This window comes from Arachis stenosperma, chromosome 4 (genome assembly GCF_014773155.1).
Source record: "Arachis stenosperma cultivar V10309 chromosome 4, arast.V10309.gnm1.PFL2, whole genome shotgun sequence".
Classification (NCBI taxonomy): Eukaryota; Viridiplantae; Streptophyta; class Magnoliopsida; order Fabales; family Fabaceae; genus Arachis; species Arachis stenosperma.
Window position 1 is genome coordinate 17,354,948 of NC_080380.1, and position 57,530 is coordinate 17,412,477.

A 57,530-nucleotide genomic window follows, 5' to 3' on the forward strand; every position below is an offset into this window, starting at 1 on the left:
CAACGAAACCCTTCTTTTAGCCGGAGATTGCCGCAAGAAGGCTTTCCCAGCAAAGAAACCCTTCGACAACGATAGAGAAGATCTCCGGCAACGATTCTTCCTCTCTCGTCCTCGCTTGTATGATTGTCGACGACAAAGAAGCAAAGAAACCCTTCGACAACGATAGAGAAGATCTCCGGCAACGATTCTTCCTCTCTCGTCCTCGCTTGTATGATTGTCGACGACAAAGAAATCGATTAGTGAGTACCTATTAGCTTCTTCTCTCATTTTCTTCCTCTCCTTCCACTTCCTCTCTCAAATTCCATGATTTTTCATTTGCTTTTTGGTTAAATTATGATTACGATGGCTCTGTAATCTAGAATGATGAACAATTTCGGATTACTATACCAGGTTTTTTGTTTCAAGCACTTGCTCAAGTGTTTCATCAAAATAAAGAGGCCCCTATTCATGATACAGGATTTTTAGTTTTTCAAACCTTTCCCCAATGCCCCATCCTTTTGTTTTTCAATTCATAATTGACTGGCTTTTGTTCATCCTTTTTTAACTTATCAAGGTTTGAGATTTGAGTGAACTGAAAACACAGTCTCTAGAAAAATGATATTTTCTATTTTTGTTAGCTTTCAAATGCAAATTTGACTTCTTCTTTGGCCTCCAATTTTTACTAGTGAGATTTAACTATAGTGAATGCATGATTGTTGAGTTGCGATAGATATGAACAAAGCGAGTGATTTTTATTTATAATTAGAAGTAATACACCTTAGCATACATGTATCTATTTCTTCCATTGTGGTGGTTGTTCACTGTGATTGGATCGGACAATTGGGGTTGGAAGTATAGTTATTGAAGTTGTGGGGATAATTTAAGAATGATGAGACGAGTATGGATCTGAATTTTTTATTTTAGTTTGGCAATTTTACTATTCAAACATCTAAAGGTTAGTTTCATTGGTATAGCATTACTGAATGATCTTGAGAAAAAGTTTATGTGACAATATATTTCCTGCATATATATATATATATATATTTGAATGCTTTTTAAATCTAAAAGTTCTTACAAATTTTTGTGATTGGAATGTGATAACTGATTTTTGATGTTGGTGAACAGGTTAGTTGAAGCCTATATATTCTCTTTTGTTGTTGGAAGAGCATTTACAACAGATATAGAAAAGCTAAAAGTCAGCAGGAGAAAAAGATCTCTAGATATTACTCAGGTTTTTAAAGATGAAGACAATTTGAAATCAAATTCTTTGAATTAATGGCTTGAGATCATGCATAGAATATGCATCACTGGATATAATTCTATTTGAAGGTCTCTTGACATTTTCAATGATTAGTTCTCAAATTTGCATAATCATCACGCATTCAAGAATCCGGTAAAAATCTACAACTGAGGATTTGTATCTTCTCAGCCCGTCAATATAATAATACATTCAGCCAGTGGCACTCTGCAGCTTTCAGGAGGTGGCAAAAGAAGTATGCAGAGGATAGAGTTGCTGCCTATCAATCTTATGTTGGAGATCACATTATTATAGCTTAGGAGATAGGTTGTATAGCCTTAAACAGTTGCTTACTGGTTATTGAATCTCATTCCCTTAGGTTCTCATCTCTTTGGTGATTCCTTTGTATTTTAGTATATAAGATTTTGTGTTTGGCTGTGTATAAAAGTTATAGGGATTACTCAAATGTCTTCTATGTCTGCTTCTATTCTGGCTCTCTATTGGCTTTCCTTGGAGAGACTAGAAAGTTAGGATTTTGTATATGCTTTTGCAGGATCTTCCATGTAATTTTAATTTCATGACTGGTTTTAATTTTCAATAGAAGCATATTATTGATTTCACTTTAATAGTAATATTAGTTTGCTCTCAGTTGGGTTCTCATCTACACATTGTTGTTTTAGTATTTTTAATGGTGGTATTTATTATTGGGAAAATTGTTATAAAAAACTTGTCAAAATATTTAATGATTAAAAAGAAAATTTAATAAAAATAAAATTCAAAAATATTTAATATTAACAAGGACTGACTGCCTACAATTAAAAATCAATAAAACCAAATTCCAAGGAGTGGCTACAACAAATATAGGATCACACTGATGCTCTAAGAACATCAGAATTGGACATGAAGAATATCTATCTATAACATCACACCGATACTCTAAGGCTTAGTTTGGTAAAACTTTTACTTTTTAAAAGTAGCTTATAAAAGTTAACTTTTAAAAGATGGCTTTTTAAAAGTTGTAGCATTTATGTTTGGTAAATCAAATCAAAAACAACTTTTAATAAACATAAGCAACATCAATTGTGTTTGTTAAATAGCTTTTAAAATTTAAAAATACTATAATAGACATAAATGCAAACATTAAATTTGAAAATTAGTTAACATATAAGGTTATATTAGACTTTTAAATTTTGAAAAGCACAAGCCAACTTTGAAAAGCTCCCTCCTAGGTGCTTTCAAAAGCACCCCTAACTTTTAAAAGCCGCAAGCACAAGCACTTGAGCTTTTTAATTTACCAAACGCAAAATGACGTGCTTGTGCTTTTTAAAAGCACAAGCACCTCCTGAAAAAGCTTTACCAAACCCAGCCTAAGAACATCAGAATTAGACATGAAGAATATCTATCTGTCAGTCAGTATGATACAAATGTTCAAGAGAACTAATGTTTTCAATGGATTGATCCCTTTAGAAGGCAATGCCGCAGTCGTCTACTCAGAGCCTCTAACTTCTCAAACCTGTCACCCTTTCCCTTTTTGTCAGCTGTCTCGCCTTTCTTCTTTTTCTTCTTCTTGATCTTGTTCTTGTTCTTCTTGAGCTTCTGTTCATCTTCTTTTGGCTCTGAACACTTTTCTTTCATGCTTCTCAAAGATGTTGCAAATACATCTACTGTAGTCTGAAATTGTTAACATCAATGATATTATTACGTATTCAAACTTTACAAATAAGCATGAGAAGCAACCACAACAGACCACATTGATATATACTAACATTCAAATTAGAATCTCACTTTACTTACACATCATTTTCAATATCACCCTTTAGTTTAATCAATAAAACCAAGAACAAGAAGAGAAACATACAAACATTGTGAGTGCATGCACGTGTGCACATGTCTGTATGCAATATACGTATACCTGAGGGAGGTTATCGACCCTTAAATCTGCACAAGGTCTTCATCATTGCCTCCTAAAAAAGAACATTTACCCCAACTTTCTCTGTTTGAGCTTGTACATGAGAAATAATCTTCAATTTGATTATTTATCTTATCCTGTAAAATCATGAAGTATGGGGATATAAGAGTCGCATTTCTTAGCAAAACTGCTAAAAACATCATCACACCCATAATTATGATCTCTGCATCATAAAACTATGTCCTACATGGAGTGTTTTTAAAAAACATGTAAACATATGAGTGTTTCCATCACACCCATAATGTAGCTGAATGACTGAATCATACTAGCGTATAAATATAACTATATAAGATCCTAAAAGCTAATCACCTCATTCTGGAACCATAAAAACAGAATTCAAAATTTTTTAAACCTCATAAACAAAACCAAAAAAATTTGAACAGACACATAAACAGAACAAAAAAAAAATTGAATGAAATCAATGAAGTGAATTCATACAAAAAATCTGAACAAAAACATAAATAGAACAAAAAATTGAATGAAATCAATGAAGCAAATTCATATCTGAGGCTGAGGCTCTATTGAAACTCTAGAAGTGCAGCGATGAATGGATGACACGATGCTGAACGACGACGCTGACTCGCTGAGAACGACGACGCTGACTCGCTGAGAATGACGATGCTAAACGAAATGACGCGGGTGCCACGACGACAGCAGAGAGAACGATGGCACTCTGAGACGAATGACACGAAGAGAGAAGAGAGATACTGAGAATAAACGAGGGATGGAGAGAGGCTAAGAATGACGCCGGGAGATGCGCTGAGACCGGCAGCAAGGGCTGGGCTGGACGACAACGGCAGAGACCAGAGAAGACAGAAGAGTGGAGAAGGGGGTCGTGGTTCTGACTTCTGTGGATCGAAAGAAGAGTGCGGTGAGTTTACAGGGTAAAGAAATTAGGGTTCTACTAGATGAATTTTAAAAATATTTGTGGTAAATATAAAAAGTTAATTATTATTATTAACCCCTATATGGGTTATATTTGTAAATTATTGATTGAGCACATTTGAAAAGCTAAAAGACTTGAGCTTATTAAAGATAGACCCATTTAATCATACCTCTACATTACTATATAATTTTTCACACTTTCGCATCACTATAAAGATATATTTTTCGTCATTCCTCAATCTTAACCTCAAAACGTTTAATTTATAAGTATCCAAATTTCTTTAAACATTTAATCAAAATAAAATTCATTTTCTTAATAAATCTAACTCAAATCATAACTTAAAACAAAAATCTTTTTTCAATGGATTAAACTTCAAACATAATACTTTTGTTGATAAATCGAAAATCGAATATTATGATTCTTAAATAAAATTTTCTTTAAAATAACGCTTTAAACAGAGCCTCGGAGTTTTATAAAAATTTCTACAGCATTTTTTCTAAAATTTGGACTTTGCCACCCTTCAAGAATCTTAATCAAATTATTTCTCAAACATTCCGAATATCAAATCCTTTTCATTAATCAAACCGTTTCTAAATATCAAATATAATCAAATTGTTTCCTTTGAAGGTAAGCCTTTTTCTAATTCAATAGAATTAGCCCCATTTCAAATCTTTTGCTATTGAAACTAAAGGAAATTCACTTCTTCATTTAAACTTTACAAAACCCTCCGACCATATTCGTTTAACGTGTAATACTAACCAAAATCACCTTTACGACTTCCTCACTTTCATAATTTCTCAATTCATATGTCATTTAATTAAAGCATAAACATAACATATTTTCAACCACAATTCAAGCAATTAAGAAATCAAACACACTCTTCAAACTCAATCATTTCTCAGAGTCATAAATCTAATTCAAGCTTATCTTTTGATCAGTCCAGATAATTATAATTTATTTATAATTATTCAATAAATTTTTTGACATCTTTAAATTAAAAACTATTAATTTTAAAATAAAATTTTTTAACTCCGTTTGAAGTTAAAACAACAAAAATTTTGAAAAAATTTTTTGACTGATTGAAAAAGAAAACGTCAAAAATCTTTTGTACTTCCTAAAATTTCAATTGGCCAAATTCAAGAAGAAGAAAAACTACGTCATCGTTAACTTTTACGAATAAAAATGACATCAATGTGTAGAAAAAAAAAATACGAACACTTTTATCATATCAAATTTTTTATTAAAATTACAAAACTCAAAAAATAAAAAACAGAAGATCGAAAGTTTCATGGTTTCTCATTCTCTCTCCCTCTCGGCCTTCTTGATTTTCCTTTCTTCTTTGGATTCGGTGATAAAGAGAGAAGAAAATAAAGCTTACGGTGGGTGATATTAATGATGATGATGGTATTTAATGAAAACAAGAGACATGTGTCTTGTTAAGCATATATATATATATATATATATATATATAATTTTATTACTATTTCCTTCATTGCTTCGGCAATAATAATAATAATAATAATAATAATAATAATAATAATAATATTTATAAAAGTTAATTTAAATTTTATCTATTAAAATAATTTTTAATAAATAATTTAAATTAATAGAATAAATTATAATTAAATAAACTTCAATAATTATAACATTTTATTTAATTATTTTTAGTCAAATACTTTTTTTAAAAAAATAAAATCTCAATAAATATAATGGCTCATAAATAATTAATTATTTAATTTTTAAAAATTCAGAACGTTACACCCAACTTTTTTTTAAATTTATTCAAATGTTTGATATTATAAATATAATAATAAACTCATGAATGAAGAGCAATTTACTTACTAAATTAAATAAAAAATAATATTATTCATTTATTTTATATATTCTTACATATAAGTATTAACATAATTATAAACAAACTATTAATCATATTTAAGGGTTTTTATTTTTATTGGTGAAGAAAGAATTGGATGAGGAAAGTAAGGAGATTATCCTTGTCCAAACCCACTAATTTTCATCTTATTAAATTTGGTGAATAGGAGTAGGGATTATCTCCATGACCTCAACCATATTCTTTAAGGAATAGTTTCTACTAAAAATAAAAATATTTTAATATTCATTTAAAAAATAAAACCTAACAAATTACTTAATAATTTTATGAAAATCAAGCATGTCTAAAATTGAGCTACATAAGATGAAAAGACACCACCAAAAATATGAAATTGTTCTTCACTTTTACATGTTATTTCGAATGTGAAAAACGCACCACCCTTGACGGGAAGACTTTTGATGCTTCACCACTAGACCAATTCATTATTGGAGAGACTTTAGAGAGGAACTAAGTGCATGAACATAAGATAAGAAGACACTACATCTAACTCAAAACCTTAAGGTATCAAGTTAATGGGCTCCTCATCTTATATACTCTTCACTTCTCCATGTTTTTTTCAATGTGAAACTAATTCATTCCTCACACTTGCAACTATAACAATCTCTCTCTCAAATGTGAGCAACCACATTGAACACATCAACTCCCTCTCTTATATGTTGTCTACCATATTTGAATATCCATCCCTCATTTTAAATACTCCTTAACCACTCGATCAATTAACAATCGGTCCTGATACAATTTAATGGGCCACCGTGGAGAGCTTTGGACCACTGGAGAGACTTCGGGGAGAAACCAAGTGCAAGAACTTAAAATGAAAAGACACCACATCAATTTAAAATCTTAAGGTATCAAGTTAATGTGTCTCTCATCTTATATACTCTTCTTTTCTCTATATTTTCTCCAAAAGAGAGAACAATTACAAAAGTGAGAGAGAAGAGAGAAAACAAAATTCTTATTTTCATGCAGAGTAACAATTTTTGAACAACCATTTCTAATTCGTTTACCGTTGGATCGGTCTAAATTAGAACTAATAATAACATTCAAAGTTCTTAATCTAATAACACTGGTACCAACCTATTTAGAGATCAATGGTTATAAAAGGCATAGATTCACACTATGATAAACTTCTCTTCACTGAACTAAATTAAAATTTATTCTCACACTAGAGATTCTTTCATTATCTTATATAAAATCAGCATGCTCTAAAATCACCATGTGCTTATTATTAGTATAATGTAAGTATTAATGAATAGGTCATCATTTATATATCCAACTTTTTTTTTTTAAATTTATTCGTATATTTGATATTATAAGTATAATAATAAACTCGTGAAGATCAATTTACTTACTAAATTAAATGAGAAATAATATTATCTATTTATTTTATACATTCTTACACATAAGCATTGGCATAATTATAAATAAAAAATTAATCATATTTAAGGTTTTTTATTTTTTTTGTGAGGAAGGAGTTGGATGAGGAGGGTAAGGAGATTATTTTTGTCTAAACTCACCAATTTTCATGTCACTAAATTTGGCGAGTAGAAGTACGATGGGCAGATCATCTCTATGATCCCAATCCTATTCGTTAAATAATGGTTTCTTCTAAAAATAAAAATATTTTAATATTTATTTAAAAAATAAAGTCCAAAAAATTACTTAATAATTTTATGAAAATCTAGCATGTCTGAAATTGAACTACATAATATGAGAAGACACGATGTTCTAATACCACCTGTTGGACCACCATGAAAAACTCTAGACTATCGGAGAGACTTCGAGGAGGAACTAAGTGCAAAAACATAAGATGAGAAACCACTACATTTTACTCAAAACCTTAATATATCAAGTTAATGAGCTCCTTATCTTATATACTCTTCACTTCTCCATGTTTTTTTTAACGTGGGACTAATTCATTCCTCACACTTGCAATCAATACAATCTCTCCCTCAAATGTGAGCCACTACATTGAACACATCAACTCTCTCTCATATATGTTGTCTATCGTATTTGAGTATTTATCCCTCAGTTTAAATACTCCTTAACCACTAGACCAATTAACCATCAGCCCTGATACCACTTATTGGGCCACTGTGGATAGCTCTGGACAATTGAAGAGACTTCGGAGAGAAATCAAGTGCAAGAACTTAGAATGAGAAGATACCACATTAAATTTAAAACCTTAAGGTGTCAAGATCATGAGTCTCTCATCTTATATACTTTCTTTTATCTATGTTTTCTCTAAAAGAGAGAACATTTACAAAAGTGAGAGAGAAGAGGAAAAACAAAATTCTCATTTTTATGCAGAGCAACAATCTTTGAACAGCAATTTCTAATTCGTTTACCGTTGGATTGGTCTAAATTAGAACTAACAATAACATGCAAAATTCTTATTTTAAACATACTGGTACTAATCTATTTAGAGATCAATGATTATCAAAGATATGTATAGACACTATGATAAATTTCTCTACACTGAACTAAATTAAAGTTTATTCTCACATACTAGATTTTTTCATTCTCTTATATAGAATCAGCATGCTCTGAACTCACCATGTGCTTATTATTAGTATGGTGTAAATTTTGATGGATATGTCATAATTTATGTACCCAACTTTTTTTAAATTTATTTGTATTTTTGATATTATAAATATAATAATAAACTCCTGAAGGGCAAATTACTTACTCAATTAAAAAAATATTATCCATTTATTTTATATATGCTTACACATAAGCATTGACATAATTATAAACAAACCATTAATCATATTTAAGGCTTTTTTTGTGAAGAAGGAGTTAGAGGAAGAGGGTAAGGAGATTATCTTTGTCCAAACCACCAATTTTCATGTCATTAAATTTGATGAGTAAGAGTAGGATGGGCAGATAATCTCCATGATCCCAACCCTATTGTTTAAGGAATAATTTCTGCTAAAAATAAGTATTTTAATATTTACTTAAAAAATAAAGCCAAAAAAATTACTTAATAATTTTATAAAAATCAAGCATGTCTAAAATTGATCTACATAAGATGAGAAAATACTACCAAGAACATAAAATTGTTCTTTGCTTCTCCAAATTTTTTCGAACGTGAAAAATGCCACCTAGATCTCCCTTGCTGGGAAGACTTTTGATGTTTCACCATCAGACCGATTAACCATCGGCTCTGATACCACCTGTTGGGTCACCGTGGAGAACTATAGACTATTGGACAGACTTCGGAGAGAAACTAAGTGCAAGAACATAAGATGAGAAGACACTACATTTAACTCAAACTCTTAAGATATCAAGTAAATAGGCTCTTTATGTTATATACTCTCCACTTCTCTACGTTTTTTTTAATCTAAGATTAATTCATTCCTCATACTTGCAACCATAATAATCTATCCCTCAAATGTGAGCCACCACAGTGAGTACATCAACTTCCTCCCTTATATGTTGTCTACCATATTTGGGTATTCGTCTCGCATTTTAAATATTTTTTAACCATTAGACCAATTAACCATTAGTCCTGATATCATTTATTGGGCCATCGTGGAAAGCTCTGGATCACTGGAGAGATTTTGGGGAGAAACCAAGTGCAGGAACTTAAGATGAGAAAATACCACATCCAATTCAAAACTTTAAGGTGTCAAGTTAATGGGTCTCTCATCTTATATACTTTTCATTTCTCTATGTGTTCTCCAAAAAAGAGAACAACTACAAAAGTGAGAGAAAGGAGGAAAAATAAAATTTTTATATTTATGCAGAGCAAGAATCTTAGAACAGTGATTTCTAATTTGTTTACCGTTGGATCAGTCTGAATTAGAACTAACAATAACATGCAAAATTCTTGATACAATTCTCCTATCCATGGCCAATTCCCCTATGTACTCACTGCAAACTTTATTTCTAAGCTCAAACATGTACCTCTCTTTGTGCACGTAATGCCAGATTTCCATGATCATCGTTAAAAACAAAGAAGACACAATTGGAATATAGCCTCCCTTCATGAATTTTGTTATCTGAGATGAGAAATAAATAGCCTCTATGCAGCCGAATACTAATAAGAATATAGTAGCTTGCCATATGCTGTTCTTTCATATACCTACCATAATCAAAGAAACCAGCCACGTTGTGATCAGCATATCCCCAATAACTGTAATCCAGTATGCATTGCAATCCCGTATGCTTGACTTATATTTTCTGTGGTCTTGAAGGTACTACACATAATAATACTTGTAATCATGAACATGTAGTTGATCTCAAGAATACACATCTGGCCCTCATGCTTAGTGGAAGTATGCACAACTCCCTCATTTAATTGTTATATATATATAAGATGAGAAGACATGATGCTTTACCACCAGATCGATTAATTATCGGCTCAGATACCGCCTGTTGGGCCACCGTAAAAACTCTAGACTACTAGAAAGACTTAGAAAAAAGGAAAAAGAGGGAAAATAAATTTTCCATTTTTATGGAGAACAACAATCTTAGAACAGTTTTTTCTAATTTGTTTACCGTTGGATCAGTTTGAATTAGAATTAATAATAACATGCAAAATTCTTGATACAATTCCTCTATGTACTCACTGCGAACCTTATTTCTAAGCTCAAACATGTACCTCTCTTTGTGCATGTAATGCCAGATTTTCATGATCGTCATCAAGAACAAAGAAGACACAATTGGAATATAGCCTCCCTCCATGAACTTTGTTATCTGAGATGAGAAATAAATAGCCTCTATGCAGCCGAATACTAATAAGAAGATAATAGCTTGCCATATTCTGTTCTTCCTTATACCTACCATTATTAATGAAACCAGCCATGTTGTGATTAGTATATTCCCAATAACTGCAATCCCGTATGCACTGCAATTCATATGCTTGACTTATCTTTTCTGTGGTCTTGAAGGCACCACACATTATAATACTTGCAATCGTAAACATGTAGTTGATCTCAGGAATATACACCTGGTCCTCATGCTTAGTAGATGCATGCACAACTCCCTCATTCATATATATATATATATATATATATATATATATAAGACGAGAAGACATAATACTTCACCACAAGACCGATTAATTATCAGCTTTGATACCACCTGTTGGGCCACCGTAAAAACTCTGGACTACTAGAGAAACTTATAATAGAGAAAAAATAGAAAAAATAAAATTTCATTTTATGGAGAGCAACAATGTTAGAACAATGATTTCTAATTTGTTTACGGTTGGATCAGTCTGAATTAGAACTAACAATAACATGCAAAATTCTTGATAAAATTCTCCTATGTACTCACTGCGAACCTTATTTCTAAGCTTGAATATGTACCTCTCTTTGTGCACGTAATGCCAGATCCCATGATCATCGTCAAGAACAAAGAAGACACAATTGGAATATAGCCTCCCTCCATGAACTTTGTTATGTGAGATGAGAAACAAATAGCCTCTATACATCCGAATACTAATAAAAGATAGTAGCTCGACATATGGTGTTCTTCCATATACCTACCATTATCAATGAAATCAAGTACGTTGTGATCAGCATATCCCCGATAACTGCAATCCCGTATACACCGCTATCCCGTTTGCTTGACTTATCTTTTCTGTGGTTTTGAAGGCACCACACATATTAATACTTGCAATCATAAACATGTAGTTAATCTCAGGAATAAACACCTGGCCCTTATGCTTGGTGGAAGTATGCACCACTCTCTCATTCATTTGTTATATATATATAAGATTAGAAGACATGATGCTTCACCACTACACCGATTAATTATCGGCTCTGATACCACCTATTGGGCCACCTTAAAAACTTTAAACTACTAGAGAGACTTAGAAAAGAGGAAAAAGAGGAAAAATAAAATTTTCATTTTTATGGAAAGCAACAATCTTATAACAGTGATTTCTAATTTATTTACCGTTGGATCAGTTTGAATTAGAACTAACAATAACATGAAAAATTCTTGATACAATTCCCCTATGTTCTCACTGCGAACCTTATTTCTAAGCTCGAACATGTACCTCTTTTTGTGCACATAATGCCTGATTCCCATGAAGATCGTCAAGAACAAAGAAGACACAATTGAAATATAGCATTCTTCCATGAACTTTGTTATCTGAGATAAAAAATAAATAGCCTCTATGCAGCCGAATACTAATAAGATAGTAGCTTGCCGTATGCTGTTCTTTCATATACCTACCATTATCAATGAAACCAACTACGTTGTGATCAGCATATTCCCAATAATTGTAATTTCGTATTCACTGCGATCCCGTATGCTTGACTTATCTTTTCTGTCGTCTTGAAGGCACCACACATAATAATACTTGCAATCATGAACATGTAGTTGATCTCAGGAATATACACCTGAACCTTATGCTTAGTGGAAGTTTACACAACTCCCTCATTCATTTGTTTTATATATATAAGATGAGAAGACAAGATGCTTCACCACCAAACCAATTAATTATCGACTCTGATACCACCTGTTGGGCCACCGTAAAAACTCTAAACTACTAGAGAGACTTAGAAAAGAGGAAAAAGAGGGAAAATAAAATTTTCATTTTTATGGAGAGTAACAATCTTAGAATAGTGATCTCTAATTTATTTATCGTTTGATCAGTCTGAATTAGAACTAACAATAACATGCAAAATTCTTGATACAATTCCCCTATGTACTCACTGCGAACCTTATTTCTAAGCTCAAACATGTTCCTCTTTTTGTGCATGTAATGCTAGATTCCCATGATAATCGTCAAGAACAAAGAAGATACAATTGGAATATAGCCTCCCTCCATGAAGTTTGTTATTTGAGATGAGAAATAAATAGCCTCCATACAGCCGAATACTAATAGGAAGATAGTAGCTTGCCATATGTTGTTCTTCCATATACCTACCATTATCAATGAAACCAACTACGTTGTGATCAGCATATCCCCAATAACTACAATCTCGAATTCACTGCAATCCTGTATGTTTGTCTTATCTTTTCTGTGATCTTGCAGGCACTACACATAATAATAATTGCAATCATGAACATGTAGTTGATTTCAGGAATATACATCTGGCCCTTATGCTTAGTGAAAGTATGCACAACTCACTCATTCATCTGTTATATATATATATATATATATATAAGATGAGAAGACATGATATTTCACCACCAGACCGATTAATTATCGGTTCTGATATCACCTGTTGGGCTACCTAAAAATTCTAGACTACTAGAATGACATAGAATAGAAGGAAATGAGGAAAAATAAAATTTTTATTTTTATGGAGAGAAACAATCTTAGAACAGTGATTTCTAATTTGTTTACCATTGGATATGTCTGAATTAGAACAAACAATAACATGCAAAATTCTTGATACAATTCCTCTATCCATGGCCAATTCCCCTATGTACTCACTGCGAACCTTATCTCTAAGCTCAAACATGTAGCTTTCTTTGTGCACATAATGCCAGATTCCCATGATCATCGTCAAGAACAAAGAAGACACAATTAGAATATAGCCTCCCTCCATGAACTTTGTTATCTGAGATGAAAAATAAATATCCTCTATGCAGTCGAATAATAATAAGAAAATAGTAGCTTGCCATATACTATTCTGCCATATACCTACTTTTATCCATGAAACCAGCCACGTTGTGATCAGCATATTCCTAATAACTGTAGTCTCGTATGCACGGCAATTTTGTATGCTTGACTTATCTTTTTTGTGGTCTTGAAGGCACCACACATAATAATACTTACAATCATGAACATGTAATTGATCGTAGGAATATACACCTGGACCTTATGTTTAGTGAAAGTATTCACAACTCCCTCATTCATTTGTTATATATATATATAGGATGAGAATACATGATGCTTCACCACTAGACCATTAATTATCGGCTCTGATACCACTTGTTGGGCTACCGTAAAAACTCTAGACTACTTGATAGACTTAGAAAAGTGGAAAAAGTGGGAAAATAAAATTTCCATTTTTATGCAGGGCAACAATCTTAAAATAGTATTTTCTAATTTATTTACCGTTGTATCAGTCTGAATTAAAACTAATAATAACATGCAAATTTCTTGATACAATTCTCCTATGTACCTACTGCAAACCTTATTTCTAAACTCGAACATGTTCCTCTCTTTGTGCATGTAATGCTAGATTCCCATGATCATCGTCAAAAACAAAGAAGACACAATTGGAATATAGCCTCCCTCCATGAACTTTGTTATCTGAGATGAGAAATAAATAACCTCCATTCAGTCGAATACTAATAAGAAGATAGTAACTTGCCATATGTTGTTTTTCTATATACCTACTATTATCAATGAAACCAACTACGTTGTGATCAGCATATCCCCAATAACTGCACTCTCGTATTCACTGCAATCCTGTATGCTTGTCTTATCTTTTCTATGGTCTTGAAGGTACCACACATAATAATAATTTCAATCATAAACATGTAGTTGATCTCAGGAATATACACCTGACTTTTATGCTTAGTGGAAGTATGCACAACTCCCTCATTCATTATATATATATATATATATATATATATATATATATATATATATATATATATAAGATGAGAAGACATGATGTTTCACCACCAGACCGATTAATTATCAGCTCTGATACCACCTGTTGGACTACCGTAAAAACTCCAGACTACTAGAAAGACTTAGAATAGAGGGAAAAAAGGACAAATGAAATTTTCATTTTTATGTAGAGCAACAATCTTAGAACAGTGATTTCTAATTTGTTTACCGTTGCATCAGTCTGAATAAGAACAAATAATAACATGCAAAATTCTTGATACAATTCCTTTATCTATGGCCAATTCTGCTATGTACTCACTGCGAACCTTATCTCTAAGCTCAAACATGTGGCTCTCTTTGTGGACATAATGCTAGATTTCCATGATCATCATCAAGAACAAAGAAGACACAATTGGAATAAAGCCTCCCTCTATGAACTTTATTATCTGAGATGAGAAATAAATAGCCTCTATGCAGCCAAATAATCATAAGAAGATAGTAGCTTGCCATATGCTATTCTACCATATACCTACCTTTATCAATGAAATCAGCCACGTTCTGATCAGCATATCCCTAATAACTGCAGTCCCGTATGCACTGCAATCCCGTATGCTTGACTTATCTTTTTTGTAGTCTTGAAGGCACCATAGATAATAATACTTGCAATCATGAATATGGAGTTAATCGTAGGAATATACACCTGGACCTTATGCTTAGTGGAAGTATGCACAACTCCCTCATTCATTTGTTTTATATATATAAGATGAGAAGACATGATGCTTCACCACCAGACCATTAATTATCGACTCTGATACCACCTGTTGGGCCACCATAAAAACTCTAGACTGCTAGAGAGACTTAGAAAAGTGGAAAAATAGGGAAAATAAAATTTCTATTTTTATGCAAAATAACAATCTTAGAACAGTGATTTCTAATTTGTTTACCGTTGTATCAGTCTGAATTAGAACTAACAAAAACATGCAAAATTCTTGATACAATTCTCCTATCCATGGCCAACTCTCCTGTGTACTCAATGCGAACCTTATTTTTAAACTCAAACATGTACCTCTCTTTGTGCACATAATCCTAGATTTCCATGATCATCATCAAAAACAAAGAAGACACAATTGTAATATAGCCTCCCTCCATGAACTTTGTTATCTGAGATGAAAAATAAATAGCCTCTGTGCAGTCGAATACTAATAAGAAGATAACAGCTTGTCATATTTTGTTTTTCCTTATACCTATCATTATCAATGAAACTAGCCATGTTGTGCTCAGCATATCCCTAATAACTTCAATCCCGTATGCTTGACTTATCTTTTCTGTATTCTTGAAGGCACGACATAAAATAATACTTGCAATCATGAACATGTAGTTGATCTCAGGAATATACACCTGGCCCTTATGTTTAGTGGAAGTATGCACAACTCTCTCATTCATTTGTTTTATATAGATAAGATGAGAAGACATGATTCTTCACCACTAAACCGATTAATTATCGACGCTGATACCACCTGTTGAGCCACCGTAAAAACTCTAGACTAGAGAGACTTAGAAAAGAGGGAAAATAAAATTTCAATTTTTATGCAGAGCAACAATCTTAGAAAACTGATTTCTAATTTGTTTACTGTTGGATCAGTCTGAATAAGAACAAACAATAACATGCAAAATTCTTGATACAATTCCTCTATCTATGGCTAATTCTGCTATGTACTCACTGCGAACCTTATCTCTAAACTCAAACATGTGGCTCTCTTTGTGGACATAATGCTAGATTTTCATGATCATCGTCAAGAACAAAGAAGACACAATTGGAATAAAGCCTCCCTTTATGAACTTTATTATCTGAGATGAGAAATAAATAGCCTCTATGCAGCCAAATAATAATAAGAAGATAGTAGCTTGCCATATGCTATTCTGCCATATACCTACTTTTATCAATGAAACCAGCCACGTTCTAATCAGTATATCCCTAATAACTGCAGTCCCGTATGCACTGCAATCCCGTATGCTTGACTTATCTTTTTTGTGGTCTTGAAGATACCATAGATAATAATACTTGCAATCATGAATATGTAGTTAATCGTTGGAATATACACCTGGATCTTATGCTTAGTGGAAGTATGCACAACTTCCTCATTCATTTGTTTTATATATATAAGATGAGAAGACATGATGCTTCACCACCAGACCATTAATTATCGACTCTGATACCACCTGTTGAGCCACCATAAAAACTCTAGACTACTAGAGAGACTTAGAAAAGTGGAAAAATAGGGAAAATAAAATTTATATTTTTATGCAAAATAACAATCTTAGAACAGTGATTTCTAATTTGTTTACCGTTGTATCAGTCTGAATTAGAACTAACAAAAACATGCAAAATTCTTGATACAATTCTCCTATCCATGGCCAATTCTCCTGTGTACTCAATGCGAACCTTATTTCTAAGCTCAAACATGTACCTCTCTTTGTGCACGTAATCCTAGATTTCCATGATCATCATCAAGAACAAAGAAGACACAATTGTAATATAGCCTCCCTCCATGAACTTTGTTATCTGAGATGAAAAATAAATAGCCTCTGTGCAGTCGAATACTAATAAGAAGATAACAACTTGTCATATTTTGTTTTTCCATATACCTATCATTATCAATGAAACTAGCCATGTTGTGCTCAGCATATCCCTAATAACTTCAATCCCGTATGCTTGACTTATCTTTTCTGTATTCTTGAAGGTACGACACAAAATAATACTTGCAATCATGAACATGTAGTTGATCTCAGGAATATACACCTGGCCCTTATGTTTAGTAGAAGTATGCACAACTCTCTCATTCATTTGTTTTATATAGATAAGATGAGAAGACATGATTCTTCACCACTAAACCGATTAATTATCGACTCTGATACCACCTGTTGGGCCACCGTAAAAACTCTAGACTAGAGAGACTTAGAAAAGAGAGAAAATAAAATTTCAATTTTTATGCAGAGCAACAATCTTAGAAAACTCATTTCTAATTTCTTTACTGTTGGATTAGTCTGAATTAGAACTAACAACAACATGCAAAATTCTTGATACAATTCTCCTATCCATGGCCAATTCCCCTATGTGCTCACTGCGAACCTTATTTTTAAGCTCGAACATGTACCTCTCTTTGTGCACGTAATGCCAGATTTCTATGATCATCGTCAAGAACAAAGAAGACACAATTGGAATATCGCTTCTCTCCATGAACTTTGTTATCTGAGATGAGAAATAAATAGCCTCTATGTAGCCAAATACTAATAAGAAGATAGTAGCTTGCCATATGCTGTTCTTCCATATATCTACCATTATTAATGAAAGCAGCCACGTTGTGATCATCATATCCCCAATAACTGCAATCCCGTATGCACTGCAATTCCGTATGCTTGACTTATCTTTTCTGTGGTCTTGAAGGCACCACACCTAATAATAGAGATGAGAAGACATGATACTTTACCACCAGACCAATTAATTATCGGCTCCGATACCACCTGTTGGGCCACCATAAAAACTCTAGACTACTAGAGAGACTTTGGGGAGGAACTAAGTGTAAGAACTTAAGATGAGAAGATACTACATCTAACTCAAAACTTTGAGATATTAAGTTAATGAGCTTCTTATCTTATATACTCTTCACTTCTCCATATTTTTTTCAATGTGGGACTAATTCATTCATCACACTTGCAATTATAACAATTCCTCTGTCAATTGTGAGCCACCATATTAAGCATATCAACTCCCTCTCTTATATGTTGTCTATTGTATTTGAGTATTCATCCCTCATTTCAAATACTCGTTAACTACTAAACCAATTAACCATTGGCCCTGATACCACTTATTGGGCTACTGATGCGTGAGCATCTTGTCTATCTTTTCCTAGTAAAATTGCACTTAAATTATTGAGTTTAATTAAGAATTAATTATATTTTAGCCACTATGGATGCTATTTTGAGTTTTGGGCAATTTTATTTATTTTAGGTAGCATTCGGCAGAATTTGACGGAGTTTCTGTAGCACAAGAATCAATGGAGATGGCTGCGAGGAGCGACGCGCACGCGTGCGCGTGATCTGGAAGTATCCATGGCGACGCGTGTGCGTGACTGACGCGCACGCGTGATTTGAAGATTTGCTCAGCAATGCGTTCGCGTGACCGACGCATCCGCGTGACTTGCGAAGAAGACCAACAGCGCGATCTGCAAAAATTACAGAAATCGCTGGCGTGGATTCCTGGGCTATTTTGGCCCAGTTTTCAGCCCAGAAAACACAGATTAGAAGTTGCAGAATGGATAAATCAAGTGGTCCCCACCCATCAGCGAAAGACTTGTTAATTAATTCGAATTTAAATTCAAATCTGATTTTGAGGAAAAGATATTATTTTTAGATAATTAGATTTTAAAATTTATTAGGATTAGTTATAAATAGAAACTCTGTGCATTTAGACACAGGACACATTGTTACCAAAACCCTTATTTTTTTTCTTCTCTGAACCATGAGTAACTAATCCTTCATTGTTAAGGTTAGGAGCTCTGTCTATTTTCATGGATTGATTCGTTTGATCTTTTTAATTTAGTTCATATTTAGATTTATATTTCAATAATTGTTTTTGCTCTTTATTTTATGAATATGGGTGGAACGGAAGTATGACCCATGTTCTAATTGAGTTCTTGTAAAACTTAGAAAAGCTCTTTACTTGAACAACAGCTTGAGAACATATTATACTGAATTTCTAATTGTTTGTATTTAACGTGATACGTGACATATAATCCCCTTATTTTTGGATAATTAGGATTCTTTTGGCATATAAACTAGAAATTGATCATCACCCTCTAATTGGAATTAATTGACCAAGGAATTGGCAATTAATAAATTTTAGAGGAGACTAGGAAGGTCTAAGGAATTAGGGTCTAGTCACATATAGTTTGCCATGAAATTAAATCTTGCATGATTAAATTAATTAGTAATAAAAGTTAATCCGGAAATTAGATAACTCTGAAACCTTAACTATTTTCTCAAATATCTTATTCCCAACTCATTGCTGCTTGCTTTCTGAAATTCTTAAAGTACTGTCTAATGCTCTTTGAATATCTCAAACCCATTTTCTGCTTGCCTAACTAATCCTATCAAATGCTTTTGTTGCTTGATCCATCAATCCTCGTGGGATCGACCCTTACTCACGTAAGGTATTACTTGGTACTACCCGGTGCACTTGTCGGTTAGTAGTGTAGGTTACAAATACCGCACCAGCTACCGTGGATAGCCCTGGACCACTAGAGAGACTTTGGGGAGAAACCAAATGTAAGAACTTAAGATAAGTAGACACCACAATCAATTCAAAATCTTAAGGTGTCAAGTTCATGAGTCTCTCATCTTATATACTCTTCTTTTATCTATGTTTTCTCTAAAAGAGAGAACATCTACAAAAGTGAGAGAGAAGAGGAAAAACAAAATTCTCATTTTTATGCAGAGCAACAATTTTTGAACAGCAGTTTCTAATTCATTTATCGTTGGATCAGTCTGAATTAGAACTAACAATAACATGCGAAATTCTTATTCTAATAATACTGGTACTAACCAATTTAAAGATCAATGGTTATCAAGCACATGTATGCACACTATGATAAACTTCTCTTCACTTAATTAAATTAAAGTTTACTCTTACATATTAGATTCTTTCACTCATTTATATAGCATCAGCATGCTCTGAACTCACCATGTGCTTATTATTAGTATAGTATAAATATTGATGGATAGGTCATAATTTATATACCCAACTTTTTTTAAATTTATTCGTATTTTTGATATTATAAGTATAATAATAAACTCATGAAGGGCAAGTTACTTACTAAATTAAATGAAAAATAATATTATCCATTTATTTTATATATTTTTACATATAAGCATTGACATAAGTATAAACAAACTATTAATTATATTTAAGGCTTTTTATTTATTTATTTTTTTGTGAAGAAGGAGTTAGATGAGGAGGGTAAGGAGATTATCCTTATCCAAACTACTAATTTTTATATCACTAAATTTGACGAGTAAGAGTAGGATAATCAAATCATCTCCTTGACCCTAACCTTAGTTTTAAGGAATGGTTTCTGCTAAAAATAAGAATATTTTAATATTTATTTAAAAAATAAAGCCCAAAAAATTACTTAATAAGTTTTTAAAAATCTAACATGTCTATAATTGAACTACATATGATGAGAAGACACCACCAAGAATATAAAATGCTACCCGGATCGCCCTTGCAGGAAAGATTTTTTTGATGTTTCACCACCAGACCAAATAATCATCTGCTCAGATACTATCTGTTGGGCAACCGTGGAGAAATCTAGACTACCGGACAGACTTCGGGAAAGAACTAAGTGCAAGAACTAAGATAAGAAAATACTACATTTAACTCAATATCATAAGGTATCAAGTTAATAGGCTCCTTCTCTTATATACTATTCACTACTCTATGTTTTTTTCGATGTAGGACTAATTTATTCCTCATACTTGCAACCATAACAATCTCTCCCTCAAATGTGAGCCACCACGATGAGCACATCAACTCCCTCTCTTATATGTTGTCTACCATATTTGAGTATTCATCCCACATTTTAAATACTCCTTAACCATTAGACCAATTAACCATCGTCCCTGATACCATTTATTGGGCCACCGTGGAGAGCTCTGGACCACTGGAGAGATTTCAGAAAAAAACCAAGTGCAGGAACTTAATATAAGAAAATACTACATCCAATTCAAAATCTTAAGGTGTCAAGTTAATGGGTCTCTCATCTTATATACTTTTCATTTTTTTATGTTTTCTCCAAAAGAGAGAACAACTACAAAAGTGAGAGAAAAGAGGGAAAATAAAATTCTTATTTTTATGCAAAGTAATAATCTTTGAGCAGCGATTTCTAATTCATTTACCGTTGGATTAGTCTGAATTAGAACTAACAATAACATGCAAAATTCTTATTTTTAACATACTGGTACCAACCTATTTAGAGATCAATGGTTATCAAAGACATGCATACACACTATGATAAATTTCTCTTCATTGAACTAGATGAAAGTTTATTCTCACATATTAGATTCTTTCATTTTCTTATATAGAATCAGCATGCTTTGAACTCACCATGTGCATATTATTAATATAGTATAGGTTTTGATGGATAGGTCTGTTAGAATATCTGTTAGAATATTCTAATTAAAGAACAAATCATTGGGTATAAGAGAAAATCAAGGAAAATCAAATGTAATCAATTAGGATTATTTCTATATTTAGTTTCCTAATTACTCTATATTAAGAGAGCTATTGTAACCAAATAAAAGATAACAAAAAAAAAGACTTTTCTGATCCTACTCTCTCTATTCCTCTGTTGTTTTACTTATCCTAATCCTCGATACCATCGCAAGATGGTATCAGAGCAGTGTTAGATCCTGGGCACTCAGCAAAAACAACAACATTGTTCCAATATCCCTTCAAACACCCAAAAATGTCATCCGCAGATGACGAAACTAGCAACAACAGAAATCAGAGTAATTCCTCGACCATCACTGATGAGCTAACCTTGCAAATTGCAAATATGCTTCGTAATGGTCTAGGAATTCAGCAAACGCAGGCCAATCTTGACAATCTGTCAATTGGTTTCAAATTAAATGGAGACAATTATCCATTATGGGCAACCCTTATGAAGAAAGCTATTGGTGGTAGAGGAAAAAAAAGTCACTTGACAGGTGTTCCTCCGGCACCAGAGGAGACAGAACCTGCATATGAACAATGGGAACAGGCAGACCAAGCAGTCTTTACTTGGATTATTCAGAATATCGAGACAAATTTAATGAACAATGTCTCTTAGTTTCCTACCGCAAAGGCTCTATGGGAAGGATTGGCTACCACCTATGGAAGCGGGACAGATCCGGTGCAAATCTATGATTTACATCGAAAAGCAAACACACAGAAGCAGGGACAAGACACCCTAGAGGATTTCTGGAACAAATTACAAGCCATTTGGATGGCCATTGACAGGAGGCAACCTAACCCTATGCAGTGCACTACAGATATTGCAATTTTCAACAAAATTAAACAAGAGCAGAGACTATATCAGTTCCTAACAGGGATTGATGAGAAATTTGAAGCTATTAGAAGGGACCTTTTGATGCAAGAAAAGACCCCTTCAGTAGAGTCCGCCTACACTGCCGTCCGGAGGGAGGCAGCCCGACTTCAGATCCTGAAGCCTACCACCAGCAGCGAAGGGAGCACATCATTAGGGGAGGTTGGAATCGGTTTAGTCGCGAGGAACAAACAGGGACAGGGACCGAGATGGAATCGCTCAGAAACAGCCGGCCGGCGTTCATCACAACGAGAGAAGGAAGATAAAAGTCACCTCCTTTGTACTCATTGCGGGATGAGAAAGCACACCAAGGAGACCTGTTTCAAAATCGTAGGCTACCCCGAGTGGTGGGAAGATCCCAAGCCAAAAAACCACAAGGCCGCCACTGCCGTGGGCAACCCACAGGCCGCCAGCAACAGCGGTGGTGACGCTGGAAGAGATAAAGAGACAGAGTCACAAGCAATCCATGGGAGAGCTGCAGTCGCTCATAGAGGTAAGAGCAGAGGGGAAACCGCGCATGGAGAAGAAGAGAGCTCTGAAGAGAATGAGAACCCTAATGGGCTGTTTGGGCCAGATGACCCTAGTAAGTGGGTTGGTCCAAATAAAAGGGGCGATGAGTCCGTAGCCCAAACCCCTTTCATGGCCCAAATCTCTTCAAAAATTACAGGGCTCAGTTCTGTGAAGGCAGCCCAGTCAGAAAAAAATTCTGGCCCAAAAAAGGCTGATGAATGGATTTTTGATTGTGGAGCCACTGATACTATGACTCATGATCCTCATGATTTTGACAATCTTTCTACTCCTGTTAAGGCCCATATTGAGACAGCCAGTGGGGAATTAATTGCAGTTCAAGGAGGAGGATCAATTATGTTTTCAAAAAAATTAAAATTAAAAAATTGTCTTTATGTCCCTGCACTATCCTCAAAATTACTCTCTGTTAGTCAAGTTACAAAGGAACTAAATTGTGTGGTTCTCATGTTCTCTACCTTTTGCCTTTTGCAGGACATTCATACGAAGGAGATCATTGGGCGTGATACTGAACGTGGAGGTCTTTACTACGTTGATGAGGTTGCTCACAAGGGACATGCCATGCTTGCTCACGGAACGGCTACAAGGCAACTCTGGTTATGGCATAGACGCCTGGGACACCCCTCATTTGGGTACCTTAAGATTTTATTTCCTAGTCTTTTTTCGAGTAACACTGAACCCATTAAATGTGAGACTTGTATTCGGGCAAAGAATCATAGAGCTACTTACTCCCCGAGTAACACTAGAGTTAGTTCTGCTTTTTCATTAGTACATTCTGATGTATGGGGCCCAGCACCTAATTCCCATAACAATCAACTTCAGTATTTTGTATTATTTGTGGATAATTTCTCTCGAATGACGTGGGTATATTTTCTAAAAAACAAATCTGAAGTGCCTGATAAATTCTATGCTTTCTATCAAATGATTCACACTCAATTTGATAAAAAAATTCAAGTGCTTCGATCAGATAATGGAGGGGAGTTTGTGAACAGATCCATGCAAGATTTCTTTAGGGAAAATGGTTTAATTCATCAAATATCGTGCCCAAATACACCCCAACAGAATGGTGTGGCAGAACGAAAAAATCGTAAGCTACTAGAGATGACTCGGGCCATGATGTTTGATGCACAGGTTCCAACACGTTTCTGGCCTGAAGCTGTTGCTACCTCGACGTATCTTCTGAACAGGTTGCCCTCCCAGATCCTCCACCACAGAACACCCTTGCAGGTTTTGGCCACTCAGACAGTACTTCCTCCTGTCCAAACATTACCGCCAAGAGTTTTTGGGTGCTCTGTGTTTGTCCATATCCCTAAAGCTACCAGAACCAAGTTTGATCCATGTGCTGAGAAATGTGTCTTCATGGGGTATGCTACATACCAAAAGGGGTATCGTTGTTACAATCCTATCACTCGTCGTGTACATGTGACTATGGATTGTGATTTTCTTGAATCAGAATATTTCTTCAGCGACCAACTTGTTGTTCAGGGGGAGAAAACCAGTGAACCACCAAGTTGGTTAGTTAATCTTAGTTGCCACGAAACTGTTCCAAAAGAGCAAGTAGATGGCGCCACCGAGCATGCCTTTGACAATGTGGAAGAAACTAACACAACCAATGAGCCTCCTTTTGAGAATGTTCAACAAAAGGTAAGTGACCTTCAATCTATTGAGTTATCTCCTGTTATGAATGAAGTCACTAACAATGACAGATTAGCTTCAAGACTTGAGGAACCAGAATCAGAGCCATTCACACTTCCTCCAAGAAGGAACAGAGGAGTACCCCCTGACAGATATTCCCCAGGACTTGTCTCTCGCAGTTCAAAGTATCCTATTAGGACAACCAGAGAAGGAGTGGCAGACGTTGCAAAAGCTTTTTTTACCTCCCTTCTAGCTGAAGATATTCCCAGAACAGTTCACGAAGCCAGTAAGAAGGGCGAGTGGCGAGAAGCTATGAAAGCAGAAATGGAGGCTCTAGAGAAAAATGGAACTTGGGAAAAGTGCATCTTGCCAGCAGAAAAGAAGCCGGTTGGGTGTCGGTGGGTTTTCACTATTAAACACAAAGCAGATGGTACCATTGAGAGGTATAAAGCAAGGTTAGTAGCCAAAGGCTATACACAAACGTATGGCATTGACTACTCAGAAACCTTCTCACCAGTTGCAAAGATTGACACCATCAGAGTCCTTTTTTCAATAGCAGCAAATGAAGATTGGCCTCTCCATCAGTTTGACATCAAGAATGCCTTTCTCCATGGGGAATTGAAAGAAGAAGTGTACATGGAAGCTCCTCCAGGATTCTCTGAAAAATTCCAGAAAAATGAAGTTTGCAAATTAAAAAAGGCTCTCTATGGACTCAAACAATCCCCACGTGCCTGGTTCGGAAGATTTACAGTGGCTATGAAAAGGTACGGGTACAAACAAAGTAACTCTGACCATACTTTATTTTTGAAAAAAAGGGAAAATATGATCACATGCTTAATCATATATGTGGATGACATGATCATAACTGGGAGCGATATAGAAGAAATTGCAAGATTGAGAAGTAATCTATTCAAAGAATTTGAAATGAAGGATTTAGGAGGATTAAAGTACTTCTTGGGAATAGAGGTTCTACGCTCCAACAAAGGAATCTTTATTTCCCAAAGAAAGTATATTATGGATCTTCTTGCAGAAACAGGAATGGTCGATTGTAAGCCTGCAGATACTCCTATGCAGGTTAACCATGGGCTAAAGTTTGAGGAGGGTGCCAATCTGGCAGATAAAGAAAGGTACCAACGACTAGTTGGGAAATTGATTTATCTGTCACACACTCGGCCAGATATAGCATATGCAGTGGGAGTAATAAGCCAATTTATGCATCAACCTCAAGAAGATCATATGGAAGCTGCCATGAGGGTTATTCGATACCTGAAAGGGACACCAGGAAGTGGGATCATGTTCCAAAAGAATGGGCACTTAAACATTGAAGCATACACTGATGCTGACTGGGCTGGTAATCCATATGATTATTGAAGATAAAAGAGACACTTATGCAGGAAATGTTGCTCAAGACCTAGAGTATCACAATGTCGAAAATGGATTATCACAACCTCATATGGGAGAGGAGAATTTTGCGCCATACCATCAATTTCTCCAAAAAAATGTCCAACTTCAAAATGGGCATCGGCATCGAAAACTGAAAGAGGACTTGATTGAACACATGTGGCAATTTCACAATGCGCGTCGTCAACTATAGAGTTTAATTATGTTTTTCTTTATATTAAGTAATTTTGGAAATTAGTTTAAACTCGAATTATATATTATGTATTATTGTTATTTATTAAGTAAATAATTTTTTTTCAAATAAATATTACTATTTTCATAATAGTGAATTATTTTTTAATTTATAAATTTTAATAATATTATTATAAAAAATAAATAACTACATTAATTTTAATTATTTTAATTAATTAATTAAGTGAGACCACAATAGCAAGTAAACTTAGTTTCTTCTAATAGAAAAGAGAGAAATGTTTAGAGTTATTATTTATTGTTTATGATGCAAAAGCTAGTATGAAGTTACTTCTTATGATAAGTGGGGCCATAAATAAGGACAGAGATAAGTTTTTAACTGGAGATGGTCTTATTATTTGATACTTACTTGAGTATTTGTTTGGTTACATGAAAATACAATGAATAAAAGATGAGGAAAACTAAGTACAAATAAATTTGATGCATGTAGAAATGTAATAGAGCAAGAGTAAGGGAGAAATGAAAGGATCCTTAATGATGAGTTATATTTCATATGTCATTCCAATCATGAGAAGTCTCTTACGCGGGACAGCCACCAATTGGTTTCCTTGGCGGAAGTTCTTTCTTAAGAAAATGTAAGCATAGTTGCCGACTATCTTATTGAGGAACGATGAATTTGGTTGATCCACCACATCTACTTCGTTAAGCATATACATCACACCCCTTTGCATTGCCATGTCGATGAAGTTGACCTCAGTTTTATCTAGGTGAATGAAGGCCTTGAGATATTGTATTAACTGTGATTCAAACACGAGAGCATCCTCGAGTTTATATTTGTAAATGCATCTAACCACGCAACGGAATATTCGGTACTCTTTGGGCTCCAAATGAAAAAATAGAAACCTCTCCTCGACTGATAGAAATAACCTTGATGGAAATAAAGACAAGGACTTAATGGATGAATGACATACAAGCTATGAAATGGGAGAATATCGGAGGAATTCCCTCATAAGCTCAGAGTAGAGTAGCCCCAACCCGGAAACTCTTCTTATGTCCCTATTGTTGAAATAGCCTTGGATGAAGCAGAGCAACTCTCATCAACTCTATCAACTGAGTTCAAGTGTGAAGAGAAGAGAAAGGGAAGGAACGAAGCAAGAGAAGAGAGCAACAAGAAGAAGAAGGATAAACTAGCAGAGAAAGAGGAGAAGGAGAGAGAAGGAAGAATCTAATTTCATTTCTCACAAAATTGATCTAGAAGAATTTGAAATTCAACTAGTTATAATAATAGATATATATACAGTTTCTAAGTAATCTAACATAATTGACTTGCTGCACTGGTTGCCAGTTGCATAGCATACTAACAACCTAACTAATTTCAGTTACACTAACTAATCCTTTTTATCTGATACAGCTGTTGCACCATAGAGTTTTTATCATGTAACACCTATCCATGGCCAATTCTCCTATGTACTCACTGCGAACCTTATTTCTAAACTCAAACATGAACCTCTCTTTGTGAACGTAATGCCTGATTCCCATGATCATCGTCAAGAACAAAGAAGAAACAATTGGAATATGGCCTCCCTCTATGAACTTTGTTATCGGAGATGAGAAACAAATAGCCTCTATGCAGCCGAATATTAATAAGAAGATAGTAGCTTGCCATATGCTCTTATTCCATATAACTACCATTATCATTGAAACCAGCCACGTTGTGATCAGCATATCCCCAATAACTGCAATCCCATACGCTTGACTTATCTTTTCTGTGGTCTTGAAAGCAACACACATAATAACACTTGCAATCATGAACATGTAGTTGATCTCAGGAATATACACCTGGCCCTCATGCTCAGTGGAAGTGTGTACAACTCTCTCATTCATTTGTTTTATTTTACAACTTTCTATTTTTTTAATGTATGACTAATTCATTCCTCACACTTGCAATCATAACAATCTCTCTCTCAAATGTGAGCCACCACATTGAGCACATCAACTCCCTCTCTTATATGTTGTCTATCGTATTTGAATATTCATCCCTCATTTTAAATACTCCTTAACTACTAGACCAATTAACCATTGGCCCTGATACCGCTTATTGGGGCACCGTAGATAGCTCTGGACCACTGGAGAGACTTCGGGGATAAACAAAGTGCAAGAACTTAAGATGAGAAGATACCACATTCAATTCAAAATTTTAAGGTGTCAAATTCATGAGTCTCTCATCTTATATACTCTTCTTTTATCTATGTTTTCTCTAAAAGAGAGAACATCTACAAAAGTAAAAAAGAAGAGGAAAAACAAAATTCTCATTTTTATGCAGAGCAACAATCATTGAACAGTGATTTCTAATTCGTTTACTGCTGGTTCGGTCTAAATTAGAACTAACAATAACATGCAAAATTCTTATTCTAATAACACTGGTACCAACCTATTTAAATATCAATGGTTATCAAAGATATATATGCACACTATGATAAACTTCTCTTCACTGAATTAAATTAAAGTTTATTTTCACATACTAGATGCTTTCCTTCACTTATATGGAATCAGCATGCTCTGAACTTACCATGTGCTTATTATTAGTGTAGTGTAAATATTGATGAAGAGGTCATAATTTATGTTCTCAATTTTTTTTAAATTTATTTGTATTTTTGATATTATAAGTATAATAATAAATTGATGAAGGACAATTTAGTTACTAAATTAGATGAAAAATAATATTATCCATTTATTTTATATATTTTTACACATAAGCATTGACATAATTATAAACAAACTATTAATTATATTTAAGGCTTTTTATTTTTTTTTTTTGGCAAAGAAGGAGTTGGATGAAGAGTGTAAGGAGATTATCCTTGTCCAAACTACTAATTTTCATGTTAATAAATTTGACGAGTAGGAGAAGGATGGGAAGATCATCTCCTTGACCCTAACCCTATTTTTTAAAGAATGGTTTCTGTTAAAAATAAGAATATTTTAATATTTATTTAAAAAATAAATCCCAAAAATTTACTTAATAATTTTATGAAAATCTAGCATGTCTATAATTGAACTACATAAAATGAGAAGACACCACAAAGAATATAAAATTGTTCTTCACTTCTCCAAGTTTTTTTAATGTGAAAAATGCCACCCGGATCGCCTTTGCCAGGAAGACTTTTAATGTTTCACCATCAGATCGAATAACCATCGACTTTGATACTACCTGTTGGGTAACTGTGGAAAGCTTTAGACTACCGGACAGACTTCAGAGAGGAACTAAGTGCAAGAATATAAGATGAGAAGACACTACATTTAACTAAATATCATAAGATATCAAGTTAATAGGCTCTTTATCTTATATACTCTTCACTTCTCTATGTTTTTTTCAATGTAGGACTAATTCATTCTACATACTTACAACCATAACAATCTCTCCCTCAAATGTGAGCCACCATAGTGAGCACATCAACTTCCTCTCTTATATGTTGTCTACCATATTTGAGTATTCATTCCCATTTTAAACACTCCTTAACCATTAGACCAATTAACCATCGGCCCTGATACCATTTATTGCGCCATCGTGGAGAGCTCTGGACCACTGGAGAGATTTCGAGGAGAAATCAGATACAAGAACGTAAGATGAAAAAATACCACATCCAATTCAAAACCTTAAGGTGTCAAGTTAATGGGTCTCTCATCTTATATACTTTTCATTTGTCTATGTTTTCTCCAAAAGAGGGAACAACTACAAAGGTGAGAGAAAATAAAATTCTGATTTTTATGCAGAGCAACAATCTTTGAACAGCGATTTCTAATTTGTTTACCGTTGGATCAGTCTGAATTAGAACTAACAATAACATGCAAAATTCTTATTCTAAACATACTACTACCAATCTATTTAGAGATCAATGATTATCAAAGACATGTATACACACTATGATAAACTTCTCTTCACTGAACTAGATTAAAGTTTATTCTCACATATTAGATTCTTTCATTCTCTTATATAGAATCAGCATGCTTTAAACTCACCATGTACTTATTATTAATATACTATAGGTTTTGATGAATAGGTCATAATTTATATACCCAATTTTTTTAAATTTAGTCATATGTTTGATATTGTAAGTATAATAATAAATTCATGATGGATAATTTACTTACTAAATTAAATGAGAAACAATTTTATTCATTTATTTTATATACTCTCACACATAAGCATTGACATAATTATAAATAAACTATTAATCATATTTAAGACTTTTCATTTTTTTGTGAAGAATGAGTTGGATGAGGAAGGTAAGGAGATTATCTTTGCCTTAACCACCAATTTTTATGTCGCTCAATTTAGCGAGTAGAAGTAGGATGGACCGATCATCCCAAGGCCCCAACCTTATTCTCTAAGAAATTGGTATCTGCTAAAAATAAAAATGTTTTTATATTTATTTATAAAATAAAATCCAAAAAAATTGTTAATAATTTATGAAAATCAAACATGTCTAAAATTGAACAACATAAGATGAGAAGACATCAACAGAGAGGAATCAAGTGCAAGAACATAAGATGCGAAGACATTACATCTAAGTTAAAATCTTAAGATGTCTATTTAATGGATTTCTTATCTTATATACTCTTCACTTTGCAATTGTACGCCAGTGCACTTTTGGAAAAAGAAGAAGCTTGCAAATATAATAAGAGCTTATATTATATTGCATAATATGATTGTTGAGGATGAAAGAGACACTCATGTAGGAAACGTTGTTCAAGACCTAGACTATCACAATATCGAAAATGGCTTATCACAATCTCATATGTGAAAAGAGAATTTTGCACCATACCATCAATTTTTTCCAAAAAATGTCCAACTTCAAAATAGGTATCTACATCGAGAACTAAAAGGAAACTTAATTGAACACATATGGCAATTTCACAATGCGCGTCGTCAACTATAGAGTTTAATTATGTTTTTCTTTATATTAAGTAATTTTGCAAATTAGTTTAAACTCAAATTATATATTATGTATTATTGTTATTTATTAAGTAATTAAATTTTTTTCAAATATTACTATTTTCATAATAGTGAATTATTTTTTTATTTATAAATTTTGATAATAATTATTATAAAAAAATAAATAACTACATTAATTTATTTTAATTAATTAATTAAGTGTGAACACAATAGCAATTAAACTTAGTTCCTTCTAATAAAAAAGAGAGAAATATTTTGAGTTCTTATTTATTGTTTATGATGCAAAAGCTGGTATGAAGTTACTTCTTATGATAAGTGCGCCATAAATAAGGACTAAGATGAGTTTTCAACTGGAGATGATCTTATTATTTGATACTTACTTGAGTATTTGTTTGGTTACATGAAAATACAATAAACAAAAGACGAGGAAAACTAAGTACAAATAAATTTGATGCATGCAGAAATGTAAAAGAGCAAGAGTAAGGGAAAAATGAAATGATCGTTGATGATGAGTTATATTTCATATATCATTCCAATCTTGAGAAGTCTCTTACGCGGGATAGCCATCAATTGGTTTCCTTGGCGGAAGTTATTTCTTAAGAAAGTGTAAGCATAGTTGACAACTATCTTATTGAGGAACGATGAATTTGGTTGAGCCACCACCTCTACTTCGCCAAACATATACATCACACCCTTTTGCATTGCCATGTCGATGAAGTTGACCTCAGGTTCATCTAGGTGAATGAAGGCCTTGAGATTTTGTATTAACTGTGATTCAAACACGAGAGCATCCTCAAATTTATCTTTGCAACAACATCTAACCACGCAACGGAACATTCGGTACTCTCTGGGCTCCAAATGCCAAAATAGAAAACTCTCCTCCAAGAAAACTCGGCTGATAGAGATAACCTTGATAGAAACAAAGACAAGGGCTGAATGGATGGATGACATACAGGCTATGAGATGGGAGAATTTCAGAGAAATCCCCTGCACAAGCTCAGAGTAGAGCAGCCCCACCCCAGAAACTCTTCTTATGTCCTTATCCATGGCCAATTCCCCTATGTACTCACTGCAAACCTTATTTCTAAGCTCGAACATGTACCTCTCTTTGTGCACATAATACCAGATTCCCATGATCATCGTCAAGAACAAAGAAGACACAATTGGAAGATATCCTCCCTCCATGAACTTTGTTATCTAAGATAAAAAAATAAATAGCCTCTATGCAGCCGAATACCAATAAGAAGATAGTAGCTTGCCATATGCTCTTCTTCCATATAACTACCATTATCAATGTAATCAGCCACGTTGTGATAAGCATATCCCCAATAACTGCAATCCTGTATACTGGACTTATTTTTTCTGTGGTCTTAAAGGCAGCACACATAATAATGCTTCTAATCATGAACATGTAATTGATTTCAGGAATATACACCTGACCCTCGTGCTTAGTGGAAGTATGCACAACCTTAACTCATGGAAAACAATCTAGACTCAGGACCTGCGATATAATGGAAAATGCTCCTGAAATCATTGCTTGGCTTTCTATGATAGCAGCACCAACAGCCACCATAAATGTTGGCCAGTATATGGGATCTGCATGTATTGATACATTGGACTTTACTAATTAATCATAATAACTACAGTAACTGAATTTTCTACGATTGCTCAACTTACTTGGTAGACTTTCATAGAAAGTATTGCCCACTTTTTTAGGGAACTTTCAAAAAAATGCAACTTGTCCAGTATATGCACACAATATTGTAGGACATGTAATAAAAGTAAAGCTGATCTGGGTCAATAATAATGATAATTTAGTAAGCTTACTTCTTATATAACTCTTAGAAATTAGAATGTGATTGGATGACATAATAAAGGTTGTTATACGACCCAGGTAAATATATTAGCAAATTTCCCCGCCAAATCAGAAAAAAAAGCAAGTTTAATATGAGATAGAGAAAATATATGCATAAACACAAGTTTACGTTTATTTACTCACTTGAATTGCTCATACATTAAAGTGACCCAAGTCTGCAAACATGGCCTCAGATCCTATGATTACGAGTACTAATTAGAATTAAAGAACAATACAGCCTAATTAAGGAGATTAACAAGCTAGGAGCGGAATTGATTTTTTGATTAATAATAAAAATAAAATTTTTTAGGCAAATATGCTATATGCCGACCTGTTATGCATAGAAACACTCCACCAAGTGATAGCCATCCTTGCTTACCGTTGCGTTTGAAGTAATCAACTATATATTTTGGATTGAAAGCACGCAACACTCTAATATCATATTTGAACAAAACCCTAACAAGTCTTCTTTTGACAGGAAATGGTCAAGGTTCGAAAAAATCTAAATGACTTTAAGGACGAACCAACTCCCGTGTGTGCGGATTTGGGTAAACACTTCGGTACTGACACCAAGTATTTTGACAAGACAGTAGTTTCAAAGAGAAGCTGGATAAGTCTATTTGCCATATGACATGGTACTTACATCGATGCAACCGAACAACCAAGATGTGTTTTTGTTTATCCATGTATGTAATCTGCCTAGTTACAAGTGTATATTATTGTAGTGATTTTTTTTCCATATGTATGTCCCATCACTTATGGGTGTATGCATTCCATGTCTATGAAAAAATGCTTTTCGTACTGGATAGTTTACACAGTAAACCACATGATACATCATGGATGAGGATAGGTGCATATGCGGTACAAAAAGATCTCATGACTTTGTTAATCTATTTAACCCATATTATTATATTACGTTTAAACTTTAAATGCGTTTCATGATAGGCTCATTGAAGACATAGCTAAAGTGGCCATCCCAACGTATAAGCCCACTCAAAGAGGCTTGCCTCGTACATACACCTATGTCCCAATACAACCAAATGGGTGAGTTTTTCTTAAAATCTAACAATATCTTAATTTGTAAGTTTACTTGAGATCTATACATGTTTTCCTAATACAGTCCATTGTTTTCATTCACCTAGTTTTGATTATGGCGTATATATACACCATAAATTCATGGAGTACTGGATCGAAGATGGTAAATTGAATGAACGGGATTATGTGAGCTTCCAAATCTTATTGCTGAATAACTAATTATCTAAACACGCATGGCTACCCGTTACTAAACGCCGTCATACAATATTGATTTTTAGATTCAGGACACCATCAAGTTATATAGGAAGAAAATAATGCTTGATATCATATTCTGGATCATACTAATTCAGCCATTGAAGAAGCACTAGATTTCTTTGACCACCGTCTTCAACCTGTTGCGTGCCACAACCATCCAAGGAACAAACGTAAAGAGATTAGAACACTATTCACAGAACCTGACACAAAGAGCATGCTTCGACGAGCTGAATGATTGCCAAAGAAACAGACTATCAAAGGTGCTAGAACATTCTTGTTTACCTTGTCTAGAAATACCCCCACATGTTGAGCTATATTTTGTTGCAACTTGATATTTTTCTTATGTTACACATATTGATTGTTTCTTTTGGATTCTTATGTTGTTATTAGCGAGTATTTATTTTGAGAATCTTGTTTAATTTTGTTGGTTAATTAACAGAGAATGCGTCTATTATGATGTGAATCCTCTCTTGGGACATTGGTATATCTTATTTTGCACAAGCTAAACACTTGCTCCGTTTTAATGTATAAATGTTTGCATAGGCTAAACATGTTAATATTTCAAAAGTGTTATTGCTGGATGTATCTACTTCTAACGGAGGTTTCTGTTTTGGCCGTGTCATCTTCGGAGGTGTCTATATATGGATGTGTCTTCTACTATAGGTATCTTTTGTCAATGTGTCTCTTATGTATTTCTATAGCTATGGATGTGTCTTATGAGTGACGTGTCTATTTTGGTTGCGTCTTCTTTGGAGGTGTCTATATATGTATATGTCTTCTGTTGGAAGTCTTTCGCCAATGGGTCTTTTGTGGATTTGTCTAACTATGGATGTGTCTTCTGACGGAGGTGTCTATTTTGGTCGTGTCTAATTCAGATGTGTCTATATCGTGTCTTTTAGGAGGTGTCTTTTTTTCAACATCTCTTTTGTAGATTCGTGTATCCATGGATGTGTCTTTCGATGGGAGGTATCTTTTTTGTTCATGTTTTATGTGTATATGTTTAGCTTCGGGTGTGTCTTTTAAAGGAGGTGTCTTTATTAACATTTCTTCTGTGAGTTTGTCTATCTATTGATGTGTCTTATGATAGATGTGTCTTTTTTTTGTATATTTTTCATTTTCTTATAATCGAAGTTACAATTGAGACTTATTGAAGTCTCGAATAAGCCTTAGTCAAATTTACTTGGGAACATAACCTTGCAAAAATGAGACACTACCTAAGTTAAAGAACCTATTATGTTGTGTGCTCCACATTAAAATCACATAAATATCATGATTATTTTGTGAGCTAATTAAAACTTAGAAAACTTATAACAGTATAATTATATAAGTGAATCACACTCAAACAATAAGCATATATCCTCAACTGAAAATTGTTTATTAAATCATATACCTCAATATTTTTTTAAAGAGAAGGGAAAAAATTCGAATAAAAAAATCTCCTTAAAAATCCATAATCAAAATTCTTCTAAATATTTCTAAACGAGTTTAACAAAAACATGAATCCGTCATGTTCTTATTTATTGTTTATGATGCAAAAGCTGGTATGAAGTTACTTCTTATGATAAGTGGGTCATAAATAAGGACTGAGATGAGTTTTCAACTGGAGATGGTCTTATTATTTGATACTTACTTGAGTATTTGTTTGGTTACATGAAAATACAATAAATAAAAGATGATGAAAACTAAGTACAAATAAATTTGATGCATGTAGAAATGTAATAGAGCAAGAGTAAGGGGAAAATGAAATGATTGTTGATGATGAGTTATATTTCATATGTCATTCCAATCTTGAGAAGTTTCTTACGCGGAATAGCCATCAATTGGTTTCCTTGGTGGAAGTTCTTTCTTAAAAAAGTGTAAGCATAGTTGACAACTATCTTATTGAGAAACGATGAATTTGGTTGAGCCACCACTTCTGCTTGGCCAAGCATATACATCACACCCTTTTGCATTGCTATATCGATGAAGTTGACCTCAGGTTTATTTAGGTGAATAAAGGCCTTGAGATTATGTATTAACTGTGATTCAAATACGAGAGCATCCTCAAATTTATCTTTGTAACAGCATCTAACCACGCAACGGAATATTTGGTACTCCATGGACTCCAAATGGCAAAATAGAAAACTCTCCTGCATGGAAACTCGGCTGATATGGATGACCTTGATAGCAACAAAGACAAGGGCTGAATGGATGGATGACGTACAGGCTATGAGATGGGGGAATTTCGGAGGAATTCCCTGCACAAGCTCAGAGTAGAGTAGCCCAACCACAAGAACTCTTCTTATGTCCCTATCCATGGCCAATTTCCCTATGTACTCACTGCAATATTTATTTCTAAGCTCGAACATGTACCTCTCTTTGTGCACATAATACCAAATTTCCATGATCATCGTCAAGAACAAAGAAGACACAATTAGAAGATATCCTCCCTCCATGAACTTTGTTATCTAAGATGAGAAATAAATAGCCTCTATGCAGCCGAATACCAATAAGAAGATAGTAGCTTGCCATATGCTCTTCTTCTATATAGCTAGCATTATCAATGTAACCAGCCACGTTGTGATAAGCGTATCCCCAATAACTGCAATCCTGTATACTTGACTTATTTTTTCTGTGGTCTTAAAGGCAGCACATATAATAATGCTTCCAATTATGAACATGTAATTGATTTCAGGAATATACACCTGACCCTCGTGCTTAGTGGAAGTATGCACAACCTTAACTCGTGGAAAACAACCTAAACTCAGGGCCTACGATATGATGGAAAAAGCTCCTGAAATCATTGCTTGGCTTTCTATGATAGCAAGACCAACAACTACCACAAATGTTGGCCAGTATATGGGATCTGCATGTATTGATACATTGGACTTTACTAATTAATCATAATAACTACAGTAACTGAATTTCCTACGATTGTTCAACTTACTTGGTAGACTTTCATAGAAAGTATTGCCCACTTTTTCAGGGAACTTTCGAAGAAATGCAACTTGTCCAATATATGCACACAATATTGTAGGACATGTAATCAAAGTGAAGCTGATCTGGGTCAATAATAACGATAATAATGGTTGCTATACGACTCAGGTAAATATATTAGCAAAGTTCCTCGCCAAATCAGAAAGAAAAAAAAGCAAGTTTAATATAAGATAGAGAAAATATATGCACAAACACAAGTTTACGTTTATTTACTCACTTGAATTGCTCATACATTAAAGTGACCCAAATCTGCAAACATGGCCTCAGATCCTATGATTATATGAGTACTAATTAGAATTAATGAACAATACAACTCAATTAAGGAGATTAATAAGCTAGGAGCGGAACTGATTTTTCGATTAATAATATAAATAAAATTCTTTAGGCAAATATGCTATATGCCGACCTGTTATGCATAGAAACACTCCACCAAGTGATAGCCATTCTTGCTTACCGTTGCGTTTGAAGTAATCAACTATATATTTTGGATTGAAAGCACGCAACACTCTAATATCATATTTGAACAAAACTCTAACAAGTCTTCTTTTGACAGGAAATGGTCAAAGTTCGAAAAAATCTAAAGGACTTTAAGGATGGACCAACTCCCGTGTATGCGGATTTGGGTAAACACTTCGGTACTGACACCAAGTATTTTGACAAGACAGTAATTTCAAAGAGAAGCTAGATAAGTCTATTTGCCATACGACATGGTACTTACATTGATGCAACCGAATAACCAAGATGTGTTTTTGTTTATCCATGTATGTAATCTGCCTAGATACAAGTGTATATTATTGCAGTGATTTTTTTCATATGTATGTCCCATCACTAGTAGGTGTATGCATTCCATGTCTATGGAAAAATACTTTTCGTACTGGATATTTTACACAGTAAACCACATGATACATCACGGATGAGGATAGGTGTATATGCGGTACAAAAAGATCTCATGACTTTGTTAATCTATTTAACCCGTATTATTATATTACGTTTAAACTTTAAATGCGTTTTATGATAGGCTCATTGATGACATAGCTAAAGTGGTCATCCCAACGTATAAGCCCACTCAAAGAAGCTTGCCTCGTACATATACCTATGTCCCAATACAACCAAATGGGTGAATTTTCCTTAAAATCTAACAATATCTTAATTTGTAAGTTTACTTGAGATCTATATATATTCTCCTAATACAATCCATTATTTATATTCACCTAGTTTTGATTATGGTGTATATATACACCATAAATTCATGGAGTACTGGACCGAAGACGGTAAATTGAATGAACGCAATTATGTGAGCTTCCAAAACCTATTGCTGAATAACTAATTATCTAAACACACATGACTGCCCGTTACTAAATGCCGTCATACAATATTGATTTTTAGATGCAGAACACCATCAATATAGGAAGAAAATAATGTTTGATATTATATTCTGGATCATACTAATTCAGCCATTGAAGAAGCACTAGATTCCCTTGACCACCGTCTTCAACCTGTTGCATGTCACAACCATCCAAGGAACAAACGTAAGGAGGTTAGAATATTGTTCACAGCACCTAGCACAAAGAGCATGTTTCGATGTGCTGAATGATTGCCGAAGAAACAGACCATCAAAGGTGCTAAACATGGGAAGAAAAAAGATTCATAGAATATTCTTGTTTACCTTGTCCAGAGATACCCTCACATGCTGAGTTATATTTTGTTGCAACTTGATATTTTTTCTTATGTTACACATATTGATTGTTTCTTTTGGATTCTTATGTTGTTATTAGCGAGTATTTATTTTGAAAATCTTGTTCAATTTTGTTGGTTAATTAACAGAGAATGCATCTATTGTGGATGTGAATCCTCTCTTGGGACATTGGTATATTTTATTTTGCACAAGATAAACACTTTCTCCATTTTAATGTGTAAATGTTTGCATAAGCTAAACATGTTAATATTTCAAAAGTGTTATTACTGGATGTGTCTACTTTTAACGGAGGTTTCTGTTTTGGCCGTGTCATCTTCGGAGGTGTCTATATATAGTTGCGTCTTCTTTTATAGGTATCTTTTGCCAATGGATCTTTTGTGGATTTGTCTAACTATAGATGTGTCTTATGACGGAGGTGTCTATTTTGGTCGTGTCTAATTCATATGTGTCTATATTGTGTCGTTTAGAAGGTGTCTTTTTTTCATCATCTCTTTTGTGGATTCGTGTATCCATGGACGTGTCTTCCGATGGAAAGTATCTTTTTTGTTCATATTTTATGTGTATGTGTTTAGCTACGGGGGTGTCTTCTAATGGAGGTATCTTTATTAACATTTATTATGTGGGTTTGTCTATCTATAGATGTGTCTTATGATAGAGGTGTCTTTTTTTGTTGTATTTTATATTTTTATAGAATCAAAGTTACAATCGAGACTTGTTGAAGTTTCGAATAAGCCTTAGTCAAACTTACTTGGAAACATAACCTTGCAAAAATGAAACACTACCTAAGTTAAAGAACCTATTATGTTGTGTGCTTCACATTAAAATCACATAAAAATTATGATAATTTGGTGAGCTAATTAAAACTTAGAAAACTTATAATAGTATAATCATATAAGTGAATCGCACTAAAAAAATAATCATATATCCTCAATTGAAAATTGTTTATTAAACCATATACCTTAATATTTTTTTAAAGAGATTGTGAAAAAATTCAAATACAAAAAAAAATCTCCTTACAAATCCATAATCAAAATTCTTCTAAATATTTCTAAACGAGTTTAACAAAAATATGAATCCGCCATGTTCTTACGAATCATTCACTCTAACAACAGAACCGACCGCTACATTTCGAGTGATTGTTATATCATTCTCCTAGAAAAAAGTACCACAAAAAAAAATAATTCAACTGTATCCATAAAGTCACCTCAACAAAGGGTTCGAAATTAAACAAATGGTAAACACATATCGGAGGTATATTTTCTTCTTTCTTCGCATAAATTTATTGATCGAGTTGTCCAGTTTAGATCCAAGGCTCTTCAATCTCGGCCGACCCTTGGTTGCCACCTTTGAAAGACCTCGAATGTTATCTGCACTGAGAGTTGACTTATACTGTGTCGCTATGCTATTTTATGTAGTTGCAACACTTTTAGACCCCAAGATTGCACGATAATAAACTAGCTTGGCCCTCACATCGTTAAAAGCTGAATGTAATATGGCCGCTTCTTCGTCAGGTGTCACGAAATCCTAGGTAACATTATAGAAGTGTTAACACAATTCTCTAAATAAATTGTGGCTTTCATCCGATTGATTTTCATCATTGCTGCTCATAATGTAAGTGTATTTGTGCTGCACATTCTTGCTCCATCAAAGGAGAACATAGTAAAATGTACTCTGTAATATGAAAACACAGCAAGACAGTAGCAACAAAGAATATCTCTTGATTCAAACATATTGCACTCGCACCGAACCTTGTGTGGCAAGTCAAACTCGACACCGTTAGTGCAGTATCTAAACCGCCATAAAGTTGGTTTTGCTCGTCCACATTCACACAGAACGAATCACCCTCTTAAGTTACACTGTGGATTAAACAATCGCCTTTTTTCTTGAATTCCTGTTGTACTTCCCTAAACATAGAGCTTGTGTACTCTCGTTGAAATTGTCTTTCAATTGTAGAGCTGGATGAGCAGGGGACAACTCTTTTAGAGTCTATAACATCGTCCTCCAATTCTTTTTGCTCCTTGTTCCCAAGCACGATGTCATACTCATGCACGAACTGAACTAATCCACTCTTGTAATGCAAGAAACTCTCATAAAAAGCGTGCATACTTTCACTCCTCTAAGAACTCCTGATACTAGCCTAAAATTCACCTCAGAAAAAGATTAGAACCCACATCCGTCGATCGTCATAAAGGTCTACAAAAACAAAAATACAAAAATCACCATCATGAATACTTAGCTATATTACCACACACATCTACAGACTTAGTAAACCAAACACCCATCGACCTTCAAACAGAGACATCCTATAAAGCATCCAAACAAGTTATAAATCATCCAATGAGAACGGTACCTAAAAGTTCAGTATACTAAAAAAAAGCTTCGCAAAGAATATACTCTCCAAAAGAAACATACAAGCACATGAAAAAATGAACCTAATAGCCATCTATTGTGCTCTAGGTTAAATTCAGCAATGAAGCCAACCTAATCCTTCTCGAAAGATTCCACAGACTGGGCACTCCATATAGTGCCAGTCATTTTAGCATGTATTTCTATGTACCAAGCATATCCTCCAAATTTATGTGATATCTTATTCAATATGTGCCATATGCACGATCGGTGACAAGTATTTGGAAAAATATTCCTAATAGCACCAAACATGGACTTGCACTAGTCCGTGATGATGGCCTGTGGAGCAGTTCTCACGCACTTCAGCCGTTGCGTAAAGACCCACTCAAAGCTACGTATTTTCTCATTCTCCAGCAAAGCACATCCAAAGCATAGTGGACTTCTCGTGATGATTGACACTAACAAAAGATATAAATGGTAGTCTATGCCTACAATAAAAACAGCCACAAGAAAGAACTCGCAATAATGTTAAACAAGAAACCTTTCAATAGATACACAAACACACACATACTTATTTCTACTATATATTGTATCAAACGACACCACGTCTCCATAATATTTGTAGGATAGCCTACACCTTGCATCTACCCAGAGCGTACTCCTAAACTTGTTAGCTGCGTTGACATCTATTGCATAAAATAAATTTGGGTTGATATCTTTCATTCGCAAGAAATAGCTCAACATTTCCTTAACATCAGCGCTTTCGTCAGCACAACGCAGAGTACTTGTAATGTAATTCCTCACATCCTTTTTTGAGTAACTCATATTCGATGACCCACCATCCTCGTTTGTCAGTGCGAGGTACATCTTGTTAGGCAGTATGTCAACTTCATCGTTGTCCTCAATCACACACTTAGCATGCATGGTCGGTTCTCTGTATTCATGGTAATGGACAGATTGCTTAGCAAAACACGGGTGGGTATGCTTCAATTCTAATTTCGACACCATCCATTTAACCTTATGCCTATCAAACATCACGTACATCATTGTTCTGCATCTTGCGGTTGTTATTTTCTTTACCTGAGATACTGTCTTCACTCGAGACTCCTGATAACCTTCATAATTGCAATGTATCGATAGGTTAATGAATAAACTGAATTCATTTTTTGTCTTGTCAAAATTGGTGTTCCTAATCTTAGTGACGAACCCAACTTTCTTTACATAATTAGAATAGAATTCTTGTACCCGCTATAACAAAACAAATTGCAATTCTACGTTGAATTTCAGTGTGATCTGACAACTACAAATTCATTAAGAGAAAATAACATTCACTGCCGAACACACTTAAAAAATTAGTCTCTAATAACTCGTTATTATTATGACAACAATAAAGTAGTTTCTAATAACATTTGCACCTCATGACTTAATTCCGTATCATCATCCTTCAACTCAATAACATCTACAGATTCTTTTTCCTGAAATTAAGAACACCCTAATACAGATAAGCGGATCAAACCAAAAACATATTACAAAAAGAGTTAAGCATCCACTATTCAACACCCAAAAAAACTCTTCCAAAATCCACTTATTCATTAATAACACCAATGTATAAACAAAAAAAAGTATAATAATTTCAAACAAGAATATCCATGTTAATACCTACAAAGTAAAAATTTAAATAAAGTTGCAAAAGAAATACAACATGGTGAACAAAAAGATTAAAAAATACATCATATGTCAAAATTGTAACATCGTACTAGCATAAAAGAATATTCACAACAATTATACTTAAACAAACAAAAACACAATAATTTTAAATAAGAGCATCCTTGTTAATACCCAAAAAAAATTATAAACAAACTTGCAAAGAAACATATAAATTGGTGAACACAAAAAGACAAAAAAAAAATACACCATAGATCCAAGTTGTCCCATCAGGCTATCATAGAGTAAATTCACACCAATTATACTACTAACCATAGTTGTAAAAACCGAATTGATGATTAAATCGGTCATGTTACTGATTTATTGGTTTACTGGTTCAACCGATAAATTACTGGTTGAACTGGTAAAACCAGTTCTACGTAAATAAAAAATATGAAATACTAAAAATAGTCATAAACTTAAAAAAATTCAAAATACATATCTTCAGTTCTTTACCAATATTTTAAAAATAACTAAGTTTTAAAGTCTAAAGATAACTAATATAAAGATAGACATAAAATTTAGTTAGTACTACTACAATAGTATCTTAATTAGACACAATAAGGATAACAACTCATAAACTATAACCAAGGAGTGATTTCGAAGTCGGGAAATCGTTCTTCATCTGACAAATGTGGAGCTACCTCCTGATTGGTTTCATTTTGATTTACATTTTCCATAGAATCATTAGCTCCATCATCATCCCGATCATCTTCCAAATCCAATTGATCTAGCATTATAGATAATGTTTCACAAATCAAGATAAAAAATAATATAAAACATGTTATAAAGTATACCAAAATTATAGTTGAACATAATTTATAAATAAATAAAAGCATACCTAAATCAACTAAAGGTGATTGAAGAGACATATTTGCAAGATCATTTCATAAAGCATCAACTTCTTCAAGAGTTAAAAATGGTGGTGAATCTTCCAATATCCATTCCAAATGATCCTCAAATGCATCAAGACAAATTGGATCATAAACTTGCTTTCTCATTTGCTTCCTATGTTATCAATATACTTCGTCACTCTTGCGATGATTAAAATTTTTAAAATAATGCTTTCAACTTAAAATAATAAAAAAAGTACCTTTGTTGTAACCTTAATTTGTAATGAATATAAATAAGATCATTAAGTTTTTCATACTCTAACTGATTCCTTTTCTTTGAGTGAATATGTTTATAAATACTCCAGTTACGCTCACAACCTGAAGAACTACAAGTTTGGCTTAAAATACAAATCGCCAACTTTTGCGAATTTGGCGCTCCACAACCATAAGATTTCCACCATTGATCTTAACATAAAATAGAATTGTAATCCTTTGACTTGTTTTCCTTTTCTATAGCTAGGTACTGGAACTCTGGATTTTTGTTATTGTTGCATCTCATCATGTTTGATCCCGTCAAATTCTCTTTCAACTTCATCACAAGCATTATAACTTTATGCATATTGTTCTTGAGTTTTTCTTTTCTTACTTCGAAGCTCTTCAATGCTTTGATGGAATTGATGTCTCACTGCAACTAGCACATTTTTACATGTCTCAATATCTCCTCCTTTTCCAGCCAAATGAAGCTTAAACCAAGGAATTCCTCCACCCCTAATAAGCTTCTCACAATATATGCATAACAGAATAGTTTTTTCACATTTCACAACTTGTTTTCAATGACCCATATAGGATCCGTTTTAGCTCTATTATCATTTTTTTGGGTTCTAATTCATGCATCAGAAGTTGATTCTTGTTCTTGCGAAGATGGTATTTCTGATGGTGTATTCGCGGAAGCCATTCTAAAACAATATGGAGTAGCAAAAGTATAAAACAACAACAACCCTAAATTTTCTATGTCCTATTCTCTATTAAGCAAGACAACAACCTTAAATTCACAGAACAAGCAGATTCACAGTTTCATACTAAACAATTACTTCAACATCACCTATTTTAACAAGCAGCTATTTCAATAATAGAAATTTCACCTATTCATCCCAAAAATTTCAAGTTTTCATAACAGAATAGAACAACATAACAACATTATTCATAACAGCTTCATAATTTCAAGTTTTGAACAAGCATATTCAACAAGCAGCTATTTCAACAACAGAAATTTTACCTAATTATCCTAGAAATTTCAAGTTTTCATAACAGAACAGAACAAGATAACAACATTATTCATAATAGCTTCATAATTTCAAGTTTTCAACAAGCATATTCAACAAGTATTAGAAGAATAGAGCGAAACAGAAGAGAACAACATATTCAACTAACCTGTTTGACAGCAAAGGACGAAGACAACGGCACGACAACGACAACGACAAATATGAGAGACAGGGACGAAGGTGAGATTGAGACTAAGCAGAGCCGCGGTTCTGTTCTATTCCTTGAGACTTCAGAATGGGTGTCACGGTGAGGTCTTCTAAGGTGAGACGAAGAAGACAACGGTGGGCGGCAGGCGGCGGTGGCGCGCTGAGTGATAAAGTGAGGTGACATCACGAGGTGAGGAGGTGAGGGGGTGGGTTAACCATTGTGGTTACTAGTTAGGAGATTAGGGTTGGGGAAACAGGGATTGGGGTTGGGGGGTTATTCGAGTCTCTCTTTCTTTCTTTTTTTAAACCAAAATGACATTGTTTTGGCAAGTGAATTAAAAAAAACTTCCTAATCGGTTGAACAATAACTGTCAGTTCTCCAGTTTTTATCAGAACCGACCGGTTCAAATCGGTTCACAATAGTTTCGTTCCTTGTCCAGTCATATTCATCAACCAAACCAGTTAGGGGTCTGGTTCTTACAACTATGCTACTAACACACAACTTACCTTCTCTACGTGTTGAGTATCATTTTCACTCAAACACCGGACATTGACTTCGGTGGACTTAGAATGATTACGCACATCATATGAAGTGTTATACGATTCTTCTTTACAAATTGATGGATCCATCGACGCAACAGTCTCAACTTGCCTTTAGCGGGAACAACTACGCCTTGCTCCTGTAAAGATGAAATACTATGGCTCCATGAGAGGGGCATGCACGATGACGACGACAACTACAGTAAGGTTGGGATGCGATATCGATGTGTAGGATGAATTTCTCATTAACGGAAAGGGTTGTATCATAAACGGGTTTGGGAAGTAGCCCTTCGCTTTTGATTGGTCTCCGCAGCGGCACGTTGAGAGCGCAACTACCACAATGGCAAGAGGACCTAGAGACGGGTGAAGATGCGATCACGGTTTTAGGTTTGAATTAGACGTCCTTAATGTGCCGTGCTGTATCAATCCTTATGTTTGAAATTTGTAATTAATGATGATCAATATATTTTTAAACATAATATTTTTAATAAAAAATAATAATTAATTATTGTTGTCAAAATTTGGCAGACTCTAACTTAGTCCCCAATACTTTTTTCTTTATTTAAAGATTTTTTATTGGTCAAGAAATAAATTCATACGCAAGGTATGATTTGAATTTCTAATATATATTTAAATGGACAAGTGAACTTACTACCTAATCAACCTAATTTTATTTTTTTAGGAATTTATTTTTATTGTCTTTATTATTATGTCACAATTTATTTTTTTTATGAAAACTACATTGGTGTATTGGCTCAATATTGGAAAGGGGGAATTTTTTCATATTGTGAGTGTCAGTTCAACACGCAGAGGGCGTGGTGAGGTGGCTTGTAGTGACGGGTGGCACAACCCTGGCAACACGCAAGGGGCGTGTTGCCTCTGAATCCTGGCAGCATAACAAGGTCTTCGCTCGTTTTCGAGGAGCCTGGAGCAACACAGGGGCCATGTCATAGGTGGTCTACATGCAGGGGACAGTCCCCCACCCCCTGGGAACCATTTTCATGCATAAATGTTGTTGTTGAATGTTTCACAATTTTACCACGAAAGGAGAAGTTGAGAAGCTGAAGAAGAAAGTTAGGAGTTAGGGTTGTTTGAAGGAAAAAATTATATAAAAAATTATTAATTTGTATTGATTAAAAATGGTACATAATTATACGGCACCCAAAGAACATATCATCAATTATTTAGATCATCCAGTTTATGTAAGTTCATAAATTTTATTATTTTATGTATTTAAATTAAAAAATTTTTATTTTTTGTTGTTGTTATTATTATATTAAAATATAATATTATTTTTTTAAATTTTTTTAAATGCATATGACAGTTGAATGAAAAAAATCAATGCATGAATGTGTGTGAAAGAAAATGATGGAAGGTTCGGTTGCATTGTTATTATTAGATTGATATAGGTTGAGTTGGATACTTGAGCTAATCAAAGATTCAATCTATTAGTACACTTAACTATATTTATCCCACCTTAACTCTAATCCCATTACAACTCTAAAAAGACCTCATGATATCTGCATACATGCATCAAGTACGTGTTGATTGTTAGATGAATAGCAAATTCTAGAAAGCATGATTAGAGGAGACTTGAGTGATTAGACCTTAAACACTGAGCGATTAGAGTGTATATACATCCGGTGAGAGTTCGATTACTTAATTCTATGTTTCCACACCTCTTATTAGACATTCTTGCAAATTGCTTCATTTTTGAGACTTGAATCAATTCTTTGAATTTTGATTGCATTGAATTATTTCTTTGTTTAGCCCTATATATCCATATGCTTGATTGAAAATTTGATTGTTTGTTTTTACCAAATCAATAGGACAATATGGTATAGATAAAAATAGATAGTATTTAGTATACTTGCATGCATATAGATAGTTACATTTAATAAGTTGTTTACCTTTGATCATTCTCGTTGTATGTGTTTAGCATGAGGACATGCTATTATTTAAGTGTGGGAAAATTGATGAGTCCATATTTGATGATAATTTTTTGCTTGAATTGGACAGATTTCATTACATAAACTCACACTTAATCACCAAAATGGCATACTTTTGTGATTTCTCTCTCATTTGAACCTAAATGTAAAAACATGCATTTTTATGCGTAAATTTATCATTTAATCCAATTTTTATTCCATTCGATGTCTTGATATGTTTTGTTAAGTGATTTCAGGTCAATTAGACATGAATGACTAGGCAAAAGTGGAATAAAGCATGGAAAATGAGAGAACACATGAAGAAAACAAAGGAGAAGCACACAGTCAAGTGTGCATATGCACAATCTCCTGTGCGTACGCACAAGTTCCAGCACATGACTTCATTAATGAGGCATGTGACTCGCGAATTTGGGGCTCTTTTGGCCCAATTTTTAGAGTTGCTGAAGTCTTTTGAGATGCTATATCAAAAGGAAATGAACATACATCAAGAGAGTTACTTAGAGAGCTCACTTTTAGCATAGAAAACATAATTAGGAGTAGGAGTAGTGTAGATAGTTTTCTTTCAATTCTCTCTTAGGGTTTACTTAATTTTTATTGTACCATTTTATAGTTCCAATTTTGGTCTTGGATTTTGATCATCTCTTTATGTAAGTACTCTTTAATTTCTCTTTAATTACATCACATTTACTCTTATGTTCTTATGATTCTAGTTATTTTGTTAATATATGTAATTTTGATTTCTTGAAGTTTTGATTGATGAATTTCATATTTTATGATTTATACTTGCTTAATTGAGTTTATATTGTTGATTTTGTGAATAGTTTGGTTATAGTTTTCCATTTCCTTTGCAACTTCTTATGTTTTGCTTTTATGCCCACCAAGTGTTTGTGAAAATGTCACTTGGTAATTTTGAGTAGATTTTCACGCCTTGGCTTAGGAAATGAGTTCCTAGGATACTAGAGTCATAATGTCCGACATTTAGTGGTAATTCTTGGGTTGTTAGTTGACTCTTGTTTCCATTGACGCTAGCTTTTTACTAAGTTAATTAGTAAGTTAGCTAGGACTTATAGATTAAGGTCAATTATGCTTACTTAACTTACTCCTCAATGTTAGGGGTTGACGAAGCGAGATTAACTCATCATAGTTGGCATAGTTGTGGTTATGACAATGATAGGATTCCTTAATTCTCATTCCCAGGTCAAGACTCTTTTATGCAATTATAGCATTTTCACTAATTTTGATCTTGTTTCCTTTTAATTTGCTTTACTTTCCTATTTGATCATTTGTTAGTTCTTTTATTTCTTAGGTCTTTTAATCTTTCGTTCCTTGATTGAAGAAAACCCCTTTCTTCACAACCAAGAGTGTGACATCTAATTTGCATAGTCCGAGGGAGACAACCGGGACTTCAAACTCCTGGTTTTTACTTGTTTTGGATTATGACAATCTTTTGAATTTAAACTTTGATTGAGAGGATTGATTGTCGGTTTGGACTATGCTATTAACAAAATTATTTTGTTAAATTTCGAATCGGCATAATTATCTCACATAAGGGATTCTACTACATTTCTAGGATCAGATTGATAAGAGGATTTTACCCCTTATTAGCTATTTTGGTGGAAAGGTGGAGGTCAGAAACTCTTTTGTTTGTATTGCCAGTGGTGATACTGGAAGATGTCACTCATATATTTGGCCTACCCATAGATGGAGAGCCTGTGAGCGGATGTACAGATAGTAGTGGCAACTTCCTATAGATCGAGAGCATCGCGATATTCAGTCGCGAACCGGTTGTCAATAGTTCTTCAAAATTTTATATAAAGTTGGGTTGGGTTCGGACTATCAGAGACACAGAGCCATTGGACACCGAGGAGTCTATTAAGAGATACGTCAGATGTCAGATTTTCTGTTTGTTGGTTTCGACCCTATTCACGGTGATAAATCGACCGCATATGCTCACGCGAAGTATCTACCGTTGCTTCGCGATTTTGAGCGGATCCATACTTATACTTGGGGGTCAGCATGTCTTGCGCATCATTACAAAGCACCATGTTGTGCATCATGGTCTAATACTAAGGAGATGGATGGCTCTCTTAATCTATTGTTTGTTTGGGCATGGGAGCAACTGCCGTGTATTACGCCCGTACCCAGACAGTCCCTTCCACCGGCTGAGATACCAGTTGCCATGAGGTAACAGTTCCTATTTTAGTCCTTCATTATATTGAGAATGCATATTTGATTGATGGCCACCTTTTTAATTTTTTCAATGAACCATGTTTCAGGTGGAGTCATTCATATCAGAGCAAAGCTTGGTTATCGAAGACCGTAGCGATATTTAAGCAGGAAATAGACTACATGGACGAGGTAAATATTGATGGTTTGTGTGATTCTCGTATTCAAACATTAATATTAGGGTTCTAATATTCTAATAATATATGGCAGTTTGTATGGCAGTCGTACGAAGGATTGGACATACCCGACGAGTTACATGGACACCTTGAGGTATGTGACATCGTTGCTCCGTTATTGTCGTTCGAGTGTGTCGAATGGCACCCTGCGAACTGAGTGATGCGTCAATTTGGGTATGCACAATCCCTCCTCGGTGGTAGCAAGAGAAATTCCATTGAGAGAGCACTGCATCACTCTTCACGGAGTGCAGCTTTATGACTAGACAGTTTTACATTGAGGATGGATAGAAGAATGGGGCAACTGCCGTAACACTTGGTTGTGAGATCTGCACCCCCTTCTGTCTTTAAACATTAGACCATCGGTGAAGTACCAGGATTGGTACATGGGTTCGTACGGACATCTGCTGAGATTGTTGGAGCACGTTCCTCAGCATCCATACCAGCCTCCAGCACCAGCACAGCTAGCACCTCAGGGACCACCTTAGTATGCAGTCTTTGAGCCGTTTCCTTATTATATAATGGTCGCCATGATAGTCACCACAGCTAACATAGCAACCACGATCAGACCAGCGACCACGACGAGGCCAATCAACATAGTGGGCACAGTCAGCACAGTCGGTACTCTCAGCAGGGTTAGTCTAGCTGGCACTATCAGCATATCCACCAGGGTCAGTCCTGCCAACACTCTCATCCCATATTGTACATTTTGCCCAGACAGAAATGGGTTGACTTTCTATTGATCTCATGGCAAATTCCCGTAGACGGTCATGGAGATTAGCAAATACAACAATGGGTCAATGCTGGTTTAGGTGGTTATCTATATCTTACCATTATACCTTCACCGACAGAGGCAGATGATCCACATTGGACATCAGTAGATATGGCCACTGGTAAGTAGGGTCCTGCTTCTGATCACACCTCAGGGCAGGCATCCTGTAATAGTGGGTTCATCGAGCCGCATGCGTCCTTTGAGGTTGTTAATGAGTACAACCCCGATGCATCTGCACCGGCAGAGCCAGGTGGGTCAGCCTCTCCAGCTATCGATGACTCAGTCCGGGGTCATTCATGTGGCCTATGGATGAAACAAAATCCACTTGATAGGTTTACTCCGTCGCAGTTCGGTCAAGGCATGACGGGTAAGGGACTGAACTGGTTAGCTCAAAAGAAGTGAAATGACTATTAGTTAATCCTGTGTATGTTTTTAGAATTCACTATTGTTTTAGAATTAACTGAATGTAACTCTTAGTTAATCTTTTGTATTTTTTTTTTAATTTAGTATAGTTTTAGAAATAACTGAATGTAACTCTTAGTTAATCAGTTGTATGTTTACCTAATCAAAATTCAAATTATGGTCTTAAAATTAAGTGAATATAATTCTTCGTTAATCTTTTGTATATTTAACTTACAAAGGCATTAAATGGTAATATTAACCTAACAATACAAACACGACAAACAACAAAAATATTAATGAATAAACTCAAATTTAAAAATACAAACACGACAAACTAGAAAAACATTAATGGATAAAACAACCTTAAACATGCAAACACAAAGGCCAGAAAAGATCTAGGAACCACCATCGTCACCAGCACCACTCAGTCCACCATCATCACCAGCACCACTCGGTTCGGCATGCTGAGAACATCGACTCTGACTATGACCATGTCTACTACAGAGATGGCATGTTTGAGGACCATGCATATCGTGTAAGTCCATTTCATTCAGGTATCGGGTCAATTTAGGGTGACCTTTCGATGTTCTCTTCAAGACGGGATTAGCGACTAATGTGGATCCCTAATAAGCAGGCCATGTCTCGGCATCGCCTAATAGTACGATCTCAAATTTGTAGACCTTACGATCTTCTGTCATCCTGTACACATCATGCACATACAGCTGCCAATCGAGTCGCTGGTTGGCACAGCAAGCAATAACATGTCGACATGGTAGTCGTTCCACCAGAAAGTGCCCACAGTCACACGTCTGCCGCGCAAGATCAACTACCAACACCTTTTCATTAGGCATTTCACGCACCTCAAACACCTCGTTTTGTCTATCAAACCGGTGCACAACTATATTTCTAGCACGTTACATATTTGCTTATATCCGCTGTTGTGCAAATACAGAGTAAGTAAATCCAGCACACTTGCTTTTGTGAGTCTCGGCACTCTTCCGCGTAAATAGTTCGTTTAACCAATAATACGTTGCTCAGATGAGGGCCAACAGAGAGAGGTTTCGGGCACCCTTCAAAACTGAATTAATGCACTACATAAGGTTCGTCGTTATATGGCCCCATCGATGACCCTCATCAAATGCCAATACCCAGTGTCTAAGTCCAATGACATCGCATCACTGGGCATATACATCGCCTCGCTCTTCCAACCTCTTGTAGTTGATGTTGTACTCCTCCACCGTCCTTGAATACCCTATGTTGGCAACAAGTTTTTGCAAGTGCGGGACTTTGAATGCCTATAAGAAGTTGCTACCGATGTGCCTTATACAAAACATCTAACATGCTCTTGGAGGTTGCGAATCACTACCGAGACGATTTACTACTGTCAGGATTGACTCATGTCGATTTGAGATCATCTACACTATCTTTCTAACAACATGCCTTCGTATATTCCTAAGAAAAAAGTGCCACGCATCGGCTGTCTCGCCCTCCACCAAGGCAAAGGTGATAGGCACAATGTTTTGGTTCCCATCTTGTGCAACAGCAACCAGAAGTGTACCTTTGTATTTTCCATATAGGTGTGTGCTGTCAACATGAACTAGAGACTTGCAATGCTTGAATTCCCTAATGCATGGATTAAAACTCTAAAATACGCGGTGGAGTATTCTCACACCGTCTGCCTCCTCAGTCTCGTTGTATAGGGGTCAAATTTCTATTTGGACAATTGAGCTAGACATCTTCTAAGTATTCTCACACCGTTCACTTCCTCACTATTTTATGATTTATATTGTGCTAACTTGAGTGGTTTTTATCAGCTTTTCACCCACTTATTCATATGATTAGCATGATATTACAATTCCTTTCCAAAGTTATTCTATGGTTGAAAACTTGCTTCCTAGAGATCTTTTTATTGTGTATTTTAATTCTCCTTTATACCATTCGATGCCGTGATCCGTGTGTTAAGTGTTTCAGGCTTCATAGGGTAGGAATGGCTTAAAGAATGAGAGGAGGCTTTCAAAAAGGGAAGGAGCACAAGAAATAAAGGAGACAACCAGCGAACAGCGACGCGCACGCATGGCTGACGCGTGCGCGCGATTTGGACAAAATCACAGCGACGCGTACGCGTGGATTGGAGTTCGCGCAAATGACGCGCACGCGTGGAGAGAAAAATCGTCAATCGACGCGTACGTGTGACTGACGCGTACGCATGACATGCGCGATCTGCAGAAAATTCAGAAAACGTTGGGGGCGATTTCGGGCCATGTTCTGACCCAGATTTTGGCCCAGAAACACAGAATAAAGCCAGGGAACATGTAAAGACTCAATAAACAATTCACACAACATTCATTATTAATTCACAATTTTAGTTTTTAGATGTAGTTTTAGAGAGAGAGAGGCTCTCTCCTCTCTCTTAGGATTTAGGATTAGGATTTCTCTTAAAGGATTTAGGATTTTTTCTTCTCAATTTCCAGGTTTAATGTTCCTTTTATTTATTTTTCCAATTTAATTTATGAACTTTTTCATGTTAGATTTGATTTCTTTTATTAATGCAAATTGAGGTATTTTAGATTTATGATTTTAATTTAGCTTTTTACACTCTTAACTTTGGTTGAGTAATTGGTGACACTTGAGTTATCAAACTCAGCTGATGATTGAAAATTGGAATTCTTTACTGATTGATTTGAATTCCCCTAACTCTAGTCTTTTCTTAGGAATTAACTAGGACTTGAGGAATCAAATTGATGTATCCACTTAACATACTTTCATAGTTAGAGGTTGACCAAGTGGGAGCGAAAGCCAATTCTCATCACAATTGATAAGGATAACTAGGATATGACTTCTAATTCTCATACCTTGCCAAGAGCTTTATTAGTTATTAATTTAATTTCTTGCAATTTACTTTTCTTGTTCAACCTATTTAAAAACCCCAAAAAATATACCTTTTCCATAACCAATAATAAGAACACCTCCCTGCAATTCCTTGAGAAGATGACCCGAGGTTTGAATACTTTGGTTATCAATTTTATTAGGGGTTTGTTACTTGTGACAACCAAAGCTTTTGTACGAAAGGGATCCCTTGCCGGTTTAGAAGCTATACTTGTAATGAGGATTTATTTTGTGAAAATTCTAGACCGCGCAGGAATTTAGTTCATCAAAATGGCGCCATTGCCGGGGAATTGTAAACGTGTGCCTTATTATTGGTTATTGTAAATATTTGCTTTTTATTAATTTTTGTTTCTATTTTCTCTCACTACTATGAAGTCTCACTCCTTTGGCTATGAGTCTGGTTATAATTATGTTACAGGAAGATGAGATTATAATGACAACATGCACCATGGTTGGAACAATCAAAGATGGGAGGAGCCACAAGAATTTGATCTACCCTCATGGCAACAACCACCTCCAATGGACTATCAACAACCATTCTGTGATGCATATCAAGGCAATGGCTATGGTGAGCAATCTTTTGATTATCAACAACCACCACCATATGCCTATGAACCCCTTCCTCAACATGACTTTGGACCACCATACTCACAAGCCCCTTTCCACCATTCACCTACATATGACCCTAACCCATATCCACCATACCAACCACCTTATGAACCAAATGAACCATACATAGAACCACCCCCATTCCAACACAATTACTCTCATGAACCACCACCTCAATATACACCATCTCCTTATCATTATCAAAATGAACCACCCTCCTACCCACCCCCAAACCTCCATGGAGAAAGCACTTACTGATCTAAACTCTGCTATACAAGCTCTCGTCGCCCAGATTGGACCACCGAATACCTTCAACAATCAACCCTCAAGCTCTAGTACACTTCCTTTTCAACCACAGAATGATCTCTCCATCCCATCACCACCATCCAGAGAAGAGCACCCACATCCATCAATCCAAGAGCAACATGATCCCAATGATGCTATTGACATGGAACAAGAGAGAAGGGATCATCTTTGCGAATCCATACTTCATAAGGAACTAGATGAGGCACTAAAGGTGAAGGTAGAAGAGACCTTTGCAGATGAAGGAGTAGTTGAATGGAGTTGTCATAGAAAAGAAATCATCAAGGAGGAGTACGATTTTATACTTAAACAACTGGACAAAGCAGCAATTATTGAAAAGGAAAACGTGATTGCGGACTTAGGAGATGCTGAACCTCCATGGGAAGGTCAAGTCATAGAGCCTCCTTCCAAGGTGTTTGATGTTGATATTGAGGAAGGTGTACAACCTCCAAGACATATCATAGTTGAAGACTTGGAAGAGATTGATCAAGAGATGGAGATTCAAGAAGAAGAAGCACAACCTCCCATGCCCTTGGTGCGCAATGAAGAAGAGATTGAATTAGAAGAAAGCTACCAAGAGGAAGAGGTTGATATTGAAGAAGCTTGCAAAGAGGTGGAAGTTGTCAGAGAAGAGCACAAGGGAGTGGAGCTTGCAAATTCATTAGAAACACCTCTCCCAAGGCCATTACCGTCCAACACAACGTTCAAATGGGTAAAATTCTTATCCTTAACCTTTACTTTTTCACTTGAATATGGGCTTCTAGAGACGGATGGTCAACTTAGAGCTCTTTGTGGCATTAAGAGCAAGAGAAAGATGGTTAGTGGTTGAGTTGTCAAGCAAGGTTCAACATGGTTGTATGCTCCAAGTTAAAATACAAAAGTTAGTGTAGAGCTCGATTGAATAAGTCTAGGAAGTTGTTTGGCTGCTTCAGTGAGAATTTCAATTGCGTGCCACCCGGATGGAATCATGATGATCAACAAGAAGACAGGTGCAAAAGCAAAATTTGGGACCCCAGAATTCAGTCTAGCAATCAATACTCTTGGGGCCTTGTCACTTGCTTCAACTTGCTTGAAGGCTTTCTATGCCTAGTTTGGGATCCCGGAGGCTACTGGAATTACAAACATTGGTGGGGATTCAAGGATCAGTACAAGCACAAGCCACCATGACAAGGAGTTCACCAAATATCCAACTTAAGGACTTTAACTAAAAGTGCTAGGTGGGAGACAACCCACCATGGTATAATCGTTCTTTTTCAGTCTTAGTTTTATTTTACTTTGTTTTCTTCTCAGTTTTATTTTATCCTATTTTTTAGTGTTCATTCATCATGTCAGCCTCTGCATTAGCATTCTGCATTTTGCATATAAAATAAATAAAAAAAACGCACGCAACGCGTAAGCGTCGCTGACGCGTCCGCGTCACAAGTGCATTAGGAAGAAAAGAAAAGTGAACAGAGAGTCACGCGAAAGCGTGGCTGGAGGCGTGTCTCAGGCACAAACTCGCCCATGCGACCGCGTCACTAACGCGAACGCGTGGCCCTGTAAAATCGACGTAAATGGGTGTATGCCAGTAAGTTGTGATGGAGCGGGGCTGGTATCATGCTAGAAGCACAAGCCCTACCATGCGAACGCGTGCCTCACGCGTTCGCATCGTTTTTCAAAAATGGCCATCCACGCGATCGCGTCACCCACGCGAACGCGTCACCCAATTTTTTGGCAAAATGAGTTTGAAACAGAGAGTTGCACGAACGCGAGGCAGCACTCGCGGCAATCACACAAATCAAGCCACGCGATTGCGTAACCCACGAGTCTGCATCACCTGACCTTATCGCACACCACGCGACCGCGTCACTCACGTGTCCACGTCACCTGCGCCGCACAACTTATCCAGATCAGCGCCAATTATCTTTTCTTTTCTTTTCTAATCCTAATTTCTTCTATCTTTTCTTCTTTCTTCTTTCTTTCTTACTTTATCTCTTTAACTTCTCATCCCTCTTCACTTCAATTCTATTTTACTTAATTTATTTGCATATTTCATTCATTGCATTTTAATTTTGTGCATATTTTTCTTTTCTTTTCTAAATTTATTATTTTTCCATTGGTGTTACTTGTTCATATTCAACTTTTGCGTCTTTTCTGGTATTATTTTGGTGCTCAATGACTTGTTTTA

The 57,530-nt window shown here is 34.9% G+C and overlaps 2 pseudogenes; both read right to left on the reverse strand.

Annotated features, from left to right (window-relative positions):
• Window positions 1-26,922: 26,922 nt before the first annotated feature.
• Window positions 26,923-33,875, reverse strand: LOC130974710 (potassium transporter 5-like; annotated as a pseudogene).
• Window positions 33,876-36,242: 2,367 nt separating this feature from the next.
• Window positions 36,243-46,133, reverse strand: LOC130974711 (potassium transporter 5-like; annotated as a pseudogene).
• Window positions 46,134-57,530: the final 11,397 nt, after the last annotated feature.